Genomic DNA, 72,089 nt, shown 5'->3' with positions numbered 1-72,089 from the left:
CTCCCCAATGATGATGGTTCTTTGCAGATCTATCTTTCTTCCCCTTTTCTTACCGTCTTTGTGGATGTTTTTCCCATCCCAACTACTGCCTGGTTGTATGCCTAAGGTACTCTGTTGATGCACTCTTGAAAGGACTACTTCCAAGTTTTCGAGTTGCCTATCCGAAATTTTGTCAAACTCTTTCTTTTTGCAGGCTTGTTCAAGACTAAAGATGTCTAGGTCTCCGAGGTCAAAGCTTTCTGGTTCTTCTTCCATGTGGCTTTGTTGGCTATTCTCAGGAAATGATTTAGTTGCCTTGGCTGGATCTAATGAAAGGCTGTCGATGTCCATTTCTTTTGCCTGCCCAGGGATTTTATCTGTCTCCTTGACTGAGGTGGGTGGAGAGGCTGCTCTCTTTGGATCGATTTTTTGATTGTGCACTAGCATACTAGATTCATGGAGATGAGATGAGGTGGATGGCATGGTGTGTGGTTCAGCGGTTTTGGATCGATCTGCTTCATGCATGGAGGGTTGTGACAAAATATCAAATCTATTGCTGGTGGAAGGTGCAGAGGAATTGGACAAAGGGTTCTTGGGAACAGGTGGGGACTTTTTGGTATGCCTCTTTCTATTGGCGACCTTAGTGAATCCTTCAGAGTCAGATTTATCTAGGTTATCACTATTTGTGGGGGAAGCGTTTAAAGGACAGTCACGGAATAGATGGCCATGAGCATGGCATTTTCTGCAGTGGAATGGCACATGTTCATAATCATGAAAATTTATTAATAAAAGAATGAAAATTTACATAAGCTTCTCTCATGAATGGTTACCCTACAAATGACCCTCCATGCTCTTTAAATAGAGATCATGGAGCAATTGGGTGTTAAGCCACAGATCAAGTGTCGGTAATACCATGGAGAGAATAAACCGTTGGATCACTACATATTGTGACTGTCGGATTGTAAGTTACAAAAGTACATAGTAAAGAAACACACTTTACCGAACTCCACACTAGACCAAGTTATACTTAACTGTCTCCTATGTGTCGGAATATCCTAATATCCCCCCTTAAGAACAACTTGGGATAGGATTGAAGGATGTTAAAATATGACACAATAGGAGAAGGAAGGATACATTAGAGCCTATCCCCCCTTAGTGACAACTTCCTGAACTCCAACCATAAAACAAAGTTTAGTAAACTTCGCCTCTGTGAGAGCCTTTGTAAAGATGTCTACAACTTGATCATCTGTTGAACAATATTGCACTTCAAGAACATGGTCATGAATGAGTTTTCTGATGAAGTGCATGTGGAGTTCAGTGTGTTTGTTGTGCTGATGTTGGACTGGATCTTTGCATAGTTGAATGACACTTTGATTATAACACCAAATTGTAGTCGGATGCTACTGCTAAAAGCTAAACTCTGACAGGATCTGACGAAGCCACAGTGCTTTCTTACTAGCTTCCATGACACCACAACACTATACTTCTACTGAAGAAAGATAAATGGAATTTTGTTTCTTGCAAGCCCATGTAATAGGTCTGAACCAAGAGTGAACACATAACCTGTAGTAGACTTCCGATCATTAGGTTCACTAGCCCAATTAGAATCAATGAAACCAACCAATAGAGGAGATGCTTCTGCACTGTAATGAATTCCAAACTGAACTGTACCTCAAATATAAAGAAGTATTCTTTTAGCTACTTTCCAATGAATTTCATGTGGCTTTTTCATAAACCGAGCAATAAGGCCAACAACAAAGGAAAGGTTAGGATGAGTATGGGTCAGATACACAAGTTTTCCTATAAGTTAACGATACAAGGTAGCATCAACTTCAGGGGAAGTACAAGTGACTGAAATTTTGGCTCCAGACTAAAAGGGAGAAGGGGCTGGCTTATAGTCTTCCATGTGAAAATGGTGTAGAAGATCATAGGCATACTTGGACTGGGAAAGGGATATACCTTCTTTGGTTTGCAAGACTTGAAGACCAAGAAAATAATGCAAGTGTCGTAAGTCTATCATTTCAAACTTCTTTTTAATGATAAACTTCACATGGTTGATAAGGTTGGAATCACTACCAGTAAGGATAAGATCATCAACATAAAGAACAAGAATGATAAGAGACTTGCCCACTTTCTTGGTGTAGACAGTATTGTCAGAATGGCACCTAGAAAAGCCAATTTCTAAAAGAAAGCTATCCATTTCGGCATACCAAGCCCAAGGGGCTTGCTTGAGACCATAAAGAGATTTCTTAAGCCGACATGCAAGGTTGGAGTTTGTTTGTATAAAGCCAAAAGGTTGTTCCATATAAATTTCTTCATGCAAGTCCCCATGCAAGAAGGCAGATTTAACATCCATCTGATGGACTTCCCATTTGAAATAGGTAGCAAGGGAAAGAACAAGGCGGATAGAGTTCATTTTGGAAACAGGGGAGAAGGTTTCAGTATAGTCAATGCCTTCTACTTGTGAAAAACCCTTAGCAACAAGACGAGCTTTATGTTTATCAACTTTTCCATCTGGTCCATACTTGGTTCTGTAAACCCATTTGCATCTAACAAGTTTTTGTCCCTTTGGTAGAGGAACAATATCCCATGTATCATTTGACAATAATGAATGATATTCTTCATTCATAGTTGCGTTCCAATCTAGATGGCATGAAGCTTTTGCAAAGTTGTCAGGATCATAATTCACTGAAACTTGAGCCAATAAAGAAGAGGCTCTATCGATCTGAGAACGTGTATGTCGTTGATGTGTAGGATCAATGACAAGAGCACCTATGACATCTCGAGCAGAACAAACCCATTTTGTAAGCTGGGGAGTTGAAGGAGGATCTTGAGAAGGTGGGGGAGGATAGTCATCCTCATTGTCATCAACTGAAGAAGAAATATTTTCAGAAGTAGAAGGGATAGAGAGAGGTGGCGAATCCGCTAAACCAGGCTCGTAGGCTGATATATTTTCAGCAAACTTTACATCTCTTCTAATGATAACATTTTTGGACTTAAGTGGAATAAGTCTATATCCTTTGACATCTTTAGAATATCCAAAAAATATATATTTTTCACTCTTAGGTTCTAAAGCTTTATGTTTCTCATCTGGAATATGGGCCCATGCTTCACTTCCAAAAACATGAAAGTGACTTACATCTGGTTTAATTGAGCTCCATGCTTCGTCTGGAGTGATATTCTTTAAAACCTTAGTAGGAGTGCAATTTACTATGTAATTTGCACAGTTAATTACTTCTACCCAAAAATTAAGACTAAGTCCTTTAGATTCAAGCATACAATTAGCCATTTCCTTTAAGGTGTGATTCTTCCTTTCAACTACACCATTTTGTCGTGGAGTATATGGAACAGTATGTTGCATTTGAATTCCATTCTCAGTGCAAAAGTTGATGAATTTGTTGTTAACATATTCTCTGCCATTATCATATCTTAGCTTAAGAATTTGGTGTCCAGATTGTTTTTCAACAAAGGCCTTAAAGGCCAAGAACATGTTAAATACTTCACTCTTGAGTTTTAAGAAGTATACCCAAGTGCGTCTGGAGAAATCATCAATGAATGTTAAGAAATACTTTTAGACAAAAAATGAAACAATTGGAAGTGGACCACATAAATCACTATTCACAAGCTGTAAAGGGGTTGAGGCGTGTAGAGAGGCACGTTTGTTAAAACTATCATGATGATGTTTTTCGAGTACACATCTGGAACAAACACCATCTCTACAAGATACCATTGGAAGACCTGTCACTATATTTTCTTTACATAGATTTTGAAGGGAGCGTTAGTTTAAGAGACCAAATCGCTCATGCCAAAGTTTGCTCACTTCATCATTATGAGCAACAAATATCGAGGGAAGATTTGATGACCCGAAGTTGTTAAACTTATACAACCTTGTAGAATCATCAGCAATGCTAGTAGCTAAAATTTGTCTAGGATCTCTTAGGTCCTTAATTACAACATCATGAGGTGAAAATTCAACGATTTTTCCTTCACCTAAATGAGTTATCTGATATATAGATAGAAGGTTGCAGGATAAGGTTGGAACACATAATACATCATTAAATTGACCATTGTCTATATGAATAGTTCCAGTCCCGACAAAACTAAGAGATATATCATCACTAACATATATATTTTTGGTGTTACAATCATTTAAAGAAGAAAACATGGCTTTGTTTTTGGCCATGTGATAAGAAGCTCTAGAATCAATAAGCTACTCATGAGAATGAGAAGAAGAAGATATATTTAGTGCATATCCAAACCGAGATGCTTGACAACCACATGTTGAAAGTGTTATTCCTGAAGATGAAGTTGAAGTTGAAGAGTGCTCCAAATGGATGTTATGCTTTTTCATTGCTGCTTCCAAGGCTTCCATCTTCTTAAAGCATTTAGATTTTAAGTGTCCATCTCGATTACAAAAGTGGCAATGTCTATCAGTCTTCTTCCCTTTGCTTTTATTTTCCTTATCATTTTGTTGAAATGATTTTTCGTTTTGAGACTGAAATTGCTTAGGACCCTTGTTTGGTTTAGGACCATTCTTTTTAGGATATGGCTTCTTAGGATTCTTTGAATTTGGTCGCTGCTAGGTTGTTAAGGTTTTCTTAGAAGAGTTTCCAAGGTTAAGAAGACCAAGATGTAAGATTTTTTCTTGTTCTCTTATTAAAGAATCACAAAATGAATCAAAGGAAGGGGACTTGTAGTCTTGTCCTTGAGAAATGAAGGCTTCTCTTGTAGAATGGAAGGTGGAAACAAACACAGAGTAGGCTGGTCCCAACTTAGTAAGAATGGAATAGATAAGGCTACCATCCTCTTTCTTAACCTTAACACCTTCCAAGAGAAGTCTAAGGGTCTTGAACTTGGACAAAAAATCTTCAATGGAAGCAAATTATTGGGGTCCAACACAAGCAAATCATTTTCAAGTTGATGGGCTATAATTTTATTTTTAATTCCAAAAACTTTAGTGAGTTGTTTCATTGCTTCATTGGGGGTATCAAGTTCTGCGATATGGAATCTAAGGTCTCGATAAATAGACATCCCTATCAACCCACATGCTTGATATTTCCTATTTTCCCATTTGGGTGCCTTATCTTCATCTTTATGCTTGGTTTCTTGGCCTGAGGCTATTCTGTAAAGACCTTTACTTCTAAGTAAATCCACAATGTAGAACCACCATTGGAAGTAGTTGGTGATGTCAATAATATCTTGGCATGGACTTTCCATTTTAACTAAACTGAAGCTGTAGATGCTCAAAATAAGTGTTCCAATGGAAAGATCTCAAAAAAATAGACCGATTAAAAAAAACGGCTCTAAAAACGGCTTCCAGATGAAGATGTTATGGCTTTTTGAATAAAAGTTGTTGAAGATGTCGACGAAGTGCGTGAATGTGCAGAAATGAATGATAATGTTATATTTATAAAAAAAAATTCCCCCCTTTCCAAACATAAATCTAATTAGCTCACTTTTAAAAGAAATTTATGTGACTCACTTTTATAAATAAGTGAAAGTCACCTTTACAATGGTACTTTATGAGCTACCCACTAAATTGTAACTTAAATAAAAGATAAAGAGACTTTCGAATTATAAGTGACTCACTTTTTATAATGGGTGAGAACACTTTTACATAAAGTACTTTTAAAACATAAGCTGCATGTGCTTTTTGAAAAAGTAGCTCAACAAAAAGAAAGACTTGAACCCAAGACCTGTATTCTCATAAAGTAACTTTGGACCAAGTGAACTAGTTTAAAAGGTTAGTAATTTTTGGAAAAGAGGAAGGGGCGTTTTTTGTTTTGTTTTTTTATTTTATTTTTGTCACTGAAGCTTTGGGGTGCGTGCTTACTTGAGAAATCTCTTTTTTTCCTGTAAAACAAAAAACACAAACCCAACACAGACATACAAAAAAAAAACCTTACGGCTTGAAGTTAGCTTTACCTGGAAACTAAATATTTTCCTCAATGTTTTTGATTCTCTGAGATCACACTAAAGCGCGACGGAAAAGAGCATACAAATGAGAAAAATGATTCCTTTCTGTTTCTGATTTTCCCAGATCACACAAAGTTGCGAGGCAAAGAGAATAAGCAGAAATGAAAGGTATATATTGTAGGAATTTACAGGGTAAGTTCCTCAGACAGAACACCAAAGGACACCGCTCACAACCAGATCGCAGATCAATACACTAGTGTTTTTGACGTGGTTAAAACCCTCAAAAAGGGAAACATTCCACGGCCTGAGCCAACGCGGCCACTTCAGGCAATTTATTAATAAAAGAATGAAAATTTACATCAGCTTCTCTCATAGACGGATTACCCTACAAATGACCCTCCATGCGCTTTAAATAGAAATCATGGACCAATCGGGTGTCAAGCCACGAATCAAGTGTCAATAATACCGAGGAGAGAATGAACCGTCGGATCACTACATATCGTGACCGTCGGATTGTAAGTTACAAAATGTACAAGGTAAATAAACACACTTTACCTAACTCTATACCTAACTCTATACTAGACCAAGTTGAACTTAACTATTTCCTATGTGTCGGAATATCCTAACATCCCCCCTTAAGAACAACTTGGGATAGGATTGAAGGATTTACAAATATGAAACAATAGGAGAAGGAAGGAGGCACTAGAGCCTATCCCCCCTTAGTGACAACTTCTTGAACTCCAACCATAAATCGAAGTTTAGTGAACTTCGCCTCTGTGAGAGCCTTTGTGAAGATTTCTGCAACTTGATCATCTGTTGAACAATATTGTACTTCAAGAACATGGTCATGAATGAGCTTTCTGATGAAGTGCATGTGCAGTTCAATGTGTTTGTTGCGCTGATGTTGGACTGGATCTTTGCATAGCTGAATGGCACTTTGATTATCACACCAAAGTGTAGTTGGATGCTGCTGCTGAAAGCCAAACTCTGACAGGATCTGACGAAGCCACAAGGCTTCCTTACTAGCTTCTATGGCACCATGATACTCTGCTTCTGCTGATGAAAGAGAAATGGCACCTTGTTTCTTGCAAGCCCATGTAATAGGTCCTGAACCAAGAGTGAACACATAACCGGCAGTAGACTTCCGATCATCAAGGTCACCAGCCCAATCAGAATCAGTGAAACCAACCAATAGAGGAGCTGCTTCGGCACTATAATGGATCCCAAACTGAACTGTACCGCGAACATAACGAAGTATTCTTTTAGCTGCTTTCCAATGACTTTCACGTGGTTTTTGCATAAACCGAGCAACAAGGCCAACAACAAAGGAAAGGTCAGGACGAGTATGGGTTAGATACAAAAGGTTTCCTACAAGTTGACGGTATAAGGTAGCATCAACTTCAGGAGAAGTACAAGTGATTGAAAGTTTGACTCCAGACTGAAAGGGAGAAGGGGCTGGCTTACAGTCTTCCATGTGAAAGTGGCGTAGAATATCACAGGCATACTTGGACTGAGAAAGGGAAATACCTTCCTTGGATTGCAAGACTTGAAGACCGAGAAAAAATAAAAGTGTCCTAAGTCTGTCATTTAAAACTTCCTTTTAAGGCTAGACTTCACATGGTTGATAAGGTTGGGATCACTACCAGTCAGGATAAGATCATCAACATAAAGAACAAGAATGATAAGAGACTTGCCCACTTTCTTGGTGTAGACAGTATTGTCAGAATGACACCTAGAAAAGCCAGATTCTAAAAGAAAGTTATCCATTTTGGCATACCAAGCTCGAGGAGCTTGTTTGAGACCATAAAGGGATTTCTTAAGCCGACATACAAGGCTGGAGTCTGTTTGTATAAAGCCAATAGGTTGTTCTATGTAGATTTCTTCATGCAAGTCCCCATGCAAGAAGGCAGATTTAACATCCATCTGATGGACTTCCCATTTGAAGAGGCAACAAGGGAAAGAACAAGGCGGATAGAGTTCATTTTGGCAACAGGGGAGAAGGTTTCAGTGTAGTCAATTCCTTCAACCTATGAAAACCCTTTAGCAACAAGACGAGCTTTATGTTTATCAACTTTCCCATCTGGTCCATACTTGGTTCTGTAAACCCATTTGCATCTAACAAGTTTTCGTCCCTTTGGTAGAGGAACAAGATCCCATGTATCATTTGCCAATAATGAATGATATTCTTCATTCATAGCTGCTTCCCAATCTGGATGGCCTGAAGCTTCTGCAAAGGTGTCAGGATCATAATTTACTGGAGCTTGAGCCAGTAAAGAAGAGGCTCTATCAAACTGAGAACGTGTGCGTCGCTGATCTGTAGGATCACCGGCAAGATCACCTGCTGCATCTCGAGTAGCACGAACCCATTTTGGAAGTTGAGGAGCTGAAGGAGGATCCTGAGATGGTGGGGGAGGATTGTCATCCTCACTTTCATCATCTGAAGAAGAAATGTTTTCAAAAGTAGAAGAGATAGGGAGAGGTGGCACATCCGCCGGACTAGGCTCGCAGGCCGATATATTTTCATCAAATTTTACATCTCTTCTAATGATAACATTTTTGGACTTAAATGGAATAAGTCTATAGCCTTTGACATCTTCAGAATATCCAACAAAAGTACATTTTTCACTCTTAGGTTGTAAAGCTTTATGCTTTTCATCTGGAATATGGGCCCACGCTTCACTTCGAAAAACACAAAAGTGACTTACATCTGGTTTGATTGAGCTCCATGCTTCTTCTGGAGTGATATTCATTAAAGCCTTAGTAGGAGTGCGATTTATTATGTAATTTGCACATTTAATTGCTTCTGCCCAAAAACTAAGACCAAGTCCTTTAGATTGTAGCATACAATTAGCCATTTCCTTTAAGGTGCGATTCTTTCTTTCAGCTACACCATTTTGTTGTGGAGTATATGGAACAGTATGTTGCATTTGAATTCCATTCTCAGTGAAAAAGTTGATGAATGTGTTTTTAACATATTCTCCGCCATTATCAGATCTTAGCTTAAGAATTTGATGTCCAGATTGTTTTTCAACAAAGGCCTTGAAAGCCAAAAATGTGTTAAATACTTCACTCTTGAGTTTTAAGAAGTATACCCAAGTGCGTCTGGAGAAATCATCAATGAAAGTTAAGAAATACTTGCAGCCAGAGAATGAAACAACTGGAAGTGGACCACATAAATCACTATGCACAAGCTGTAAAGGGGCTGAGGCGTGCCAAGAGGCACGTTTTTCAAAACTGTCCCGATGATGTTTTCCAAGTACACATCCGGAAAAAACACCATCTCTGCAAGATACCATAGGAAGACCTGTCACCATATTTTCTTTACATAGATGCTGAAGGGAGCGATAGTTTAAGTGACCAAATCGCTCATGCCAAAGTTTGCTCACTTCATCGTTATGAGCAACAAATACTGAGGGAAGATTTGATGACCCAAAGTTGTGAAACTTATACAACCTTGTAGAATCATCAGCAATGCCAGTAGCTAAAATCTGTTTAGGATCTTTTAGATCCTTGATTACAACATCATGAGGTGAAAATTCAATGATTTTACCTTCACCTGAATGAGTTATCTGATATACAGATAGAAGGTTGCAGGATAAGGTTGGAACACATAATACATCATTAAACTGACCATTGTCTAGATGAACAGTTCTAGTCCCTACAACACTAAGAGATCTATCATCACCAACATATATATTTTTGGTGTTACAATCATTTAAAGAAGAAAAAATGGCTTTGTTTTTGGCCATGTGATAAGAAGCTCTAGAATCAATGAGCCACTCATGAGAATGAGAAGAAGAAGATACATTTAATGCATAACCAGACCGAGATGATTGACAACCACATGCAGAAAGTGCCATTCCTGAAGATGAAGTTGAAGTTGAAGAATGCTCCACATGGATGTTATGTTTCTTCATCGCTGCTTCCAAGGCTTCCATCTTCTTAAAGCATTTGGATTCTAAGTGGCCATCTCGATTACAAAAGTTGCAATGTCTATCAGTCTTCTTCCATTTTTTTTTATTTGTCTTATCATTTTGTTGAAATGATTTTTCATTTTGAGGCTGAGATTGCTTAGGACCCTTGTTTGGTTTAGGACAATTCTTTTTAGGATATGACTTCTTAGGATTCTTTGAATTTGGTTGCTGCTGGGCGGCTAACGCTTTCTTGGAAGAGTTTCCAAGATTAAGAAGACCAAGGTGTAAGTTTTTCTTGTTCTCTTATTAAAGAATCACAAAAAGAGTCAAAGGAAGGGGACTTGTAGTTTGTTCCTTGAGAAATGAAGGCTTCTCTTGTAGAATGGAAGGTGGAAACAAACACAGAGTAGGCTGGTCCCAACTTAGTAAGAATGGAATAGATAAGGTTACTATCTTCTTTCTTAACTTTAACACCTTCCAAGAGATATCTAAGGGTCTTGAACTTGGACAAGAAATCTTCAATGCAAGAAAATTTATTAGGGCCCAATGTAAGCAACTAATTTTCAAGTTGATGGGCTCTAGGTTCATTTTTAATCCCAAAAAATTTATTGATTTGTTTCATTGCTTCATCAGGAGTATCAAGTTCTGCAATATGGAATCTAAGATCTAGAGAAATAGACATCCCTATCAATCCACGTGCTTGATCTTGCCTATTTTCCCATTTAGCAGCCTTATCTTCGTCCTTCGGTTTCTTTTCTTGGCCTGAGGCTATTCTGTAGAGACCTTTACTTCTAAGTAAATCCTCAATGTAGGACAACCATTGGAAGTAGTTGGTGCTGTCAAGGGTAACTTGGTATTGACTTTCCATTTCAACGGAAACTGAAGCTAAAGATGCTGAAACTAAGTGTTCCAATGGATAGATCTCGAAAAATTAGGCTGGTTTAAAAAAACGGCTCTGAAAACGGCTTCCGGATGAAGAAGTTATGGCTTTTTGAAAAAAAGGTTGTTGAAGTCGCTGACGAAGTGCGGGAATGTGCGAAAATGAAAAAATCCCCCCCCAAAAAATGGAGACTTGAACCCAAGACCTCTACTCTCTTAAAATAGCTTTGAACCAATTGAGCTATACAAAAAAATTTAGAGAGAGAGAGAGAGGGGGGGGGGTTGCTTTGGGTTGGCTTTGAGAAAGCTCTTTTTCCCTACAAAACAAAAAACACAAAACCCAACACGGATAGACAAAAAAAAACGAACCTTGCGGTTCGAAGTTAGCTTTAGCTGAAAAACTAAATATTTTCAAAAATGAACCTTGCGGCTCAAAGTTAGATTTAGCCGAAAACTAAATATTTTCCTCAATGTTTCTGATTTTCCGAGATCACCCTAAGGCGCAGGGAAAAGAGCATACGCATGAGAAAAATCCTTCCTTTCTGTTTCTGATTTGCCCAGATCGCACAGAGTCGCAGGGCAAAGAGCATACGCAGAAATGAAAGGTATAGATCCGGTAATAAAAAAGGATAAATAAACCGAAACCGAAATAAGCAGAGAGAAAATAACTGTAAACTCCAAATAAACACTGTATACCTCCAGATCTTAAAAATGACGCAGCTAGGGCTACCGAAAACCTTTTCGCATGAAACAAAAGGGGTTCCTCACTGGAACAGATGCTCCCAACACAACAAAGCAGTCCTCTCGGCCTGAAAGCAGTCAGAAACAGTAGATCTAGGAAACGACAGTCGGATGCAGTTCTACCAACTTCAGATTTGGATCACCAATGGACGCGGCCCTCAAATAGCTCTGATACCATGTAGGAATTTATAGGGTAAGTTCCTCAGACAGAACACCAAAGGACACCGCTCACAACTAGATCGCAGATCAATACACCAGTATTTTTGACGTGGTTAAAACCCTCAAAGAGGGAAACAGTCCACGGCCTGAGCCAACGCGGCCACTTCAGGCAATTTATTAATAAAAGAATGAAAATTTATATAAGCTTCTCTCATAGATGGATTACCCTACAAATGACCCTCCATGCGCTTTAAATAGAAATCATGGACCAATCGGGTGTCAAGCCACAGATCAAGTGTCGGTAATACCGAGGAGAGAATGAACCATCGGATCACTACATATCGTGACCATCGGATTGTAAGTTACAAAATGTACAAGGTAAAGAAACACACTTTACCTAACTCTATACCTAAGTCTATACTAGACCAAGTTGAACTTAACTATTTCCTATGTGTCGGAATATCCTAACATAGATCTGGTAATAAAAAATGGAGAGCTAAATAAACCGAAATAAATAGAGAGAAAATAACTAAAACTTCAAATAAACATTGTATACCTCCAGATCTTAAAAATGACGTAGTCAGGGCTACCAAAACCTTTTTGTGTCAAATGAAAGGGGTTCCTCACTGGAACAGATGCTCCTAAAACAATAGAGCAATCCTATGGACCCGAAAGCAGTCACAATAGTAGATCTAGGAAACGACAGTCAGATGTAGTTCTACCAGCTTCAGATTTGGATCACCAACGGATGTGGCCCTCAAATAGCTCTGATACCATGTAGGAATTTACAGGGTAATTTCCTTAGACAGAACACCAAAGGACACCACTCAAAAACAGATCATAGATCAATACACTGGTATTCTTGATGTGGTTAAAACCCTCAAAGAGGGAAACAGTCCATGGCTTGAGACAATGCAGCCACTTCAGGCAATTTATTAATAAAAGAATAAAACTTTACATAAGCTTCTCTCATGAACGGTTACCCTACAAATGACCTTCCATCCTCTTTAAATAGAGATCATGGACCAATCGGGTACTAAGCCACAGATCAGGTGTCGGTAATACTGAGGAGAGAATGAACCATCGGATCACTACATATCGTGACCATCGGATTGTAAGTTACAAAAGTACATAGTAAAGAAACACACTTTACTTAACTATACGCTAGACCAAGTTATACTTAACTATTTCCTATGTGTTGGAATATCCTAACACTCATGGCTCCTTCTGGCAGCGCAACTGTCTTGAGGTCCACTGTCCTGACCAACTCGACAGACTGACTTGTCCTAGTGCCAGGCTTGTATGTGCAATGCTCACTTAACCTGTACCCTCTTGTATTCTACTGGTATGGATCTACAGTTCGCGAAGATCATTCTGAACATTACTCAATTACTGCATGTACTGTTGCTCGAATTGCTACAACAGTTCGGCTATAGTGTCGCACACTTTTTCCCCGATCTCATAGAGATCTTCCTCCATCATCATAATGGGATCGACCTGTGGTTTATTTGCCTTTGTCTTATTCTGGGACCCCTCCTGCTAATGTTCTTTGTGCTTCCTTACCCAAAATGGGGTGCTTTGCCCCTCATCACCTCCACCGCCCTACGCCGACTACTCTTCCTCAGTGGTTTTGGGTGAAGGGAATTTACCTCTTTGTTCATAGTCACAATGTTCATGTTCAGCTTGCTCATTTGTAGCGCGCTCTTTTTCCATTCGGGGCTTCTCTTCGGCCTCCTTTCGTTGCACGACCAATTTTTGCGTCGCTTGCTTGACTGCATCCTCCTGCTTTTTCTTTGCCGAGCTCCCTGTGCCTTTGCTAGTACTTGCGGCCAAGTCAGATGGAGTTTGCCAATCCGTTGTCTTGCACTTGACCACTTCCTAAATGCATCATTGATAACTAGATATGGTAGATCAAATCACTTCTGTTGTAGGTCCTTCCGCACTCGAATGTAAATGCAGTGGAAGTCTGCCTTGAACTCATCATATTCGGAAAATTATTCATAAGCAGTTGGCGAAAATTGTGGGTGTTGGTTGATGGCCATGTGGAAGATCAACTCCATCAATACCTAGAAAATGTTTGTTTCAATGACCCACACGGGGTCCTTCGTGGCCCAAAGGGAGGCAAACTATGCAACTTCTAGCAATTCAGCCTCCATGGGAGGAAACTAGTTGTCCTCCGGTAGATCTCAAGCAACCAGCACAATGGAAAGCAACAACCATGCATAGTGGAAGGTCTTGATCTCATATTTGGCATCACAAAAATTTGCAAGGAACTCACTACATAAGTATCGTGACCAGTTAAACTGCATGCCCTCCACGCATTGTGTAGCCAACGAGATCACAGGAGTCGGAACCTCGTTTGCGCGACACTTCCTCATTACTTTGTCGGCTAGTATCTGGGTGGTAATCTTCACCATGGGATCATTGATGGAGGTTATGGATTACCCGTTCAGTTTCTTGATAAGCTCGAATTTCTTTTTCATCTACTCCACTAAATCCCTTTCGCTTGTCTTTCTGCCAAATTCCTTGGCTGGATTCAAACCCTAATGTGGTAGGTGCGTGATCTTGTGGATGAGCATATCTGTGATGGGGATAGGCGTGCCAAGCCATAAGCACCCATCGTGCACCAGAGTAAGTAGTTTCCGTATACAGGTGGTATTAATGTTGGAGCAGTGATAGTGGGGCACCCACAACAGGTTCAACAACCCAGATTGCTCTACTCCACGGATCCATTCAACTGACTCCAACTAAGTGACACCTGAATCTTTGTAATACACGTTCCTCATATAGTTTTCTATCATGAGGTGGGGAAACCTCTCATGGTCAGCCAGGTCCCAATCTTCCATCTTTAATAGAGGGACTTGTGCCAAGCGAAAACCTTCGAAGGTTATCTTCTCTAGTAACAAGGGTGTGTGAATGACAAATTTCTCTGAGTCTGGGTCCTTGGTGACCTTCGCCCTCCCTTTACACAGAGGGATATATTCCAACAACTTGGTGATGGGTTCTACGCCCTCAGCATCTATATCTTCAACTCCCTCTTCAACCTCCAAATCAACAACCTTCTCAGGTTGTTTATCCTTCTTTTGCATCTGGGCAATGAATGCTTCCTAGGCAACTTGTGCACTGGCACCATTCTTTTCTACTTGTCTTTCTTCAGCTTTTGGGTTTCTCGCATAGGTGTAGGCTTCAGTCTAGGCGACCTCGGTTCCATAGGCACAAGAGCCATAGCCTCCATGCTCACAACCTCTGGAGCAGCCCCTTCAGAGGCGATAGTTCCTCTAGTGCTTGCAGTCTCAGTGGGGCCTGGTCCTAACATGGTGTTGTAAATGAATTTTCGGGTTAACTTGGGAAAATGATCAATGCGGGGCTTGCAACCAAATCTTCAAAGAAATTACAATTCATAAGCGATGGAAAACACAACTCAAAAACTCTAAGGGACCAGTGCAAAGTGTTCTTTGTTGGAATGGCACACATAATTTATAGGAGAATTCAAATTCAAATATGATCGTTCCCCCCAAAATCTATCCATTAATACTGATTTCGTAGCAGATCTCCAAATATTTCAACCTTAAATGCACCCACCCACTCCTCTTAACCATCTCTGGGCTATCAAATCATGAACAGTGACCTCTAAAGGTCACTTTCTGGCTATGCTACGTGGTATCTCCTTTCATAGCGTAGCTCCCTTCACACAGCCTCTGATACAGTGACATCTTCCTTTTGTGCACAACACCTCTGTCGTGTAGTCCCCAAAGTCAGGCAGTGTAGTTTATAGTCCCACGCTCCCTTGAAGCTTCCTGGAACACTAAGACTGTCCAGCCATCATATAGTCATTGAACCTTATCTCCTGCATATGGCTTCAATCAACTTCCATTCACTTTTCCTAGAAAAGGTTCTCCATTCAGCTTCGCGAGCTAAACTGCGCAACCATCTATAATTTATTTGATGACATATGGCCCCAACCAATTCATCTGAAACTTTCCTAGAAACTTACCGAACTTACAATCATATAATAATACCAAATCATTTACCTTGAACGTGCGCAGCTTGATGTGTCAGTAGTGCCTTGCTTTTTCACGTCCCTTTTGTACTTACTAATGGAATCTAGCCAAGAACCTGTCTTCTTCGAGCTCCACCAGCTACATGAGCCGTTCTTCCAAGGATCTGTGGTCTACCATTCCTGTGAAAGTTTCTATGTGGAGACTAGGCACAATATATTCCATAGGCATCACAACTTCTACACCATAGACCAACTGGAAAGGTGTTTGACCTGTTAACTTTTTGCAAGTGGTCTTGTAAGCCCATAGCACTGTTTGTACGCATACATCCCAATCATTCCGCTATGCATTACAAACCTTTGTCACCGCATTCTTCAGGATCTTATTGAAGGCCTCAACAGTTCCACTAGCTTGAGGATGATATGGTGTACTCTTTTGATGATACACCTGGAACTCTTCTATGAGTGCATTGATCGTTTCATTGAGGAAGTGTGTACCGTGATCACTCATCAACACTTTGATAGAGCCAAACCTGGTTAACACATACTCAAACAAGAATTTAGCTATTGTGGCTCCTATACAATCCTTCACAGGTTAGGCCTCCACCCATCTGGTTAGGTATTCTGTCGCAGTGATGATATGGTGTGCCCCTGTCTTCTTGCCCAGGGGATGAATTGGTCCTACAAAGTCAATTTCCCATTTCTCGAATGGTTGTAATGATACCTGAGGATTCAGAGGAAGATCATCCCTCCGTGATGGTCTGCCCATTTGCTGACATGCATCGCATGCCCTACAATATGCTTTAGAATATTTATGTAGTGTAGGCCACCACAACCCTGGGCACAAAATCTTCTTCACTCTCACTTTCCCTACAAAATGTCCTCCCACATCTCGTCCATGAGCTTCAGCGAGGATTCTACTTCATTCAAAATCGGGCACATACCGTCAGAGTATCTCATCCGATCCCATATTATACAAATGTCCTGCAATTACTGAGAAATATGTCTCGTGCACTACCAACTCTTTCTTTTGTTGGCTGGTGTATCCTTCTAGAGTCGCCCCTATGGTAAGAAAGTGGATAATATATGCAAAGTGGTTGTCCACTATGCACACCATGAAGAGATGCATGTCAGGAAGCCCTTCCTCCAAATTAGTAGGCTCCTCCCCTATTTCGATGCGCGACAAATGGTCAGGTCCTACATTCAATCCTGGCTTCACAATTACCTCAAAATCATATTCTTGAAATAGTAGCATCCATTTGCATATCTTTCCCCCCAACACAGGCTTATTGACTAGGTATTTCAAGGTAGAGTGGTTCGTGTACATATTGAAATGTCCACCCAACAGATAGTGTCTGAACTTTTGGAGCGTGTACATCATAGCCAATCCTTCGTGCTCTGTTGTTGAGTAATTCTTCTCAGCCTTTGACTAGCCTATGTTAGTACTACTCCCAATGCAATACACGAGGCATCAACGTGCATGTGGAATTCCTTCTTCCAATCCAGGAAGACCAAGATCGGTGCAGTGACCATTTTTTCTTTCAATACATCCATACTGCGCTGACATTCTTCATCCTAACATAATGTAGCATCCTTCTTTAATAGCTTCTCCATAGTCATGGTAATCAGGGCATAAGCCTTGATAAACTTTCGATAATATCTAGTATGGCCCAACATTGCGTGCAGCTGTTTGACACTCCTTGGGGCCTCCAAATTGACTATTACCACGATCTTGGTAGGATCCACCATTAGTCCTTGCTTGCACACCACATGACCCAACGAAATTCCAAAGGGGACACAAAATAAGCACTTCTTCAGGTTCAACATGATCTGATACCTTAGGCATGTATCCAACATTAATTGTAGACTGGCTACATGGCACTTTACTAACCCAAACATTGTCCAGTAATCAAAATATACCTCCAAGATTTTGTTAATAAACTCCTTGAATGTTGTGATGACTCTGCAGAAGAATATTGTCGGTGCATTTTTTAGTCCAAATGGCATCACCGCATACTTGAAGCAACCCCATTCCATTGCGAAGGTTGTTTTGCTCGTATCCTCTAGCGAGATCTTAATCTGATGGTATCTAGAGAACCCATCTGTGAATTAGCAGGCCTCCTGTCTCCAAAATTATCCAGTACCTCATCAATAGATGGTGTCAAAAAAGAATCATGGACAGAAGCATCATTAAGCTTCCTAAGATCTACGCAAATTCATATTTCTCCCTTCTGTTTCTTTTCTTGGACTACCATTGGGCTCACCCAATCAAATTCCTCCACTAGTTCAATAATGCCTACCTCAAGCATCTTGTCCAATTCCAAGTAGACCTCTTTCTTGTATTTCGGGTTAAGGCGATATGGCCTTTGCTTAATAGGCTTCACATTTGGCTTTAGGGTAATCTTCATCACATCCAAGTCACCTATGATTCCTTTTAGGTTTGAAAATTTTGTAGGAAACAAATCCTGATATTTGCAAAGCAACTTGACAACTTTATCTACCGTGGCATCATCCCAGTAATCCCCGATCTTTGCAAATTTTGGCTCTGCTTCAATACCAATATTTTCTTGCCTAGTCTTCAATGGTGCGGTGATGTCCAGGTTCTCTATATGTAGACCTTCACCTATGCGATGGCCTTCTACCTTTGGGATATTGATATTTCTTAGATCCTCATCCTCCCCTTCAAGAGTCACATTATAACATTCCAACGCATGGTGTAGCTGGGTGCTATAGTCTGGTTTGTAGGTTTTAACCCCGTTTAGAAGTTACCTGCATACGAATTCTAAAACACAGAAAATAAACAATGCGAAAGCATAACACATAAAACACATATACACAGAGATTTCCCCCTGGATCCCAAAACCGGGACTACCAACTTCATTTTTCATTATGTTCCTTTCAATGTTACAATACATATTTATACATGTTGAAGCATCCAATACCATGGACTGAAAACCATCGTGTCCAATACCATGGGCTGAAAACCATCTCGTCCAAAAAACATGTGCGAAAATCATGTACAAAACCATAGGTGGGTCCACCCAACCTAACATAGGTTCCAAAACCAAAATTTTCTGGGGCGCCGCCCCGGACCCCATAAAGTGGGGTTATGGGTGCCCCTCAAACCCCCTGTGACCTCCCCCCCTCTAACCTTCGGTTAACTACGTGGGCTAGTCGTGGAAAGAATATAACACAACCAAACATTCTCCCACTTGTTGTTTTCTTTCCACAGGGGGCCACAAGAGAGCTTAGTCATTTATCCAGCCCTGCAACGCCCATTGTTTCTCTACACCAAGAGAACTTCTTAGAGCTCACAAATTTTGTCAATGCATCTACAGTATTCTTCAAAGTGTCCACCTTTACCAGCAACACCTTTTTGTCTTCTATCATATCCCTCACAAAGTGATACTGAACATCAATGTGATTTGTCTTTGAATGATATGCAGGGTTCTTTGCCAAGAAAATTGTACTTTGGCTGTCACAGTCTATCCTTATAGCTCCCTGTACTAACCCCATACTTGAACACAATCTCTGCAACCAAACTGCTTCCTTGCTTGCATGAGTGGCTGCCATGTATTTTGCCTTTGTAGTTGATAGTGCCACTATAGATTGTTTCTTACTCATCCAACTGACTGCACCTCCAAATAGGTTAAACACATACCCACTTGTAGATATTCTCTGATCCAGATCTCCATCCCAGTCTGCATCAACAAAGCCACGAATATCCAACACTCTGTCCAATCCTAGTCTTCCTTGGTAGCACAAACCATAATCACTAGTGCCACGCAAATACCTGAAAACCTACTTCACTGCTGTCCAATGCTCCTTCCTTGGTTTTGACATAAGCCTGCTTAATACTCCCACTACATGTGCAATGTCTGGTCTAGTACAAACCATTGCATACATCAGGCTATCGACTCCACTTTCATATGGAACACGGGACATGTCCTCTTCCTCTTCTTGTGTCTTGGGACACTATTCAGCAGATAACCTCACACCTACAGGAATAGGAACCTTCATCAGTTTACTATCCTGCATATTAAACCTCTATAGTATTGTCTTGACATACTTCCTTTGGTTTAACAATAGCTTCCTCTTTTCCTGATCTCTTTTAATTTCCATGCCCAAAATATAGTTTGCAGCACCAAGATCTTTCATGTCGAATTTGGAGGATAATTGGATCTTCAAATCCTTCATGTCGAATTTGGAGATGGACCTTCTCAGCCTAACTAGCATCATCCTAACTTTAATACCCACACACACTTTCTGTTTCTTCCAGGGAACTCCCGCTAGGATGAAATGCACAATGGGATCCACAACCAGCTAATGAAAAACATTCTCTATTGTTGCTCTATGTGCCACATTTTCCTAACCTGTGTTTATCACCTCCATTTAAGAACTCCATTGTGTTTGGAAAAAACACCAATCTAACATGATCCAAACTAGTCCTCCAACCAATTTTAGCTCTGCAAATTTGACTTTGGAGCACTAACCTTTTTCTAGCTTTTAGTCATGATCCAAGAGGCCATTTTTATACTTCAAAATACTATTATAAAGCATTCCGAGCACTATCCAACTACGCCACTTAAATATGCATCTAAGTTGATCTCCTAAGGAAAAAGTGCCTTCAAATCCTGGGACTCCCATACATTTTCCATCGTTACCCATTTTACATCAATGCCAACATTCTACTCAACAAAAATGTGGGAAGTACTTTGGGGTTTCCCATGCTTTAATTCCAAGTAAAATACAAAATAAAAAATGAAAATAAAATGAATAAATAAATAGAAAGAAGAAATTGACAAAATAAAAATAAAATCTATCGAATATTAATTTGAAAGGGGTAAATTGAAATGAAATTATAGGAATTGTGATAAAAATAGAGAAAGAAGCTATAAAATAGTTAAATATTTTTCAAAAAGATTTTCAAAAGAAGAGACAATGAACTTCAAGAAGATATAGAGAAAAAAAGGCAATGAGGTAGGGATGAGGCGAAAGGAATTAGGTTTAAAGATGAAAATTATGGATGATGGATGTTTAGGAATAGCTAAGTTTATTATTCTTTTCTTGATTGAAATTATTAAGTTGTTTTCGATTTCACGAAGATAAGTAATGAAGTGCATATGCTATTTTTGTATGATTAAAGTCCATGGGGTGCTTGGTATTATAGGTTTAATGCTTTATAATAGTCAGATTATAAATCTAGTTATGAAAGATGTCAATGATATGTTCCTTGAGATAGGTTTGGTTCTACTTGTCAGGTTGACTAATGTAGAATTTTTCAAAAGAACACAGATTTGGTAAATTCATTAAGATATACCTTCAAGAATCTCTCCAAAACAAAAAGACTTGTACTAATAGATATCTTCATGCCCAATCCCACTACTACATGGTGTTAAGATCTATTATTCCTAAAAATAATGTAACCAAAAGCATTCAAATAACCACTCCCCACCATCTAGGAAAATAAATATCTCACCTTAATGATGCCATCCAAGACAAAGGTTATTCCATTTCATATATTAACAAAACCTTTCACTTTTCCTTCTATCTGAAAACGAAAACCCCAACTCCACCTTCCCTTGCCAAGCCCTTAAAGTTTGCACCCTTACATTCAAGAAATTGTTGATCATCTAAAATCTTAGCTAGTAATAAGAACATCAAAACTTTTTTTAAACCTCAAAAATTCTAAAATTATTATTTAGAAGCATTAAATGTAAAAGTGACCCTCTACTTTCTCAAGGTGTTTACAAAAACTCATTTTCTTTTGGAAAATCCTACTTCAATCAAACTAGTAGGTTCATCCAAACTCCTTTCAAATAAAATATCACCAACACCTTTCATAATTATTTTACTAAATTTGTGATTGTAGAGCGTTCATATAATGTCAAACACCTCATTTGCTTTAGTCAAGCCAAAAGTTTGGTGTCTACATCCCATTACGCATCATGCATTATTAAAGAAGCCACCAAAATTGAAAAACATCCTAACAATTTGAATAAAAAAAATGATTATAATTTTTTTGGAAGCCCACCATTCATTATTTTCATATTTAAACATATTTCTTTTTTCCTCCTCCCCTCCTTATTTACTCTTTTTAAATATTACTTATTAATAGTATCCATCCTTTCATTTTTGTAAATTAAAACACTTTATTTCTTTAGAATGTATTCAAAACTAGAGTACAATGTTGTTTCCTCATTACATATGGTGGGATTTTCATTGTCACCAAGGAACCTAGGAGAATCATCCAACTTTCTTCCTTAAAGAAATCCAAATAGCATCATAGAATCCAAAATGAGACATTCCGCTAAGGACTAGATAATACAACACAAAAGGCAAGATGAATTATACTAGCAAGCTTGCAAGCCATTAAGAGTCAGAAGAAGAGATAGTTCTTAAATCCTTTGCACTTAAGTTGGTAGGAGTAGGAGTATCAAATTCACATAGAAGATGCCCTTCTACACGGGTCAACCTTGAGTTGATACTATCCATGAAAAAATGTCAATTCATTAGCATTCTTTCAATATACTAAAAAGAAGCAAGAACATTATATCTCTTCACTTGTTTATCCTTCAGTACCATGCCAAGCATAGTGTACATCTTCTAGTGTAATGCAACTGAATTTAGTTACTACTTTCTTCTACCCCTGGTATGACTAGGGTCAGTAACCCAACATGAAAGCTCCTCTATAATTTCTGAATCAAAGTAAGATTACCTCTCCACACCTACCATGTTTTCCAGATTCCTAATTTCTCGTTGAGTCTCTCCCAAAACTGCATTGAAATAAGCCTCAACTAAGTCATTGAAAAATGTATTGGGCTTGCAATGGCCATGAGAGTTGTTTCCACCACCACCCCTCCTACAACTCATGCGTTGTCTAGAAGGAATGGCTTTCAAGAGGGGTCAAACCTCAATGTTCCAGTAGAAGACCCAAACTAGCTATCAGATTACTGAGCCAACATGTAGCATGAACACTTACCAAAAACTGACTAATATTAACACAAATAGCAACTTTATGCCATTGAACCCAATTCATAATAGGCAAGGAACCAAACCTATCATGTACACAAAGATAGTATTCACCCCCTCCCTTAAAACCCCCTCATTCTCTAAATGAAGATACACATCCACAAACATACCCAAAGAGACATACCATAATTGCACCCCCTTTGTTTTATACAGGTAACAAAGCACTAAGAACCAACATGAACAAACCAACTAGAACTTTCCAGGCATTTGACCAGACAAAACCATTAAAAGAACAAGCTAGGTGTAACTGAAGCGAGGTCCAATCTCCACCAAAGCTTCCCAAAAACCCCACAAATTAGAATTCGCTAATCGGTCGATAAGACTAAGGAAAACACTAACAATTATGACCAAGCAATACGTTATGGACCCACCGAACATACACTAACATCAAATTCTCAAACCAGATGGAAATAGTACCAATATTACTTTCTATTGAAACTAGCTTAGGTTCCAACAAACTAAAAATCATTAATAGATTGACTAGACCAGGACTAGCAATATCAGGAGAAGCGATAGACAAATTAATAGAAGCCAGACATAACCAAACCTGTACATCTGAACTAGAACTAGCAAGGGGGAGGGTGTCTTCCTTCCATCAACAATTGCTAGTGACCTAATCCAATTCCACCCTCCACGACTAGGATTTGTTTCCCTCCACCACTTATAAAATCCCAAGTAAAACACAATGTTACCAGCCTAGGAACCAAGCTCAAACATCGATCGCATGGAGGTCAGCGCCAAAACCTCACACCATGCCCCTCCTTCCTCCCTCGTCTCCAAAATTATGTCTCTACCCACTACAGTCTGCAAGCATTTACAAGACAATTGTTATATTGTATATCACTGCATGCTAGAGGCAAGCCTTACCCCCTTCTCTATAATTTTCATCATGTTAGTAGGGTGGTAGGCTTGCCCCACAAAACCCCTTCGCAAACTACACCCACCCCATCGAGATTTAATAATATTTACCACTTATATTAACCATCCTCTTTTAATTATAATAACTTGAAGAAGACCCCTTCGCAAACTACACCCACCTCATCGAGAATTAATAATATCCACCCCTTATCTAACCATCTTCTTTTAATTATAATAACTTGAACTTCTTCATATAACATAATATATAATTCATTTTTTTTAAGTATAATATAAATAATTAAATTTTTTAAATATGACACTGAAGTTGAATTAAAAGAAACAAACAAAAATCAAAATTTACTCTAATTACAATATATTTATTAACGATTTAACATTTATTTAAAAAACTTAATCATCTAACTAAATTGAATAAATATTATTTTTTAATATTATTTACATTAATTAAATCTTATTCTTAAATAAATATGCCAAATATTTTAAATTTTATAAAAGGTGTCGAAGGGAAAGGTTACTTGAAATTTGAATATGAATACACTTATGGGCATCATGGTATCTTGATGTGGATTTGGCTGTCTTTGTAAAAATCATAGTATTGTACAAATTTATTGAAAATTGTGTTTTCCAGCACTTCATCACGAATAGTGGGTTAGCACACTTGCCCATCAACTCGAAAAGTCGCACCTTAAAAGTAAAGACATGACAAACAAGGAGTCATGTCTAGGGAAAGTGACAAACCTCAAAAAAATTGGACCTTATAAGTAAAGGCAAGGTGTCATGTCTTAGAAAAGTTACAAACCTGCATTGCATAAGTTCACCACCAATTCTCTCTCCAAACTTTAAAACCACTTTCCATACATGGCATTGAGACATTTGTACAAGTATTAGGAAACATGACAATCTCTCAATGTCCCCTACATTGGTAATGTTGTAGCCAATAGATGAAGCTGTCTGGTTAGCAAGATACGCATCTCATCTATTACCTTTACATGAGTGCACATTCTATCTAATAGAAATATTAAAAAATAATAAGAATGCCTTGCATTGCAAGCATTTAACAAGTGCTACAAGTTCCATCTTTAAAAGTGTGATAGTGGAAAATGGAGCAGGTTTAGATATGTTTTCCTAAAACGGGATTTTAAGAAAATTTGTTTCGAAGTCAAGGTTTGCATCATACAGTGCAGTTTGAGTATTTATTTTACCAAACTCTGCTTTAAAAATGGAATTTTATTAACATTAATAAAATTACATCATCGTGAATTGATAATTTTACATTTGGACATACATATATATTAAATTAATATTTTATAACTACTTTATTAATATGTAATACATCAAAGCCATAAATGAGGTTTAATACATCAGAGCCATAAATGAGATTTAATAGGAAACACTTTTAATGAATTCCCTCGTCATTATTAATAAGTCAAATTAAGGGGCATCATTTTTGCAATAGTTAGAGGGCGATAGCCAAGCTACACACCAAATTAGTATATGAGATCCACTGGTCTCCATGCAATGGGGCATGACCAAGCTACACACCAGAGTGTTATGAGACCCATTGACCTCCATGCAATAGTTTAACTACTAAAGTCTACAAGGGTGCACATACTCTACCCCACTTTGAATTTGAACCTATAACCTTCTATGAAGAAACACATTTTCTTAACCATTAAACCTACTTAAACTATATGTGAACCAAGCTTATGAGAACACCTTAACAATGTGCACAATAATACCTCACCAACCTACATATTTACACATTGATAGGTTATAAACATATCAGTAATACCAATAATCACTAACGTTGTTATGCTTAAATATCAACAACAACATGTAACCTACCAGGAAGTGAGCATTGATAATTACAAAACCGATTCTCCTTAAACAACTAAAAAGATATTATGTTCCTATATATACTATATATTATAGTACAATAAAACACATAACAATATAATATATCTCCCTGTCATCTCTCTTTCTTAGAGCATTGAATAAAACAATAGAATATATTTTCCTTTCCTCTCTCTTTTCTATATCATTGAATATAACACTTGAAATAACAAACACTTTTTATATTTTATTTTTATTTGTTTTGGTAAATAGATTTTTTGTTATTAAATTGATATTAGATTACATAATAACAAAATTCATTTTTTGTGGTATGTTAAATTAGAAACTAAACCAATGACAAAATTTAATATCCTTTATCCAAAATGTGCATATATTAACTGGATACATAAAAAATGATCTACTATCCAAGATTTTATTATGAAATACATTATGCCAAGGTACTAGTAAATTCCAAGTGAAGTAGAAAAACCATAAGTTAATTGAAACAATGAAGAGGACGTGGAAATATCAATAGTGTATGGAATGGTTGGATTGACTGGAGGTGCAAGACTTGGTTGTTGTGGAGCTACTTCTCAATGCTAGTCAGTTCTTCATATTCTTCCACCCCTAGTGGGGTTTCTCAATCTTTGTTTATCAGATCGATAAGTCCCGATCTCTAGTCTTCCACAAGTGACTGTTCTAGTTTTCCAAAAGATGAAGATGAATGTCACTGCATCCCAAGTTGGTTGGAAGGTTCACTATCTTATTACCTGTTCACATGACATGATAGGGGATAATGATTGGATCATGTGGATCAAATCGTTAATATATATGATATATCTTTCCAATCTCTAATTGTGGCAATTTGTTTTCTGGAGAAGCTCCATTGATAAATAATTTTACTCTTGAGATGACCAACTAAGAATCACCCTCCATAATCATGCTGGAGAAGCCTTGTGATGATGCAATAATAAGGCCAGTCTCTTTTTTACTCTCAAGATGACCAACTGAGGATCACCCTCCATAACAATCCTAGAGAAGCCTTGCGATGATGCGATAATAAGGCCAGTATCTAGAGTTGCAAATTTGTCTATGTTGTTACTTGAATGGCACATACTATCTATGAATAGAAAAACAAGTTTCCCATATTGGTCATGAAATATTAAATTTGAGGAATCCAAGGGGATGAGGGCTCAAGGAGGCTAGAGGACTAGAAGATGGGATTCTTGAAGGCAAAGGATCAAAGAAGGGAGATAGAAAAAATTGTAGACTACAAAAAATTGTGGCATCCAAACCTTTAGCTTCCTAGTCTAATGATGACTAAGGGTGGAGTAGTACTATTTCACAGACACTCTACAATGCTTTTCCCTAGATTACCTCCCCTTCTGATGATCAGTTATTAAATATGCAATTGTTCTCATATTTCCATTTGTTCCATAGCAAAAACATTGGAATGAGGACCCAATCTTAATCTACAATTGGATTCTGTTAGGCCCCTATACTACTAGTGTAACCCCTTATTGTTATTAGTACAATCCCCTTATTATATTTTTGTACCCATGTAGTCCCTATATTGTTATTATTGTGCCCCATAGAAGCCCACTATTGTTATTATTGTGCCCTTACATTATTATTGTTATGTCGGCTCTGATTATATTATGACCCCTTAGACTCCTATATATAGAAAGGAGGTCTTGTCATTTGTATCATCTAATAATTGTTCATTTATGTAATGTAAAGGAGGTTTCCCCCTCGAAGAGGTTGAATTCTAAGGCGTTGATCTATCTTTTTGTGAGCTAGTTTCATAACGTTTGGTATCAGAGCTTTGGATTCTAGGGTTTCGCTGCTCCAAATAGGTCATCGTGGCATTTTCACTATAAAATTTTTTCTGCAACGTTTCAGAAGCGAAAAAAAAAAAAAACCCATTTGAGATGAAATCGCACTGAACATCGGGTCCAAATTTCAGAGCTTTTTGCGCTATATTTGCGGAGATATCATCTGAGGAAGTTGGTCTTTTTGCAGACTCATGAATTACATTCCAAATAGGTGACCTGGGGAAAATAGTCATAACTTTTGTTTTGAACATCAGATTGAAATTTCGTTAGAAGTTACATAAAGATGATGGACTGTAGTTTCCTGTGTATATTTTTCAGATCCTAAGGTCGGAACAGTGACACGTGGCACTTCCTACAAGTTCGCTCTTCTAAAAAGGTCTATAATCAGGTCATCTTGGGACATTGTGCATAACTCTGCCTTGGAGAATCTAAATTCAATTAGACTGGCGGCATTGGAAAGAGGACATAGAGGGCTACTGCAACTTGCAATTTCAGAACTGGATGATCTGAAATTACAGAGATACATCAGAGGCAATATCGAGCTCCTACAAAGTGAAAAAAAGTGTGTAGATTTTTTTAAATTTTTGCTTAAGCTTGGTTTGAAAAATTATTTTGAAGGAATTCAAAGGGCATAGTAGAGCATTATTATCAGTAACTGATGCCCCGAGGAAAGAAAATGCAAACACCTAGTAAGCAACCTGAAAGCTCTAGCATGACTTATGAAGAAGAGGAAGAAATGCAACATGATATATCAAAATTATTATAGACCAAGTGCAACAAATGTCACTCGCACAAAAAGTAACAGAATCTAAGATGGATGGTTTAAAGAAAGATGTAGAAGCTAAGATGAATGACGTGGAAGCTAAGATGGAAGATTTGAAGATAGATTTGAAGACAGGCATGGCAGATTTGAAGACAGATTTCACAAATTTTCTACAAGAAATACTTACGAATGGTGAAAGGGTAGTAAAGGAAACTCACGATGAGAACAAAAGAAATGTTAATCATGATTTCATAGACTCTAATGTTGTATTGAAGACCCACCATATTCCAAAAATTGATATGAGGAAGTTTGATGGCAAGGATCCCGCAACATGGATATTACAGATGGAGCAATTTTTCGATCTCAATAATGTGCAAAACACACAAAAGGTACGTATTGCAACTTTATATTTGGAACCAAATCAGTTTGTATGGTATCAATGGCTTTTCTCTCGTAAACAAATTATCACTTGAGCAATTTTTACGGAAGAATTGACAGCACATTATGAGGATACAAAAAGCAACACTTTTTTTAGCCAATTGATAAGTCTCAAACAAAAGGGTTCACACATTGAGGAGTTCCAAAAATTGAACATAAGGGTAAAAAATATTCCAGAGGAGCATAGGATTGATGTGTTCATAGGGACTTTAAAGGATAATATCCAACATGATGTTCGCCTTTGGAAACCTGATTCATTAGAGAAGGCATTCAGGTTAGCAAGAAAAATGGAAAGCAAAATTATGGCAACTAGGAAGCATACCACTCACAACTATAAGGATGGAAGTGTTGTTGCCCCTCGCCTTCCACAACCTATAAGGTTGACACCACAACAATTGGAAGAAAAAAGAGAAAAAGGGCTTTGTTACAGTTGTGATAGCAAATACACTAAAGGTCATAAGTGTGCAGAGAAGAAATTATTTTACATAGAGTATGAATAGGAGGAAGAAAAGGATCAAGAAACATCAGCTTAAGAGGATATGCGCCAGGACCCAAAACCCCCGAGAAAGAAGAAATGAATCAGACCATATCTTATAAAGCATTAGCAAAAATTACCACTCCTCAAACTCTCAAGATAGAAGAACATATCAAGAAGAAAAAGGTTCAAGAAGTGAAAGATCACATCAAGAAAGAAGAAATTTATCCAACCATATCTTGTAATGCATTAGCCAGAATTACCACTCCTCAAACTATCAAGATAGAAGGACATATTAAGAAGAAAAATGTTCAAGAAGTGAAAAATCACATCGAGCATCAAGAAATGAATCCGACCATATCTTGTAAAGAATTGGAAGAAATTACCATTCCCTAAATTGTCAAGATAGAAGGACATATCAAGAAGAAGAAGGTTCAAACAGTGAAATATCAGGAAGAAAAGTATCAAGAAACATCAAAAGAAAAGGATACTCACCAGGAATCGGCCCCAGAGAAAGAAGAAATGAATCCAACCATATCTTGTAATTCATTCGTCGGAATTACCACTCCTCAAACTGTAAATATAGAAGGACATATCAAGAAGAAAAAGGCAATATTTTTTATTGATTCAGATAGTAACCATAATTTTATTAATTGTAATATAGCCAAGGACTTGAATTGCTTCCTAGATCCAGCACCAGAGTGTCGAGTGATGGTTGTAAGTGGAGGAATCATAAATTTCTCTAGAAAGTGCCATAATATCAAGCTATACAAGGGAGAATATGTATTGAATAGCCCAATGTTTTCCGTTCCAATGGGTGGTGTTGATGTTGTAATAGGAGTCCAATGGCTACAATCCTTGGGTACAATAGCTTTTAATTTTTAAGAACGTTTTATGAAATTTTTTTCGGAAGGAAAGGAAGTTGAATTAGGGGGCATCACAGGGAAACCAAGAAAGATAATCAACTCTGAAGGAATGATAAAGCTTCTAAAGAAAGAACAACGAGGCGTAATTGCACAATTATGTTCCCTAACTGTTCACACATTGAAATCATGTATTTCTCCATATCTCCAAAAAGTCTTGGACAATCATTCCAAGGTATTTGAGACTCCCAAAGGTCTCCCACATATTCGTGATCATGATAATGCCATTCATTTTATTCCAGGATGTGTTCCTCCAAACGTCGAGCCTTATATATATCCATATGCCCAAAGGAGTGAAATTGAACATATGGTTGCAGAAATGGTAGAGGTTGGTACAATTATCCAACCAAATTTGATAAACAAAGGAAGGTATGAATGGAAGAATGGAAAAATAGGGTGGGAACTCATTCAAAAGTTTCAGAATATCCTAGTTCCAACAATATTTCCAGAACTTGACAAACAAGGAAAAATCATATTGGAACCTAAAGAAATTACAGAACCGAGAAGTTGACAGCTACAAAATCGATCAATTTCAAAGCATCTCATCAAGTGGAATAACTTACCTATTGAAGATTTCACATGGAAGGACAAGAATTTTATACAGAAGCATCAAGAACTACTCAAGCATTGAGGACAACACTTTTTGAAGGAGAGGAGCATGTTAGACCCCTATACTACTAGTGTAACCCCTTATTATTATTAGTACAACCCCCTTATTATATTTTTGTATCCATGTAGTCCCCATATTATTATTATTTTGCCCCATAGAAGCCCACTATTGTTATTATTGTGCCCTTAGATTATTATTGTTATGTCGGCTCTGATTATATTATGACCCCTTAGACTCCTATATATAGAAAGGAAGTCTTGTCATTTGTATCATCCAAGAATTGTTCATTTATGTAATGTAAAGGAGGTTGCCCCCCCGAAGAGGCTGAATTCTAAGGCGTTGATCTATCTTTTCTATCTTTTTGTGAGTTGGTTTCATAACATATTCTTTGTCATAGAGGGTCTCCAACCTTCAATCATTTCCATGATGCCATACATATTCTTGTTTGACTATCTAAATAAGTTGAAGATTTGAGATCATATAATTTTAGAAAAAGCATATGTATCGAGCAACTCTATGTGTTATAGACATTTTTGGGCACTACAACCCCAAGCATGAAATGTCCATAAACCAAGGGCTCCTAAGTCCCTAAAAGTGTTTTTCTAACACCTAAAGGAACAAGGTCAACTGATTATAGCTTCTCCCAGAAGTTCTCCATGAAAAACTGCTAAGAACTGGTCAAAACAGGATCATTTCAGCTGCTCCATAGGCAAAGTGCGTTGCATCTCACCTAAACACACTGTGTGGGTGCGTTGCATTTCAAAAATCCCTTCTATGGGGTGCGATGGGCGAGAAGTGACAAATGGTAGTGTCATTCTGCAAGGTGGAGAGGCATGGAAACTTCCAGAAACTTCTCCTGTGACACTTGCCTCTCTGAATTCGACCAAGGATGAGTAAGAGATCATCAATCTCCAAGTGGAAGCAAGAACTATTAGAGGGAAGACACTAATCAAATCACAAGTTGACTCATCTCCCTTACAGATATCTATATATGGATCCCTCATCCCAGAGATCGAGGGGCTGGAATTTTTCATATTGTAAGGAATTGTTGTTGGTTTCTTGAGACAACATCAGATTGTTGGGTGATGTAAGCTTTGTATGAGGTGAAGAGGGGCTTCCTTGCTGAGAGGATGATGCTGGGTCAGAACAACTGGTTGTAACTCCCCTTGGCTCTTTCTTGTTTATCAATAAAAGCTATTCAAGTTTTCCTCCATACTCTTGTGTCATTTATGTTTACTGCATTTGTATGGTCAATTTACATCTGATCCTAGATTTTTTATGATTATAGATCCATGTTCTTGTATAGTGCTATGCTACTGTGATCTTACAGGTACTCTGTGAAGCTGGGCGTGCAAGGGAACAAGTAGCGAAAGACTATCAAGAGAGAGAGGAATCAAATCAGGGGATTAGCGCAAGATAGAGGTTGGTCTTCTTTGTTCTTCTCTCATCTATACTTCATAAAGGAAAAATGAAAGTAGCTTTGCTTTCTTTGTTTCTAAGGTAGCTATCACACCTTAGTGGGATAAGCAGTTCTGTGTAGACACTTTTCCCTGTAACAAAATGGCGACTCCGTTGGGGACGAATTAGTTGTTGAGTTGTGTTATATTCTTTCCACGTAGTTAATAGGGGGTTTGAAGGGCACCCGTAACCCCACTTTATGGGGTCCAAGGCAGTGCCCCGGAAAATTTTGGTTTTGGACCATATGTTAGGTTGGGCGGACCCACATATGGTTTTGTGCATGATTTTCGCACATGTTTTTTGGACGCGATGGTTTTCGGTCCATGGTATTGGACGTGATGGTTTTCGGTCCATGGTATTGGACGCGATGGTTTTCGGTCCATGGTATTGGATGCTTCGGCATGTATAAATATGTATTGTAACATTGAAAGGAACATAATGAAAAATCAAGCTGGTAGTCTTGGTTTTGGGATCGAGGGAAAAATCTCCGTGCATATGTGTTTTATGGGTTATGCTCTCACATTGTTTATTTTCTTTGTTTAAGAATTCGTATGCAGGTAATTTCTGTACAGGGTTAAAACCTACATTTGGTATCAGAGTTGTTTTGGCTTCAAGGAGACGCCTTTGTTGCTGAGGGGTTTCGCTCGGGCCTGTGGTAGACCCTATTCAGTGGGAGATCTGCGAGATCGATTCTGGTGGTGAAAGAAGATGGCGAGCAGTGCAAAGATAGAGATTGAGAAGTTCAATGGTCAGAATTTTGAGTTGTGGAAACTCAAGATGGAGGATCTGTTGGTGGATAAAGATCAATGGATCGTGGTAGATCTAGGTACTAAACCATCGGGAGTGACCGATGAAGAATGGAAGAAGTTGGATCGGAAGGCAAAGAGCTACGATTGTGTGTCTCGGATTTAGTATTGCAAGTATCAGGGACTTTGTACCAATCTAAGTCTATGGTGATTAAACTGTTCCTGCGGAAAAAGCTGTATAACCTGAGGATGAAAGATGGAGACTCGGTGACAGAGCATCTGAATGCGTTTAATACTGTGGTAAGTCAGTTATTATCTGTTGATATTAAAATTTCAGATGAAGATAAGTGCATCAGTCTGTTGTGTTCTCTACCAGATTTGTGGGATAGTCTGGTTATTGCAATAGGTAGCAATGCAACTGCTTTGCAGTTTGATGAAATAGTCTCAGCCTTGCTGACGGAGGAGATGAGATGGAAAAATATGGACAACCAGAATGGTGATTCCTTGTTTGTATGAGGACGGTCCCAGAATAGAAACAAAAATAAGTCATCGAGTGGGAGATCTAAATCTAGAGGGAGATCTAAATCTCCAGGAAAACCTACAAAGGTGGTGTGCTGGAAATGCGGAAAGGAAGGGCACTTCAGAAGGGATTGTAAATCTAAAGCTCCTGATAAAGGAAAGGGATTTGATGATGCTCCTTCTGTAGAGGCAAAAACCACCTCAGATGAAGGTGGGGATGTGTACCTGGCTTCTTCAAGTACACATGTAGATCATGAGGCATGGTTGATTGACTCAGGTGCATCCTTTCACTTCACTCCCCATAGAGAGTGGTTCTGCGAGTATGAGAAATACGATGGTGGTGATGTCTTCTTAGGAGATGATAGGAAGGCTAGAATCATTGGTCGGGGAAAAGTAAAGTTGAAGTTGCAAGGTGGAAGGGTTAGAAAACTTCCGGGTGTTATACATATTCCTGCATTGGCCAGAAATCTGATTTCTGTAAGCAAGTTGGATGATGTAGGTGTAAAGACGGTGTTCGATAAAGATACCTGCAAGATGGTTTGAGGAGCATTGATATTAATGCAGGGAGTTCGGATTGGAACTCTGTACAAGCTGCAAGGTAGCACTGTTGTTGATGGGTGCAATAGTTCTATGGTTCCTGAAAATGGAGTAGAGAATCTAGTGGTCTCTGGAGAGAAGACCATGTTGTGGCATCAAAGGCTTGGACATATTGGAGAGAAGGGCCTTCGAATACTTCATGGTAAAGGTATGGTAGAAGGTATGAATAATAGCTCTCTGGATTTTGATTTCTGTGAAAATTGTGTATATGGGAAGCAAAATCGGGTGAGTTTCCCCTCTGGTGGTAAGAGGACGAAACAGATATTAGAGCTTGTGCACAGTGATGTGTTTGGACCTGTGAAGGTTCCATCACTGGGTAAGTCTATGTACTATGTATCATTCACAGATGACTTCTCAAGGAATACATGGATATATTTTCTTAAGAAGAAATCTGAAGTCTTTGACAGGTTTAAAGAATTTAAGGCTCTGGTGGAAAATCAGACAGAGAAGAAGATAAAGGTGCTGAGGACAGATAATGGTGGAGAATTTTGCAGCAAGGAATTTGAAGAATTTTGTAAGAAGTGTGGTATAGCACGACAGAAGACTACTCCATATACACCTCAGCAAAATGGAGTTGCAGAAAGAATGAACAAGACGTTGATGGAAAGGGCAAGAAGCATGCTCAGTGGTTCCGGGTTAGGACAGGAATTCTGGGCAGAGGCGGTGGATACTGCATGTTACCTGATCAACAGATCACCTTCATCAGCGTTGGAGGATAAGACTCCACAAGAAATATGGACTGGTAAGAAACCCTCTCTTTCACATCTAAGGGTATTTGGATGTGATGCATATGTACATGTTCCAAAGGAGAAACGAACCAAGTTGGATAGTAAATCTGAAAAGTGCATCTTTATTGGGTATAAGGATGGTTTAAAGGGTTATAAGCTTTGGAACCCAGTCACACGGAAGGTTGTGTACAACCGAGATGTGTTGTTCAGAGAGGTAAAAGATGTTATTCAACATGAAGTCCAACCAAAGGAACCTGAGAAGATAGAGTTTGAGCCAAAGGAGGAAGAATCAGACTCTGCAGCAGAGGAGGAATCAGAAGATGAAGAGCCACAAACTCTGGCTGTGAGAAGATCAGTTCGAGAAAGAAGGCAGCCAGAAAGGTATAGTCCATCTGCTTTCAGTTCAAATTTTGCTTTGTCTGTTACTAATAATGATCCCAGAACTTTGAAGGAAGCAGTGGATTCAGAGGATGGAAAACTCTGGAAAGAGGCCATGGTCGATGAAATGGCATCTTTGCACAAAAATGAGGCTTGGGATCTGGTGGAGTTGCCGGCTAGAAGGAAACCCATTGGCAGCAAATGGGTGTTCAAGAAGAAGACAAATGCAGAAGGAAAGGTGGAGAAATACAAAGCTTGGTTGGTAGCAAAAGGTTATTCCCAGGTGCCGGGAATTGATTTTGGTGATATTTTTTCTCCTGTTGCCAAGGTAACTTCTATTAGATTAATTTTATCTGTTACTTCTGCTTTTGATTTTGAGGTAGAACAGATGGATGTGAAGATAGCAGTTCTTCATGGGGATTTGGAAGAGGAAATCTACATGAAGCAACCTGAAGGCTTTGCGGTGAAGGGTAAGAAAGAACTGGTATGCAAGTTAAAGAAGTCTATGTATGGGTTAAAACAGTCACCAAGGATGTGGTATCAGAAATTTGATACATTTATACGGGGACATGGCTTCACCAGAAGCAAAGCAGATCATTGCGTGTATTTTAAATTAATTGGTGACCGTATTATTTATCTGGTCTTGTATGTGGATGATATGTTGCTGGTTGGAAATGACAAAGAAATTATCCAGGATTTGAAGACCCAATTGTCCTCCAAATTCGACATGAAAGATCTTGGTGCTGCAAACTATATTTTGGGCATGGAAATTAAAAGAGATCGGTCAAAGAGGAAGCTCTGGTTAAACCAGAGGAAGTATGTCGAGACAATACTCCAGAGGTTTAATATGCAGGATAGTAAACCGGTGAAGGTTCCTATTCCTGTAGGTGTGAGGTTATCTGTTGAACAGTGTCCCAAGACACAAGAAGAGGAAGAGGACATGTCCCGTGTTCCATATGCAAGTGCAGTGGGTAGCCTGATGTATGCAATGGTCTATACTAGAGTAGACATTGCACATGCAGTGGGAGTATTGAGCAGGTTTATGTCAAAACCTGGGAAGGAGCACTGGATAGCAGTGAAGCGGGTTTTCAGGTATTTGCGTGGCACTAGTGATTATGGTTTGTGCTACCAAGGAAGACCAGGATTGGACAGAGTGTTGGATATTCATGGCTTTGTTGATGCAGACTAGGCTGGAGATTTGGATCAGAGAAGATCTACAAGTGGGTATGTGTTTAACCTATTTGGAGGTGCAATCAGTTGGATGAGTAACAAACAATCTGTAGTGGCACTATCAACTACAGAGGCAGAATACATGGCAGCCACTCATGCAAGCAAGGAAGCAGTTTGGTTGCAGATATTGTGTTCAAGTATGGGGTTAGTACAGGGAGCTATAAGAATAGACTGTGACAGCCAAAGTGCAATTTTCTTGGCAAAGAACCCTGCTTATCATTCAAAGACAAAGCACATTGATGTTCAATATCACTTTGTGAGGGATATGATAGAAGACAGAAAGGTGTTGCTGGTAAAGGTGGACACTTTGAAGAATACTGCAGATGCATTGAGAAATCTGTGAGCTCGAAGAAGTTCTCTTGGTGTAGAGAAGCAATGGGAATCTCAGGGCTGAAAAAATGACTAAGCTCTCCTGTGGAAAGAAAACAACAAGTGGGAGATTGTTGGGTTGTGTTATATTCTTTCCACATAGTTAATAGGGGGTTTGAAGGGCACCCGTAACCCCACTTTATGGGGTCCGGGGCAGCGCCCCGGAAAATTTTGGTTTTGGACCATATGTTAGGTTGGGCGGACCCACCTATGGTTTTGTGCATGATTTTCGCACATGTTTTTTGGACGCGATGGTTTTTGGTCCATGGTATTGGACGCGATGGTTTTCGGTCCATGGTATTGGATGCTTCGGCATGTATAAATATGTATTGTAACATTGAAAGGAACATAATGAAAAATCAAGCTGGTAGTCCCGGTTTTGGGATCCAGGGAAAAATTTCTATGCATATGTGTTTTATGGGTTATGCTCTCGCATTGTTTATTTTCTTTGTTTAAGAATTCATATGCAGGTAATTTCTGTACAGGGTTAAAACCTACATTAGTTTTGTTTGTTTATCTTCCTTGTTGTCTATTTTATAAACTTACAGACGGAGCCTGAAGTCGAGCCAGGTAGCTTTCGAACTGCATTTTCTATGCAAATGCAAAGTAGATAAATGCCGCTTCAGTCAATCTCCAGGATTTGTTTATAAATTAAACAACTGATTTACAAACTCTCTGATTGCCCTTTGTGATAGCTCTTAGATCCTCCTTAGATCTACCCCTGATTGTTGCATTACTGATTACCATTTGCTCGGACAAAACCCATGAACTGAACTGCAAACTATGACCCGGAACCCAAGCAAAGTCTCGTCTCTGGCCCAGCGCAGGTACTGTTCTGTGAATCTGAAATTCAGCACACTTCTCGAGTGTAGTAGGTGTGCTGCATTTCAAATTCCCTGTGTTACAGGTGCGCTGATCAGACTAGGCATTGTTCAATTTTGGTTTTTGTAGTTCATTCTTTCCAGTTCTATTCATGAATTTTGCTGCCTGTGATCAGTATATCTCTGTTTGAAACCCCTTTTCTTTGCTATTACTCCGCTTCCTTTGTAAAAAAGAACTGTAATTTTTTTTGTGTGTTTGTTGGGTCATTTTCAGTTCTCGTTTGCAAACGTAACGTAATCGTATTGTCGTCCTTTGATTTGAAAGCGTCACAAGTGTCATTTTCAGGCATAGGAAAGAGTTTGATTGTTGTAGATAGTCGATTATCCTGTTACTATTGTATTTGGTCTGAATTTGTAATTTTTCTAGTGTCGAAAACAAGTATTCATTTCCAAATCGTAAGGTGTTGTGATTGCCTCAATTTTTGATTTCGAAAAGAAACTTGTTGATAACTGTCGCTTGAAAAGTAATTCAGATTTTTGCATGAACTTTCTTTTTACCATTTACATACTAAGAAAGTCGAAAACAAATACATGCATGTGCATTTGCATTTAGACTGTTTGATTGGTTTGATTTAGGAAATTGCATTTAGAGTGTGCTCTTTGCTCTTTGTGAAAGAATACTGTCTCTCTTTCCTTAGTAGCTAGGATTTTCATTGCACAAAGAAGATAAAAGATTGTTTATCATCTTAGATTGCAATTTAGGAATTACACATCTACATCTCGCGGTGAACCTGAAAGGCAAACTTCATAAACAAGATCAACTATAAAATAAATTCAATGAATCTAACAACGCTTTCGAACCTAACGCACAACATTTAGAAGTCTAGGCTAGAGACGTATTCCGGCGTTGTAAAGCCTGGTAACTGTTGTTCTCACTGATGGTTGGGTGATTCCTCCACTTTGAGACGACAAGTGCCAGTACGGACTTGTGCTCCCACGTACCGTCGAGTATATTTTTGGAGACCACAATAGGCTTAATTCTTTATCCATAGGAAGCCGTGTCTGTCGCCCTATCGATTGCAATGCACTGAACACAGCATTCGGGAAGATTGACTGCCGTACCGTAAAAAGTTTTCTGCAGTTTTGCGATTGGTTTGGTAATCCCTCTACCTAGATTTCCAGAGCAGTCTTTTCGTTCCTTTTCAGACTCCTTAACGGAAAAGGTCCACTTGAGCACTTGTCACTTTAGGCTCATTAAAAATCGAAGGCGACTAGAGTCATATTTTGTTTTTTCTCGACTCTTAAAAATTGAAAAAATAAGTTGTATCAAAGCGTCTAAAATTCATCTAATTTGGAAACATACTTCCCCTTTATTTTTAGTTGATCGAGTAATCCGCAATTGTGGAAGAAAGTCAATTGAAACCCCGTCGTTCGCGGAGGCTTACGAGTCAACCGTCTTTGTCTCCGGAATCGAAGCTAGTACGGACAAAGCGAACTCGTATAACCGGTTCCAAATCTCCTGTTAAAGTTAGAACAAGTGTTCCAACAACATTAGAGACTCCGGTTCCTCCAAACATTTCTGGTATCCCTGCCTTTACAGAAGAAGTTCAACAGCCACAGAAGGACAGTGGTATTGATCCTAGTCTGAGGGTAAACACTTGTGTCACTGAACCAGTTCCATCTACAACCGGTTTAGAGAGTGTTGCTCCTCAAACATCTGTCGTTGTCGAATCCATACCTTCTTCGGCACCAGAAATATTCTACGGACCTGATGGTCTATCCCTTCCACCTGGTCTGATTGCTGTAGAAGAGATTGTGGAAGATCCTCCATCTAATACTCCATCGCAATTTGGAGTCGGGATCACTCTGTATCCTTATTTATCAGAAGTTAGTCTACCGCCAGCGGAAGCTCCTGTAGAATCGCTAGGTAATCTTTTGGATAGACTAGAAATGTCTGAACAACCGTCAACATCTAGGACTATGTCGTCTGACACAGCAATGGTAGAACTCCCTGCTATCACTCCAACAATGTTTGCCGGTATACCATCTGTCCCAACTAGCTCTTAATCGCTAGAAGGAGCCCACTCAGGGGCCATTTTGACAGTATGGTCTGTTCCTGTTTGTTCATCCGGAATAATATCCGGAAACTCTTATGTTGAGTCTCAATAAATTGATCCATTTGGAGGTCAATTTGGGAAGTCCGGCCCTCAAGGGCAAACCATTCCCTTAAGTACCGGATTGCCACCATATGGGGGGCAATATGCCCTTTCATTATCCCCTCTGGGAGGACAGCCATACGGGAGTTCACAACAAAATTCAAGTTATGCCGGAATTACTTCAAGCGGTTGGGTACCGATACTACCTCAAAAACCAAGAGTTGTATATTCGATGCAGCAATGCTTACCTATGTCAAGTATACCAACTACGCCAGCTATTGTGACGGTGTCGCAAGTTCAAGCGCTGCCTGTTGTATGCCAACCTCAGGTTTCTCAGGTTGTAATGCAACAGCCCCTTGATCCTGCAACTCAACCACAATCGCTGACTGGTGGAATGACACAGGTTCAAACGGGTACAATTACCCCTCATCTTGGTCAAACAGTTAGTATCGGGCAACAACACATGGCTTCACAACCATGGCTAGTACAATACCAACAACCACAGTTCCAACAAGTATACCAAGGTTCTGAGCAACAAATCTTTGCAAATAGTGAGCAGCCGTATATTCAAAACGGTCAAAATCAACCATTTTACAATGGTCATGCCCACCAACCTTACCAAAGTTACCAACATCAAATTCATTATGCTGGTATGCAAAGACCAACTGCTTAGGCAATCCCATCTTATCCTGGGTATGCTTCACCTAACCTGAATCGATAGTTACCCTTCGTGGCAACTTTAGAGTTACCTGATTTAAATCGATTAACAAACGATCCAATCGCTTACGCCCCTTGGTGGCCAGCGATCCCACATAAACTTCCATCAGATATTCCTAAATTTAATGGAAATCCTGGTGAATATCCGTCGAATCATGTGATGACCTTTCATCTGTGGTGTTCATCAAACACCCTAAACGATGATTCGATTAGGCTTCGCCTTTTTCAGAGGACATTAACTGGTCCGGTAGCAAAATGGTATATCGAATTGCCTAGAGCTTCATTCGACAACTTCAGTACCCTAGCCACAACCTTTTTAACCCATTTTCAGTTACCGATAAGGTACGAAACGGGAACGGAACTTCTTACCAACTTCAAATAAACGACGGCCACTCACATATCTGATCATATACATGAGTGGCGACTTCGTCGTAGAATGGTGAAAACATATGTTCCCGATCAGCTTTTAGCTGAATGGTTTATTAAGTCATTACTGCCTTCCATCACGGAAGATGTGGCAAAAGGGGGAGTCGTCACAGAAGAGCAAGTTATCGCTCGTGCACAATATTTGGACTTGATTTACACTCAGTCCGACACGCTCTACAATAAAATACCTGACGCCCCTAGACCGGAATTCTCAGTTCCTCCTCCTCCTAAATCAAACAATGACTCTCATGCCGGCGATGGCGTGATTGGTGCAACAGACACGAAATCGACAAAGGCTACATCTAAAAAGACCCGTAAGATTTCCGGTCAAAATGCAAAAGAGGAACTTCTTGCCTTGGAAGTAAATTCTGTATCGACAGATAAAGGAAAAGAAACCAAACAACCAGGGGGCAATAAGAAAAGCAAAGGGAAGAAGAAGAAACAAGAAGAATCGTCACCTAAAAAATCTTCTTCAAACCCTCCTGGAAATAGGAAATCAAGAAATCCATGCTTTATTTGCGATGAGGATCATTAGACAAAAGATTTTCCACACAGAGCTAAGCTTAAAAAATTCTTCAAGAATTCAAAAACCTCGACAGTGTTAACTGATTCATTTCCAAATCCAGGAATAAATCTGGTTGACAGTGGAAATGCTTCCCCGTCTCAAGTGTTGATGTTGTTGGTTTGAAAACAGCAAAATGATGCTTTGATATCGACAAGGAACAAAGAATATCAGAATCCACAGCTGTCGAACGACAAGGATAAAGATCAACCTAGTAGTTCGATAACAACTTCGACAGAAGTTGCGCCGCCCATCATTCCTGAACTGACAATAAAACCGCCAAAGGGAGTAGTACACAAGTCGACGTTTAATCCCTGCACTAGAGCAACACAACATTATAATATAGTGGAAGATTTGGCCCAATCGCCATCCGCTATGTCGACTCTTGAGGTACTACAAAATTGCCCATCCCAAAAGCAGGCTTTATTATCAGCCATTGGTGGGATAGACCCAAAGGATTCCAATCTTGTATCCTTCGATCATAAAGGATACGATCCTCAATTACCAGCTCAACTAGCTTTCCTCGTTCAAGTGAAAGCCCTCAACAAAACTGTTCATCGAACAATTATTGATGAGGGGGCGTCTACATGTATTATGTCAATGAGTTGCTGGAAAACATTAGGATCTCCAAACTTGTCAAGATCTTCGACGACATTAAAAGCATTTGACAGACGAACATATACCCCATATGGTATTCTAAGTAACTTGAAGGTTGAACTAGGAGGGAAAACAGTAGAAATAGATGTTGAAGTAATCGATGGAAATCTCGATTACAACATCCTACTGGGAAGACCATGGATATATGCCATGGCTGTTGTTGTATCGACCTATTTTAGGAAGATTGCATTTCCCTTTCAAGGAGGGATTACAATCGTCGATCAACAAAACTTCCTTCGCAATGGTTCCCAAGTTACGAGAAGCATTCCAATGATCCATGGAAGCCCCCATTCGCTTCAAAATATCGGAGTAGGCCTACTAAAAGATCCTATATTAATGGGAACATTCGCCCTTCCACCTCCAATCAATTTGGCGGAAGTAGTGTCGGTAGGAACCTGCAATATGATATCTTCTAAAAAGATCTCAGAAAACGATATCGACATGGATCATACGCAGGTTTTGCCTCCAAGCCCAATAGAAATATTGTAGCAATCAATGTTCCTAGCATGGGAGGCAAACCAAAATCAATGCTCATCAAGCGTTTGGATAGATAGGTCTAAGGAATATGGTACCCCTTTAGATCCTTGGTCGCGAGTGCATGTCACCGACGAAGGAATTGTTCAATCAATGGTAATTGAAGGAGCACCATGGGATGATTACCACCATTGTTCCCTTCTTCCGGATTGTGAAGAAAATAGTTCTGATGACCTTTATCATCCTTCAGTTTTTGATTTCCTATCAAACACTGTAAACACGGTGGATTCCGAGCGAAAATTGTCCAACATTGAAGAGACTATCGCCATAAATATCTCGACCAAAACAGATGTTGTAGAGAATATTTATGTTGGCAAATGTTGTTCTCCTTCAGAACTGGAAATATATAACACTCTTTTTCGCGAATTCAGAGATGTCTTTGCTTGGTCATATAGTGAAATTCCAGGTATTGACTCGAGTATCGTTGAACACGAAATCAAGATGTATCCAGATGTCAAACCAGTACGACAACGGTTACGGCAGGTGCACCCCAAGAAAGCCGATGCCATTAAGGCAGAAGTTGAAAAACTTCTCCATGCTAGTTTCATTTACCCGGTTCCCCTAATCGATTGGGTATCGAATATTGTCCCTGTTATGAAAAAACAAGGAACAATTAGAGTGTGCGTCGATTATAGGGATGTAAATCAAGCTTGTCCAAAAGACAACTACCCTACACCCTTCATCGACCAGATAATTCATGAATGCGCCGGATGTGAAATATTTTCATTCATGGATAGATTCTCCGGGTATAATCAAATAAATATCCGCCCACAAGACCAGTCAAGACTGCATTTATCTGTCCGTGGGGCACGTTCGCATATCGAAAATTACCCTTTGGTTTAAAGAATGCAGGGGAAACTTTTCAGAGGGAAATGAATTATGCCTTCCATGACATCAAAAACATTGTTCAACCATACCTCGACGACCTTCCGACTCATTCGTGAAAGTGGACTGATCATCCGCAACATTTAAGAGCGATATTTCTACGTTGCCGACACTACAAAATACGACTCAATCCACACCAATGTGTATTTTGTGTCAGTTCTGGTCATTTACTTGGCTTTGTAGTCTCGAAAGACGGGATTTGTCTCAACCCATGTAAGGTTCAGGCAATCATAAATTTGCCTCCACCTTCAAATTTGCTTCAGATTCAGAAACTCCAAGGGAAAGCAAACTTTCTGAGGAGATTCATTCCAAATTATGCCGAACTTGCTAAAGGTTATACACGTATTTTGAAAAAGGAAGTACCCTTTGTCTGGGATCAGGTTGCGCAAGCTTCCTTTGATGCTTTAAAAGAATCCCTAATGAAAGCATCATTAATGTATGCTCCTGATTATCAAAAAGACTTTAACCTGTATCTGGCTGCAGCGGATACAACCATCGCAATGGTTTTAGTTCAAGAAGACAACGGAATTGAACATCCTATATATTATTTAAGTAAGAACTTAAATGATATAGAAAGAAAATATTCTTATGTTGAAAAGCTAGCGCTCGCAACTGTTCAAGCGATACAGAGATTTTGACACTACGTTCTCTTTCGAAAAACTACCCTTCTGTCAGATTGCAACCCCATGACTTATATATTGTCGCGACAGTTGCTGGGGGGCAAATATTCAAAATGGATAGAAATTCTACAAGAGTTTGATCTGGAATTTGTAAAATCCAAGTCAAAGAAAGCCCTGGTTTTCGTGGAATTATTATGCAATCTCCCATCGTCGTCCAACGATGAAACATCTGAAGAAACAATCGTGGACGAAAATTTGTTTTTGATATCTTCAAGGAATCAGTGGTATGGGGATATAATCATTTATCTCCAAACCCAAAAATATAGGCCAAATACCTTTTGCTCCGAAAAAAAACGTATTCGATACCAAGCAAAAGACTACATGATCGTCGGTGATACACTTTACCATCGTGGTATCGACACGGTTCTGAGAAGGTGCCTCACCCATGAGGAGGCCGAAAAAGTCCTGAATGATTGCCATTCAGGCGCGTGTGGAGGGCATCAATCCGGTTATGCGACAGCGCAAATTTTTTTACGAGCAGGATACTTTTGGCCAACAATGTTCAAAGATTGCATAACCGTAGTCAGAAGTTGCCATGCTTGTCAAATTTTCGATAGCAAAACCAAAAGACCACCCGCACCTCTACAGCCAATAGTTGTTGTCGGGCCATTCGCCAAATGGGGCATCGATTTCATGACATGTAACCCCACCTCAACTGGGGGGCATGGGTATATAATAGTCACAGTTGACTATTTTACCAAATGGGCCGAGGCGATGCCTACATTAGATAATGCTGGTGAAACAACTGCCCTCTTCTTTTTCAATCATGTAGTCGCCAGATTCGGCGTTCCACAAGCTATAGTCACAGATCATGGATCGCATTTTCGCAATCACATGATGGTCGAATTAGCTGCCAAACTAGGGTTGTCTCACGACAGCTCTACTCCATATTACCCGCAAGCCAATGGACAAGTTGAAGCAATCAACAAGGTCCTGAAGCACATGCTGCAAAGGATGATTGGAGTTCACAAAAGAAGTTGGCACCTAATCCTATACTCAGCCTTGTGGGCTTACCGAACATCGGTAAGGAATGCAACCAGATTTACACCTTTCCAACTGGTATATGGTCTAGAAGCAACCTTACCAATCCAGTGTGAAATCTCATCCCTCAAACTTGCAATGGACCTTCTCCCCAGAACTTCGAAAGAGGAGGCTCGTTTCTTGGAACTAATCCAATTGGATGAAACCTGTCATGATGCCGCTTTGGCTAACGAAGCCCATAAGAAACGATTCAAGGCACAGTTCGACAAGAATGTCAAACCCCGTGTCTTCTCAGAAGGTGATTTGGTCTTGCTTTATGACCAAGAATCTGATAAATTAGGGGCAGGTAAATTCAAGTCTTTATGGATGGGCCCCTATATTGTTAAATGAGTGTTAGCAAAAGGAGCCTACGAGTTAATGGATTATGATGGAATTCCACTGGCACAACCTCGTAACGGGTTGTACCTCAAGCGTTACTATGCGTGATTCAGTATAGTAACCTGTATGCTTTTGTTATGTTTTTATTTTCGCTAAAGTGTTTGTTTTGGTCAAGTAATCCACTTTTTACATTTATTGCAGTTGTCAAACCTATTGGAGTCATGTGTTGGATATGCTGACGAAGCGAGTCGTAGTTCGCGGAACCTATCTTCCGCGGCCTGGGCCATTTTTGATCCAAGCGGCGAGTTAGTAAGTTTCAGAGGGGTATGTATTGGTCGATCAACGAATAACATCGCTGAATATAGCGCATTGATAGAACTTCTCTCTGATGCCATCACACATGGTATACGCCGACTGATCATCAGGCTAGACTCACAATGCGTCATACTACAACTCACTGGTATTTACTCTGTCCGAAATCCAGCTATTTATCGCATGTTCCTAAGGGTTAAGATTTTGGAAAGATGATTTGATTTTGTTCAATATCAGCATATTTCCAGAACCTTAAACAAATTAACCGACTCATTGGCAAATTATGTATTAGATAGACATTTGCAACATTTATAAAAAGAAGCATACCATCAATATTTGCATTTGGATCATGTAACTTAACCAAAATAAAACTCTGAAAATCAAAAATATATATATAACTGTTTATGGTTTACACATAATGTTCTGTAACCAAGACAAAATTGGTCAGATGAGCCAAAACTCAAAACGCTAGGGGGCACCCTAGTCTAATGATGCTCGTGATAGCAAGTCACAGCCTGTGCGATCATGCGTAAGAGCCGAGTCCATCGTCTTGGCACACCAGTAGTATGTCGATGCAACCTCAAGGGCAGCTCGTCAGTCCTCACATCTGGAATACCAAGAGTGAGGCCCTCAACCTGTTCCTGTAATGCTGTCAGAGTCTCGGCCACATCAAGGTCGCAAAGGATAGCCCTTCCAACAGCCTCTCCTGCTGGGGCGGAAGCTGGCACTCTCAGGCGTACTACTGGCTGAACGGGACCAACATCTGCATGAACACATGAGTTTGATTAAGTCTTGACAGAATAAAGCACAAGGACATTATAAAAGAAAAACGATAAACAGGAATATGGTCAAAGAATTTACCAATGGTGCCCCATTGTTCGCCAGCCGGCAGTACTAAATCTCGGTCACCCCGGAAGTCCATACCATCATATGGATACTCGGAATAAACCATCTCCTGACGGTCAAACCACCCGAAGAAGGTATCAGAAAAGGAAATCTGAGACTGGCCAGCATGCCTAGACATATGGTCGACCCATCTCTGCATATGTGGTTCAGTCGGTGAGGGCAAATCGAGTGCAATATACTGTGGTTGCATCAGTGGTATCTTTTCCAAGGCAAAGGCGGTCAAAATAGAACCATACCCAAAGTTCTTCAACCTCCCACTCTTCACCTTGGTCAACTTTTCTTTCATCACAAGAAGTACTGCGTCGCACCAGTTGAACACCTTTGGTTGGAGACATTCCAAGGCATACTGCATGTAAGATTGGTTGGCTACATGAAGAGCCACACCACCAGCCATCCTACCAAAAGTGAATAGAATGGTCCTAAGGGACCTTTCAGTGACATCACAGGTGATGATATTGCCGTCTTTACTCGGCTGAGATCCCTCTTTGCAATATCGACGAACATAATATCTCACAGATTCACCTCCTCGGGCTGAACCTGATAAAGAGATGGGGGCACCCCGCCTCGACAAGCCAGTCGAGAAATAGATGTCCACTACAGTCAAGGGGATGGATTTACCCCTAATTTGGAACACCTGGTTGGTAGGATCCCAAGCATCGAGCAAATACTGCAGCAAGTTGATCTGTTGTATCATGCTAGAAATGCGGAAAAACTTCAACAAGCCACAGTTCCGCAGTGCGTTTACTCTGACCGGGTCATGTAAAGCAAGCATTTCCTCTTCTTCATGCTCACGTTCTCGCCATGTAATAGTCATCTTGCTCCAAAAATCTCTGAAAACAAACAAGAGAAGAGTTAGATCCTGATTTTGGTAAGAAACAGGCAAAATTTCCATCAAAAACTGTGCATAAAATTCCTTCTTTGCGCCCATCGCACCTATAGTAGTGCTCTGGGTGTGTTGCATGTCAGATGGCCAGTAGACATGCCAACATCCAATGCACCTTTCGATACACAAAGGGTGTGCTGAAGACAGGGCAAGTTTTTCAAACCCAGAGGCTCAGAAAAACCAGGAATCAAGCTCAGAATGCAAAATGGAAAGCATGAAATGAAAGAGCTCAAGTTTAGCTCCTACCTGGTCCAGATGGCGCCGAGAATCGTCCACCGAATCTCTCGAAATCAGCTGATGAAAATCAAAGGGGGAAAGCACCTCCAAAGCTCCAACAAACCAAAGTTCAAATGAAATGGTAAAATGAGAGGTAAAAGCACTTTTACATTACTTTTTACGTAGTTCGAAGTAAAATATTAGTGTTCTAACTCATTTTTTCAAACATATATTGTTCATTTCTGACTAGTTTCATGAAGCAATTGAAAATACAGTACAATCTTTGAAAGAACAAAGCTATTTATGGTAAAGTCAAGAAGTGACCATTGTATCGAGTAGTTTTAGCGCATAGTTCAAGCTCGTTAAAAAATAAACATAAGCCCTGAGCAAATGTTTCCCCCCGCGTTTAAGCTCATTAAAAAATGAACTATTTCCCGGTAAATAACCATCGTGAATGTAGTACTTCAGCCTTTAAAAGCCTTGGTTGTGTTCTCACCATCACCTCCACTCTGTATTGGCCGATCATTCACCTCCATTTGATTGTTTACCCCTTTTGAGGAACAGCTGCGAAGAGTGATCTCACTAGCCATCCTTGTAACACTGTCGTGATTGGAACATTCCAAACCTTACTTGGAATTAGCTGCTACCCATTTTTATCACTTGTTCCTCAAAAGACGAGTCTCCTTTAAGCTCTTTTCAACTGACTCGCAAAATATGAAAAGATTGTCGAGCCATTGGCCTGTCCAGCTCGTTAAAGGGACCGGAAGTGCTATCCCTCCTCTAAATTTTAATCTTTTTGGACCTGAGGGATTATTAGACAAAAAGATCGAGCGCTTGTTTTGTTCGGCTCGTTAAAAGTATCGAAAATTCATCCCTTCTGTATTGTTTTATACTTTTTTCGGACTTAATGGATTAGATGACGAAAAAGGAATTCTGGAGTTTCCTTTACGTTCCTTTTCAGACTCTCTAAAATTGAAAAGGACCAAGTTATATTTGTCATTAAACTCGTTAAAACTTAATAGCGACAAACTTGTCTATAGACGAGAACGAGTTTCACTATCGCTAGGCTCATTAAAACATAGCGATGGGTTTGCTCGAAGGGAAAATTATAGAACAAGCATATGTTATCCTCCTCAAGCTTGACAAAAATAAAGAGGTACTGGTCAGCAATGACTGGGGAAAAATTGGGAAGAAAACTTGAAGAAACTTTGTTGGTAGCAAGTCGCTCTTGAACATGACACTTTCACTCCGCATCCAAGTTGGGTTGGGTTGTTTCATTCACCGGTCACATCACCATGGTCCCATCACACCATCCACATTTGGGGTTAATGCTACCAATCTATCACGTCAGTGTCACCGACATGTTCAAGAGAAGTCACTCAGAGAATTCACCTGTGTCTCACCCGCTACAATACATTTACGCTCCATTCTTTCATGACCACCACCCTGAACCTTATATCACCAGATCGTTTTCACCTCCATTAAAATAGTTTGCTCTGTTCCGTGTCATTGATGTGGGATTCATTAAGGCCCTCCTGTGACGGATCAGTTCTTTTTGACATCAGCTCATTATCCAAGAAGTCGATCTAGGAACACCCCATTCAGTACTTTGAAGCTTGCATGCCTCAATGGCAAGTTTCTCACTTCCAGCGACAAGTTTACATCAATGACCTTCAACCGAAATATTTTGTGTGGTGTTCGACGCCAAGTCCTTTATTCACACCACGTGAATTGTATTGCAGTACCTTGAGGGTCATTATCATTATCGGTGATTCCTCTCGTGCCTGTTAACAGCTTACATCATTGGCTGGTAACCAGGCGATGTCTTTCCGTGTTCAACTCCTGAACATCTCTCACATGGATCGACTTGTACTTCGAGTGAAGATCAAATGAGATTGAAGACCCCAGATCTAGTTTCATCCATCCGGGCTGCGATATATATTCAGGGAAATAAAGACATCAAATGTACATCATTGCTGCACAGATAATCATCCAATCAAAGGGATGATGGCTCTACCAGAATCATCAGTCTACACTCAGACGATTGTCTGTCCTATGTACATGAAAATGAATTTATAAAGCTAAGCATGGGAATGCCTGCCTCATCTAGATCATGAAAATAATATGAAGATAATGTATTGTATTGTATCTTATTACAGGTCTCCTCCCAGCTTGAAAGAACTTCAGATCCTCATAATAAATCATTTCACCCGACATCAAAAAAGATTAACGACCTCATGCTTTAGGGGGCAACTGTTATAGACATTTTTGGGCACTAAAATCCCAAGCATGAAATTTACATGAACCAAGGGCTCATAAGTCCCTAAAAGTGTTGTTCTAACCCCTAAAGGAACAAGGTAAACTAGTTACAGCTTCTCCCAGAAGTTCTCCATGAAAACTGCTCAAAACTGGTCAAAACAGGATCATTTCAGCTGCTCCATAGGCAAAGTACGTTGCATCTCACCTAAACACACTGTGTGGGTGTGTTTCATTTCAAAAAGCCCTTCTATGGGGTGTGATGGGCGAGAAGTGACAAATGGCAGTGTCATTCCGCGAGGTGGAGAGGCATGGAAACTTCCAGAAACTTCTCCTGTGAAACTTGCCTCTCTGAATTCGACCAAGGATGAGTAAGAGATCATCAATCTCCAAGTGGAAGCAAGAACTATCAGAGGGAAGACACTAATAAAATCACAAGCTGACTCATCTCCCTTACAGATATCTATATATGGATCCCTCATCCCAGAGATCGAGGGGCTAGAATTTTGCATATTGTAAGGAATTGTTATTGGTTTCTTGAGACAACATCAGATTGTTGGGTGATCTAAGCTTTGTATGAGGTGAAGAGGGGCTTCCTTGCTGAGAGGATGATTCTGGGTTAGAACAACTGGTTGTAACTCCCCTTGGCTCTTTCTTGTTTATCAATAAAAGCTATTCAAGTTTTCCTCCATACTCTTGTGTCATTTATGTTTGCATTTGTATGGTCAATTTACATATGATCCTAGATTGTTTATGATTATAGATCCATGTTCTTGTATAATGTTATGCTACTGTGATCTTAGAGGTACTCTGTGAAGCTAGGCGTGCAAGGGAACAAGTAGCGAAAGACTATCAAGAGAGAGAGGAATCAAATTAGGAGATTAGCGCAAGATAGAGGTTGGTCTTCTTTGTTCTTCTCTCATCTATACTTCATAAAGGAAAAATGAAAGTATCTTTGCTTTGTTTGTTTCTAAGGTAGCTATCACACCTTAGTGGGATAAGCAATTCTGTGTAGACACTTTTCCCTATAACACTATGGATGGTTTTATCCCATGAAATAACTCTTTTATGTATTAGGAACCAAAGAAAATGGGAAACTTTGGGCCATAATTTTTAAGTCCAAACATATTTCCAAATCTACTAATGAGGAAGGTCAGTGTGACCTACAACTAGTTGATATATCTCTTTGATTGTCTACATAGCCTTCTCGTTATATCCCCATCAAAGTTTTTCATAGACCTTAGAGAGTGGGATATTTCATTTGTGAAGTTCTTCCATTTATAGGTCTAGATTGGCTTGATCAAGAGTTTGAGGTCAACTTTCCTTATTTTTTCATTCTCTCCATGAGGTGTGATCCTATGACTAGTGCCAAAAATATTCTATTGTCAAGAGACTTCTACATTTCATAAGCTCTTCTATAGAAATAACTTTCCCTTGTCACAAAGCTTTGGATATTTTTGCCACGAGTCCACCCAAAACAAGGCATCCTTACCCTCTAGGACTTCCCATAAACAATGTTGTTGTATGATGAATTTATTAGTGCTGGCCAAATTCCATATTGCAGATCCTTGAAAACGGTTTCAAGCTGTCAATTACTATTTCCATGATTGAGAGGGGTTGTATTTTTTACTCCAAAATTGCATTCATAACTCCTCACCACGTTGGATCCACCTCCACCTTTAGGGAAAATTTTAAGGATGGACATTTATCTTAAAGTTTAGAAACCGTGGCGAATTTCATTAGTCTGTAATATGCAAACTATAAAATGTTTGTTGATATATTTGAAAAAATATTCAATTTTCTAATGATTTTATATATAGTCTCTATATAATTTTCAGAGTTTTTAAGTTAAAATAATTGTATATTGTAAAAATTGGGCAAATCAATTTTAAGAAGAAAGGGAAATTGGCGAATCTTTTTTAAACAAAAACCATGGAAAGTTAGCCCACCGACAAATATTAGCACCTATTTTTTTATGTCCACCATAAATTCCCCCCCAAAATGTTATTTATAATTTCTAGATAATGAAGACCAATACCTCCTACCATTTTAGGAAGACATAATTTATCCTAGGCTACAAGGGCTCATTTTCTTTCACCCATAGCCCCTCCCTAGAGAAAGGGTCTGTAGATAACATTGATGGATCTAAGGATTCCTTTAGGTACTACCAACACAGAGAGAAGATACAAAAAAAGAGCTTGCAAGGCCAATTTTAACTAGACTAATCTGCCAACAAAGTTTAGAGATATAAAGGTCTAACAATCCAGTCTTTTGGAAATTTTCTGGACTAATTCCTTCTAGTGAATAGTTGTATGGCAAAGTTGTCGCAAGATACTTAGGAGGGAGAGATCTGCATTGAAAACCCAACATTTGGCTAGGTGCCCCTACACTTCTAGCTTAGTATTAAATAAATTAATTTGAGATTTATCTGTGTTAATGGATGTACCCAAGGCCTCCACAAAGTCATCCAAGATCTATTTTAGAGTTCTAGCTTCTCTTATTGTAGGAACTCCTTTTAGCATTGTATCATCAACAAATTGTTCATGGGATATCGTAAGATCATCAACATAGAGTCTTAATGCTTTTATATTTCATTGTGCTACTTTTTCCTTTATGGTATCTCCCAACCCTTCTACAACAAGAATTGATAAGAATGGCGAGAGAGGGTTGCCTTATTGAATTCCATGAGAAAACTTGAATGTTGAGGAAGGAGATCCATTGAACATCACTAAGAAGAAATCGGTTGCAACCAAAGCTCCTATCCAATTAGTCCAACTATTTGAAAATCCAAAGGTTGTCAGAGCATTGAAGAGATAATGCCAACTAAGGTTGTTAAAGGCCTTAGATAGGTCAATCTTAATTAACATTATTACTTTTTTGAAAAAATTCAATGAATGGAGGAGCTCATGGACTACTACTATTCTGTCAACTATTGTAATACCCCCACTTGTTTTTACAATGTAAATATATGTACTTTTTATATTAGGTTGTTGAGTCAGATGCCCTTGACTCTTAAGATGGATGAGTTGGATGTTTCATTAAGTGACTTGCATGCCCATGCAATTATTTTAAGACATGTTTTGAGGTCACCGTGTCTGATATTATAAATTTTTACATATTGCGATATTAATAAAATAAGGTTGGTTGTGGAGCTCACTCCATGGAAAGAGTATGAGGGATACATGATCTAGGTGGATGTTAGTGGCCACCCACCTATCCCACTTGGACCCCCACAACTGTCTCTTTCAGATTTTCAGTTTCCTTAATTGTAGCACAGTTTACTATTTTTAGCAGTTTTTCAGGTCCTAAACTTCCAAAGCCATTTTGAGGCCCTAAACGATGTTTTTTGGGACACGAATTTATGCTTCAGCCCCTCTTGTATTCGAAAATAGAGAAGCCCCACCTGCCAGTAAGAGATGGAGAAGTAGGCAGGAAAGAAGTGATCCCCTGGCAGGGCATGAGAGGGACGGCATGATACAACCTTCCCTTATCACTTACTTATGTGTTTACTTATTACCCGCCCACCTAGAGTAAAGACTTACACTGATGAATGAAGCACTTAATGAGTCAGTATTGTTACTTACCTTCGATTAGAAGCACCAGATGGATTAGATGGGTCGATTAGCCCAGGCCAAGACCCTTTGAATAGCATGTTCCTACAGGGATGGTCTACCACTAGCAATTTTTTGTCTACAATTGTCTTTTTGGTCCTAGTCCTCGGGGAGATCTTTCCAACGGGCTATCATGCACGTCAAATGGAGATAATATGACAAAGTCGCGACCTTGGGAAGTTGGCTGCCCAACTCACCCCAACGGGGCCCATAAACTCTTGGTGTTACATCTCCTTGGATTAGGGTTTTGGTTGTTTAGGGTTTTCTCTTATTGTTCAATAATAAAAAGGTCCTTGAGCCTCATTGTAAGGCATTTCAAAGGCATGTAGCCACCACATCTCTTCTGAGAGATAAGCTACCATCACCCTAGCTAGTTTATTTCCATTTCTATTGTAAGCATGTTTCAGTATTTTACATTAATGAAATGAAGTAATATTTCCACTACATCTTTGTGTTTATGGTTATCTCTCTAATTTTTTGCGTTTCTGTTTAAATCTAGATCAATACAACTCCAGGGACAAGGCAACAATTAGGTATTTTGGGTGAAAAGTGCACCAAGACCCACGCGAGTTCTAGAGGGTGCCACATAGCAAGTTAGGATCATGCCTACATAAAGAAGTATAGTTGTGTTTGAGAGGGGATTTCAATTAGTTAATCCTTCAGTTCGTTACTAATTAGTCATTGAGTCTTACAATGGACTCTTAAACTAACTAAGGTGTAGTTATTCAGTTATTTGTATTGCTAGTATGCATCATGTTTATGAGGTGATCCCCTTTTGTTAGCTCTAGGAGCTTGATGGATTCGAGGGTTGGTTGGTCCTATTTATGGCTTAGTGGCCATGGAGTTCTGATTGGGGAACTCGGTTCAAAGATAACCAATTAGTCTTTGTGGGGATCTGGTACTAGATTTCGGTTTAATTCATTTTGGTTGTTGGTGCTCGGATGGCCAGACAACAACATAGCTATTAGAGTTGTAGGCTAAGACCATCCATGCCAATTGTAAGTCACCCTGGAAGGTGGACATCACTGAGAGACTCAGGTTGCTCCACATGGGTGTTAGTTAGGGGGACGTGAGCCTGTGGCTGGAGAATAAGGCTACTAGGGTTGGTGCCTTGGCTAGATTTTTGTATTGGTTTTGTGATTGTTTCCTATGGAGTTGTTATCCTATCTTGGGGTTAACTGGTGGTTGAGCTTATGAACCACCAGTTCTATGGCTGGGTGGAACATGGGGAGTCGATAGCTAGCCAGATTTCAATTACCATATAAGTTCCTAAATTCTTATGTATGACTGTATATTTATGTGCCATGATTAATTACTCTTTTTCTTATATTAAAACCCTAGTTTTCAAGGTTCCGTCTATTTGCATTACTATGTATTTATTTCCACTACGAATTTATGCCTTATAGCATATTGGTGAAAAGAAATGCATTCACAACATGTGGTATTACATTCAATTTAATTGTAATTGCCAAGAAAATGGCAAGATTACGATAAATTTGAATCATGTTCTTCCATAATTAATTTTTATTTTGCGATTAAGTTGTGTTGGTTGAGTGGTGTTGTCCGGCTGGGAGCTGGGGAACATTACAAACTAAATTACATTTTATGTGATGCATAATGTGTGTACAACATGTAGAATTGCATTTCATTCTATATGTATTTGCGAAGCATAGGGTATTAATGAAGATATAATTGAGTGTTTTTTTTAGTACAAAAAAGCTTGATAATATTAATAACCAATAATTATATAAATACATGAGTATAGTCTAATATAGGAGAAATAGCATGGCTTTACAGCCAAATGGGGAATAGTGGGAAGCAAATTGCCTTCTGCGGATTAAATTAATTATAAATATGTAATTGTGGATGAGTGGTGTTACATAACTAAGGGCCAAAGACACTACAAATTGATATTAGAGACAGGTTTTCAACACTGGATTTGAATTATGCCAAATTTGACCTAGAAATGAAAAATTACGGGCTTCACACTAAATGCTTGACAAATGTTATGATGATAGGGATGTCGAAAATTCACCTTAAAATCAGAATACTGGTGTTAGGAAATGTCATGGAAGGATTTAATTATGCCAATTACAAAATCAATTGGACATAATTGATTAATTTTAGACATGGAGGACTTAATCTTCGGGGCGTCACTTCTATAAAACAAAAGGGGGGACTTTTATTTATTTATTTATATGGAAATTACTTGATACATTGCCAAGGGTAGCGTATATATATTATCATTGGTTCGGGACAAAGGTATTGACAATGGCTATTAAATCTAGGTTGAGTTGTTTCGGATTAAGGGAGGGTGAGAATTTTATATAACATTTATTGTTATTATAAACATAGTACCCCCCATGTTGGATGCGTAGCACAACGTCGACGTCGATGGGGTTAGAGTTTTATTTTTGTACATGTAAAATGGGTTATATATATATATATCTATATCTCGTTTCCCTGTTCGAAGCTTGACGCTAGGGTTGTGTGACAAAGTGGTTGAGATGTTATTAAATTTAAATTTCACATCATTGCGAATTGTTTTCTGTATGGTGAATTATACATATATATAAAGTTTTGTAAAGTTTATATATGTGAATTCCAGCTGGAAATGGTGTAGTGAAGTGTCCAACAACGGTCTAGCTATGCAGGCGGATAGATGAAGCTATCATCGGAGCCAGGCCACAAAGCATAGGACAAGGGTCGAGGCATATCCTAAGGCACAAACTATAGACCTTGAGCCACGACAAAGGCAATTCCCTCAGAATCAAAGCTAGATTTGGAACTTTGATGAGGCAATGTAATTGGGATTGTGTAAGGACCTGCGATCCTTAAACACTTCGACATGAAGTGCAACGAAGGAAACTTGAATGAACGGTTGAAGTGCGAGCTCTCTCTTGAGCGTGCGATGGTATTATGTGCATGATATAAGGAGTGGGTGAGCATATATATGCATGGTGGACTTATGGAGGCCGACCTATGAACATGGGCAAAGCCGACTTGAAGTTTGGCAAGTTTGCGATGGAGTAGGGGCTTTGGGCGAGTCGGCTGGGCAGCCAGACTTCGCCCTACACTTGGTATATATTGTGGAGTGTTGACTCTCATTTGGAAGCAACTCATTTGCTCAAACATCTTTGCTCTATGAGGTAAAGGCGCAGGTCTAGGCGCAGTTCTAAGGAGGAGGCGCAGGTTTAGTAATGCGCCCATTCTTGGGCAGGGCTACATGGTGATAGCGTAGTTGTGGGTGAAGGTGCGAGCAGGAGCGCCCGGTGGTTGGGTGAGGGTGTGCACGGGTGTGTGGTGCCCGGTTTGTGCGACGACTTGGCACGGGTGTCTTGGCGACTTGGGTGAGCGCCTGTCCGACATGCAAGTGTGCACGGTGACTTGGTGAAGTGTTGAGATTGTGAACGGAGGTGTGTCTCAGGCAGAGGTGCCCATGTGTGGTGACTTGGAGGCACGCTCGAGTTGGGCAAACAACATGATCGTGCAACAAGGTGAATGAAGCGTTGGTGAGTTGTGTGGCGACCATGCGGAGGTGCCGACGAGCTAGGCAACCGAGTTTTGCCTTGAATTGTAAATTTGGCTAAGTATGAAACTTAGGGTTTCCAAGTATACTTGTAAAGCTTTGTAAACTGTTGTATAATATATTATCGGGTAGACTCATTGTTCAGGGAGTCGCCCCTCCCTTTATACTGTGCAATTGTGTTCATCGTTTATAATTGCTATTGATAATGAATGTGTATGGGTGTTCATTGGTATAAAGGATAACATAATAATACTTGGTTGCGAAACACAAAATAAGTAGGAGTAAGTGGTTAGGCGTAGTCCACAAACATAAGTATTGGTGAAAAGGAAGTGTTCGGTGGTGCCGCACCTCACTAAGAGCGGTTGAAAGACTACCATTGGCTTGGGGGCGTGATAGGCGGTATCAGAGCTGGCTAATGACCGGGTTGACGATGAAGTGCTAATCCCACTGCACTATCGTGACAGGTGGTATCAGAGCAGGGTTGCTCGTGACAAAGTGAAGATATTGAAGCTGATTCAGGGTTGAAGAAGCTTGACAGCTGAAGACAGCAAAGCAGGTACTTGCAGGTGAAGGAAGTTGTTTCACATACAAGTGGGACAAGAGCTGGTTCAAGTTGCAGGCATCTTGGTGAAGCTGTTGGATGGTCGAAACTAGATCGCAAAGAAGAAGGAAACTGTTAGCAATGGTAGCTGAATCTCAGGCTGGGTCTAGTCACAGTGTGCAAGATTCTACTATAGCACTTATGGAAAAAGTGTTGGTGAAGATGGAGGACTTGGAAACTTCCTGGAATAAGAAGATGGACTTGTTCGATAAGGAGCAAGAGGCCAATTCGAAGATGAAGGAAGAGCTCGAAGAACTCCGGACTCAACACGAGTACACTGATCTTATGTGTACACAACTTGAAGTAAGGGTCAAGGAGGTTGAAGAGGCAAGAGACCAAGGTCTTGCAGAGATCGTGGGCTTGCGAAAATCTCTTGACGAAGCCAGAAATGAGATTGCGGTGTTGAAGAAGGCTGTAAGGCATAACTTAGGTGGAGGAGTGCCTCATGTGAAAGTCAAGGAATCAGAATCTTACGATGATACAAGGAGTGAAAAGACTCTTGGCAACTTTCTATGGGACATGGAGCAATACTTGGAACGATTGGGTCTATCTGATGATGAGACGAAGGTCAAGGTAGCTGCTCAGTTCCTGACAAAGGATGCTAAGATGTGGTGGTGAAGGAGGATGGATCAGATTGCCAATGGTAGTGCTGGTGACATTACTTTGTGGGATGAGATGAAGAAAGCTTTGTAGGCCCATTTCAGTCCTCAGGATGAAACGTGGGAAGCAAGGATGAAAATTAAGTTCATAAAGCAGACCGGGAACCTTCAGACATATCAGCGGGAGTTTGCAAGTGCGGTTCTGGAACTTCCTGACATGGCGGAGAGGGACAAGGTGTTAAATTTCATTATTGGGTTGAAGCCTTGGGCACGCAATGAAGTGAAGAGGTAGAGGATTAGAACACTTGAGGAAGCTTTTACTGCTGTGGAAAGGTTGGTGGAGCATTATGATGAGACTTCTGATGATAAGAAGAAGAAGTCTGACAAGCCGAAAGATAAGAATAAGGATGATGCTTCGAAATCGGATGATAATTCGAAGACGAAGAAAGCCTTGAAGTGTTAGATATGTGCTGGACCACATATGGTGAAGAATTGTCCTTCTAGACCGAAAGTGGCTACGATTGCACAATCTAATGCGAAAAATGAAGAACCTTCTGTGGGGATGATGCAGATACTTGGTGCTGCTACTGCTACAGAGGTGGTCTCTCGGAGGGATCCTGAGAGGAACAGGTTGGAGTATGTTCGGATGAAGGTTGGAGGTGCTGATATACTCACTATGGTGGATAATGGGGCCTCTCACAACTTCATGGGTGAAGATACTACGAGTAGAATTGGGATGAAATTTGTACCAGTGAAGGAACAGATGAAGACAATCAATTCTCCTCCTGATAATGTTCTTGGTGTAGCTGAAAAGGTGGACACGACACTTGGTGAATGGACAGGGAAGGTCGACTTCATTATAGTGCGAATTGATGACTATGAGGCTCTGCTAGGAATGGAATTCATGAAACAGCTTGATGCTATGATTGTTCCACATTTGAGGAAGTTGTACATTTACGATGGAAGGGAAGATGTACCCATTGGTGTACCAACCATTGGAGTGACAAGGCCTGATTGTAAGTCAGCAGTGATGCAAATGGAGGACTAAGCAGATGGAAGACATGAGTAAGCGGTTATCTACAGTTGAGACAAAGCTTACTGAACAGTCATTGGTCATCAGGACACCTTCAGATAGTATCTTGGATTTGTCAAGAAGGCTAGAAGTGGTCGAGGATGATGATGATGATGATGAGGCTTATGTGAGGCCGAATGTCCAGGAGGAGGATCGGGTCACTTATCTACAGAGGATGGAGATAGAATATCCTGACAGATGGATTGAGATGATTAGTGAGGGTGAGCCTTCAGGCTCTACTCCCTCCACATCTTCTTAGATGACAAAGAAGATGGGGCTCATTGTTAGCTGCTCATGGCAGTGAGTCCTTTAAAACAGGTTGAGAAGGTATGACAGATGGTGCAAGGATGGCTTGGCATCAGTGACAGTTGGATTAGCTACCCAAATAGTTTAGACATGGGGTCTAGAAGTGCATGGAGAGATGTTGGCATCAGGTAGATGAGGAGGACAGTTCACAGGATGAGGACGACACATGGAGGAGATGGAGTTCTACATATGTTGCAAGGATGTTTGCAGTATGTGGAGGAGATGACATCATGGACCAAGGATGAGACAGACATGGATGATGATCTTGGTGGATGGCTACCAGGATGGTATGTTGTCGAGGATGACAACGACTTCAGGTGGAGGAGGATGTAAGGACCTACGATCCTTAAACGCTCCGGCATGAAGTGCGATGAAGGAAACTTGAACGAACGGTTGAAGTGTGAGCTCTCTCTTGAGCGTGCGATGGTATTATGCGCATGATATAAGGAGTGGGCGAGCATATATATGCGTGGTAGACTTATGGAGGCCGACCTATGAACATGGGCAAAGCCGACTTGAAGTTTGGCAAGTTTGCGATGGAGTAGGGGCTTTGGGCGAGTCAGCTGGGCAGCCAGACTTCGCCCTACACTTGGTATATATTGTGGAGCATTGACTCTCATTTGGAAGCAACTCATTCGCTCAAACATCTTCGCTCTATGAGGTAAAGGCGCAGGTCTAGGTGTAGTTCTAAGGAGGAGGCGCAGGTTTAGTAATGCACCCATTCTTGGGCAGGGCTGCATGGTGATAGCGCGGTTGTGGGTGAAGGTATGGGTAGGAGCACCCGGTGGTTGGGTGAGGGCATGCACGGGTGTGTGGCGCCCGGTTTGTGCGACGACTTGGCGCAAGTGTCTTGGCGACTCGGGTGAGCGCCCGCCCGGCGTGCAAGTTTGCACGGTGACTTGGTGAATTGTTGAGATTGTGAACGGAGGTGTGTCTCGGGCAGAGGCACCCGTGTGTGGCGACTTGGAGGCACGCCCGAGTTGGGCAAAAAACACGATCGTGCAACAAGGTGAACGAAGCGTTGGTGAGTCATGCGGCGGCTGTGCGGAGGTGCCGACGAGCTAGGCAACCGAGTTTTGCCTTGAATTGTAAATTTGGCTAAGTATGAAACTTGGGGTTTCCAAGTATACTTGTAAAGCTTTGTAAACTGTTGTATAATATATTATCGGGCAAACTCATTGTTCAGGGAGTTGTCCCTCCCTTTATACTGTGCAATTGTGTTCATCGTTTATAATTGCTGTTGATAATGAATGTGTATGGGTGTTCATTGGTATAAAGGATAACATAATAATAATTGGTTGCGAAACACAAACTAAGTAGGAGTAAGTGGTTAGGCGTAGTCCACGAACATAATTATTGGTGAAAAGAAAGTGTTCGGTGGTGCCGCACCTTGCTAAGAGCGGTTGAAAGACTACCGCCGGCTTGGGGGTGTGACAGATCGGGTCGGATGAGGGTTGTTAACAAACGAGCACATTGGTACGATGGTACTAACGGCCATTGGATCTAGGATATCCAAATTGTAAGATTTTATCGAATGACAACTTTATTTTTAATGTTGGTAATAAAGTAAATTATTAATTGTATCTTTGAAATGATATTTCTAGCTAAAAATTCCAAAAAACATGAAAAACGACTTGAAAATGAAAAGTATGTATATGTTGGAATGACAGTTTTTTTAATTGTAAATTTTCAAAAATTTTTGAAATTGACAATGAAAACAATTTTTTTTTGTGCAAAAAACACTCTAAAAATGAAAAGCATTGATGTTTGAATACTGTATTTTTTTTATTCGGGGTAAATGTTTGAATATTGTATTTTTTTAATTCGAAGTAAATTTTCAACATTTTTAATACTGTAAAATTTCATGACCGAGAAAAACCTTAAAATTTTTATAATCTTTCAACCATGGAATTAAAACCAAATATCACGAGTACAAAAAACCTAAAGTATTTAACATATTTCAACAAGGCATTATGGAAAAGTTGTATGACTAAAAAATTAGTCATTATATCACGAGTAATTTTTTTTTTAAATGCTAAAAATATGGTTACTTTAAAATTTTAGTCTATCATAACTTGACACATTCCAAAAAAAGTTTAAAAATCAACCATAAAATTGGCACACAGCATAGGCGAATTCGACCTATTGCAACGATCAAATTGACATATAATAGGACCAGGTTGCTAGTTGAGCATCGAGATGGATGTGCAGAATATATATATAAATGAAAAAGACAAAAAAGACAAAAAACAAATTTTTAAAAAATAATAAAAAAATATATTAAAACATAACAAATATGAAAAAAAAAACATTAAAATTGTAAAAAAAGCAAAATAAACTAATAAAAAAAGCAATTAAAAAATAAGAAATATAAAAAAAAATTGAAAAAACAACAAAATATTTAAAAACAAAAAAAAAAAACAAAATTTAAGAAAAAAATTAAAAATTAACAAAATAAAACAAAATAAATAAAACATAGAAATATAACTAAAACTAAAAAAATGTTAAAAAGACATTAAAAAAAATTAAAATTTCTTGAAAAAATGTAGCAAAAAAGGCTAAGTGGCTCTTGTCACTCAGTTAGATCAGTAAGTTCATGTTAGTGGGCTTGGAGTTCAGTCATGCATGTGTTGATTGCTAAATTTTAGCAATCTAGTTCAGTTGTTTTTAGTTATACTCAGTTAACTGACCTCTAACAATTAATAGAGTTAGTTGAAGGTCAGTTGAATAGTTAGTCAATAGTATAACTCAGAGATCTGTCAGTTAACTGACTAGCCAACTCAAAATAGCTCATGCATGCATGGAATTTGAATTCCTCAGCTGGAGTGGAGGAATTAAGGCTAATGTAAAACTATTTGTATTTTAGTGGATTGTACAAAATTTTTCATGCAGGCAGTTGATTAATCCTTGTGAATTGCGCAAGAAAATAGGAGGAAATTCCTATCTTTTAGGGGCCAATTTCCTTGGGATTTGCACAAGGAAATAAGAGCCTTGCTGAGCAAAGAATTGGTCAAGTGTTGGCTAGGGTATGCCATTGAGCAGAGAGAATATTTATTCTTTTGTAGGTTGACCTTAGAGTTGGAGCTATCAATTGTAATAGTTTCTATATTCATCTGATTAATGCAAAAAGGCTTGAGGGGGTTTTTCCCAGTTTGATTCCCCTAGATGAGTATCAAATTGAGGGATGATGGGAGATACAGTGCTATTGGAATTAGCGGAGCAAGTCCCAAGTGACCAAGGAGACATTGAGATCCTTGGAGACAATCCAGAAGGAGAGATGCACAACATCTCATTCGACGAGTCACAACATAGAGTTGTGCGATCTCGAAAAGTATGTACTGCAGATGATCACACATCTCTTGCACAGTTTGAGGAATGAGTGATCGTGTCCGACGTGCGAAAAAATCTAGCAGCATTGGCCGATGCTACCGGAGCATATGCCGAAGCCACTAGCTCGAGTGTTCGCTTCCTGATAGAAGAGAAAGATAGAATGGCTAAGGAGTTATAGACGGCCAAGCAGGGAGGAGAGTTGGTTACAACATCCACCCAAGCAGAGTTGAAGAAGGAAATATTGTGTTAGCCTCCTGTTGCAACAGGTGTTCATCTTTCATGATTGACATTTTTACATGCCAAATGTGTCATACTTTGCATGTTGCAATGCTCCATATTTCCTAAAGAGGCCAAAGAAGGGGCCATGAAAGTGTGCCAGTCTAAATGCCACTGCCGTATACCAATTTTGATGACTTAACCATTTTTGAAGAATGTTCTATTAAGGGAAGTCCAAACAGCCTAATCTTGGCTTCCCTAGGTTTCAATTTCTTGCTTTAGAATATAGAGAATGAATATCTGTCCAAACAGCTTAATCTTGGCAGATTTGTAGATAGGTAGAGAAACAAAGGAGCCCAACTACTTAATCCGGGCCCTTGGCAGAAATAAGGATAGATTTAGATAGGAGGGCACTCAAAAGAAAAATTGTAAAGTAGGATCTACAAGTCTAAGTGCACCCAAACCAAAAAGAAGAAAAAATGTTAGGTAAGTAGGCTGGGTAGGTAGTTTTGATGTTGCATAATGTTGATTTGTGATCAATTTTGTGTTTCAAAGTGATATTGTACTTCAGATCACAGGTACCAGGCAGTTTTCATTTGGAAGTGCTCAAGCGAGGCATGGCTAACTTCCCTTTCTTCTTATTCCCCAAATCACTCACTGATTTCCTAAAGAGGTCAAGATCTGCTTTATTCCTCTTAGTTTCATTATTTTCCATATCATTTGCCTTGGTGAAGATCTGCTTCACTCAAGGATTTCCATTCTTCCTCTATGAATCACTTTTCCCCTCTTGATAGCCTAAGATCCACATACTCAGCGCTTTCTTTTCATTTCCATATTAACTACTAACTCTATTATTTAGCCCCCTAAATCATTTTCCTATCCCCTACTATGCAAAAATATAAAATCCCAAAAATATTAAATAATCCTCCCCTTGGCACTATAGCCATATTCTTCTAAGTCCGGGAGGCAGTAGTCCATCTGGGGCTCCTACTAACCCATCCGTGTCCTAACTGGAGTTAGTCTAACAACTGGACATGCTAACAACCATTCCCCCTTAACCCCAACCCTACAACACCCATATTCCACCCTTATCCTAAAGTTTTAGATGTAAATATCTACCCTGCCTGCTTATAACCCCGTAAAACCACTCTTCTAATGTTTAAACCCTCCCCGCCATTTAATAAATTATTCAAATGCGCTGCGGGCCCCATCCTTTATCCCTCCGCCGCCTCATCTGTGCCGCCGACCGTCAGATTTGGTGCGTCGCAAATCTACGGTGGGCGGGTGTTTTCATGCCTCGACATGTCGAGGGTTAGCGCCCGGGAGATCGGCAGTTTTCCCGTCGTACTCCCGCCACGCGTCACCCTCTAGGATGTGTCAGAGCCCCCTCCTCCAATACCACCTATTTGGAAAGGCGGTGCACCATGAAACCGGATACCGCCTCCGCCGAGTGACGTCATCCTGCCACGTCATCAAACTGCGTCGGCCTCCTGCCACCGTACTACCAAATCATCCTGCCACGTCTCTGCCACCATGTCACTGCCACATCATCCGCCGTACTGCTGACGTCACCCTACTGACGTCATCCTGCCACGTCACCGCCGTACTGGGACCCACCGCTGACGTCATGCTGACGTCACCGTCAAAAAGTGCGAAAGGCGCAAATCGCAGCCTAGGAATCCCGGAATCAGAATCTGAGGCAGTTTTTCATGCACGATTAGCGCCTAGCACTAATCGCACATGGCTATGGGAAATAGGCCAAAATGGAAAGCCCCTTCGTGACTCAGCCTCCAACAAGCCCGAAAGGCGCAAAATGACCAGAATTTCTTTGCGAAGCATACAAAAAGGGGCAAACACAATTTTTAAAGTAACAGAGGGGCGAACAACAGCCATAAAAGGTCGATGGGACAGTCTCAAGCACTCAGAAGACATTGAATACTCCAAGTTCAGCGCCAAAGCAGATCAAGGAAGTGGCAAAGAGTATCAGTTAAATGTTTTTAATGGAAATCCTTTTTCCCAATACAGGTGAACATTGAATGAGCTCCAACAAAGTCAAAGAAAGCGGTGGAGCTATATCGAGGCTCTCCCATCACATTTAATGCACCTCAGAACCACTCAACAACAATGGGTCAAAACTCGAAGCAAAGTTATGGTTAAGTGACCATCACAAATCCATAAAGGCAATAAATTAATTCCTTTTTGTTACAGCTGCACCCAGCGCAACTTGAGGATATTTTCCTGCATTTATTTCAGACATGTGTTAGGTTTAGGGCATTTATGACAGCAGATCTATCTGAGATCTGATTAGGGTAGATATTTTGCTTATATAAACAACCCTAATTCACTGTTTAAAGGGGTTGGTTAGTTGATTGTATAGAAAGGAGAGACTCGCTCTTTGGACATGAGGTTTTACTTAAACAAAGATTGCTGAAAATCTTGGAGGAATGACTGTGTGTTGTGTATTAGTGGTCTGAAGAATTGAATGTGGAATTCTTGTGCTGCAACATGATGCAATAAGTGTTTCTTACCTCTGTTTCAATTTCATATATGTTTTATCATACTTGTATCACCGTCTAAATAGCAGGAAGAAAGATTAGCTTAGAACTGGTTTAATTGCCCTCTATGCTCAATTTCTGTTGTTTCTTTATGTTTTTATCTGGATTAGTAATGAATATGAATTCCTTGCAGCTCATATTTTCCCTAATTCACTCATATTTGACAGTTATCTAGGGATTCTTCACTGCTCCTAGATATAGCTCATTCGCCTTCCCTCTGCTAAGCTGAAAGGGAGATTCTTAACTGCCTCTCTTTCCTAGCCCTCATTCCATCTTTTTAAGCTTGAATCATTGTTTCATGTGTAGCTAGCTTGCACCATATCCCTTCTTGTGACCAAGAAAATGCACCAGCAGTCTTACTCCATGACTCCACGCCCAATGGTTCTAAAACCTTCATGCTATCTCTGCCTCTCTACTTGAAAGCATCAACATTCCCACCAAAATCAAAACAAAACCCCTTGAACTCAATAACTAGCCTAAAATCATCTTCAACAAAGCTAAATCAGAAAGAGAGAGCCCTCTCTAATTGCAGGTGGGCTAGAACCTACAGTCCAAAGATTAGTTTGTGGTTACCTCAGCCGTATCCTTTCAGGAGTTTAAAGGACAACTTGAGTGATAACATAATGGCGACTCCACTGGGGAACATCCTCAGTTAATTTCACAAATCAAGTTGGAAAACTCCATGAGAACAAAAATCAATTGTTCAAGTGTTGTCTATTCCTTAAAACTACAGATGAAGTCTGAATGTCGGCCAGGAAGCCTTTGAAACTGTTCTTGCTTTGCATTTACAGGAGTAAATAAATGTTGCTTCAGTCAATCTTCATGCTAGTTTTAAACTGCAGATAGCTGTCCCAAAAATTTGATCAGTTCCTTGCTAATTCTAAAAACCATTCACAGAAAATACCAAAACAAATTCAGAATCTAGCTCCCAAAAAGAATTCTCGTTATACAAGGACAAATCCAGACCCAAATCCCCCAGCTGCTTTTGAAAATCTGAACTTAATCCCAAAGATCCTTAGGAAGCAAGAACAAAGAGAAGACTTTGCTGATAATAGTCCTGAAGCAGTTCACCCAAGCAGTGTTCCAACCCCTGTCAAAGTTTTATTTCATTCAACCCATATTTCCCCTTGTTCATCATCCACATCTCAAAACACTCCTTCCACAACTCCATTCACTGCACATACTACCACTACCACCACTGTTGTTACAGCTATTCCCGTTGTCCCTGTTGTCCCAGTTGTTCCACTTATCCCTGTAAACATGGCTAATAGATATGCACCCCTACAATTACCTGCAAACCCTGGGGCTATGCCTCAGGATTATCAAACTAAAATCACATATTTTGATGGAACTGGTACTTGCACAACCTTTCAGCATACAAAGAAAATGCAAGACTATTTTGAGAACTACGAGATAGATGATGATAGTGTGAGGATGAAAATTTTCGTCCAAAGTCTGACAGGTGATGTCAGGACTTGGTTCAGAGCACTTGCTACAAATTCGATAACCAATCCGGATGAGATTTATCAATCCTTTATCAACATTTGGGAGAAAAAGAAAGACCCCTTGCACATACTAGGTGAATACGATACAATAAAAAGAGGCCCTCAGGAGTCCGTCTTGGATTATTGTGCAAGCTTTAATAATGTTTATAATGCAATACCACAGAACTTAAGACCTCCACCTGACCTTGCCTTACATAAATTCCCTGATGGATTCGACCCGGATATGGCCTACAAGTTAAAAGAAAGAGCCCCTCAAACCCTTGCAGACATGCAAAATGTTGCTGTTAGCGTAGAGGCCAACCTAATTGCCAAAAGAAACAGAGCTAGAATGGAGAGAAGAACCACCTTCAAAGAAGAACCCTCAGACTTAGATCAGAAACTTGATGCTATTATCAATGGCATGCAAAGGCTGGGAGACAGAGTAGAAAGTGTTGAGAGGAAGTCATCATGGGAAGGACAACAGTCCAATACCATAAGGAACCGAAATTTTAGGAAAACGCAGAACACAAATGCTGGTAGGTCTAGCCCAAACCATGATATAAGACCCCCTTTTCATGAAAATTATGCGGAAGCATCTACATCTAGTGAGCCCCCAGAGGACACTCACATGAACTTGGTGGGGTCGAGCACTGAGCAAAAAATTTTCCTAACTCAACAAGACCAAGATGAGCATGACTTTAATCAATTTCAGACTAAGTCTGGTGAGTCTTTTGATTTTAAACAAGGCTATGATACTACTGTATATGAGGTCCACAAACAATATAATCTGAGAACTAGGACCATTGAAATTCCTGAACCTAGTAAACCAAAGGATGGCAAACAGCCCAACAAGATTAAAAGCAAGGATGTCATAACAGAACCAGCTGATATACCTGTCCCAAACCCACATCAAGTGACTGTAGAGGACATAACAGAAATGCAGCCTTATATAGATCAGCCTCTGCCACCTTCTTCCACGAAAGAGAATTTGAACATCATTCCAAAAGGCCCTCCTAAAACAGAAAAACCGCAAGCAATTACTTCCCTTAACACTAATAAACAAGTCCAAATTACTGATACTCCAATGGAAAAAGGGAAATCTGCCTCTCACAATACTAAAACCAAATCTGAAAAATCATTTGACTTAGAGGCAGAAATAGGTAAACTGAAGATATCCATCCCCTTATTTGAACTTGCCAAACATGATGTGTATAGGCAACAAATTCAAAGATCACTTCAAATGCCGAAGGTTAAGGATGATGTGAATTTTTTTGATGATCAACCTGAACTACTGTTCGGTCCAGAAGTTAATGGAAAATCAACATATGGATCTGTTCTACCTTTTTATGTCAGTTTGAACATACATGACAAAGTCTTACACAATGCCATGTTTGACTCAGGTGCCTCACACAACCTTATACCCAAAGCTGTAATGGAAAAGCTGAACCTTGATGTTACAAGACCCTACAAAGATATATTCTCCTTTGACTCAAGTCAAGTCAAGTGTTTAGGCCTCATCAAAGACCTGTGTGTCTCCTTAGTCCAATTTCCTAACAAGACAATCCTCATGGATGTGGTGGTTGCTGACATTCCACCAAAGTATGGCATGTTATTGTCAAGATCTTGGGGAGAAAAACTCCAAGGATCCCTCCAATAATATCTCTCTTACGCCACTATATTTTTCTTTGGGCAACCAAAGAGACTATATAGAGAAACATTGATGAAATATGTGGTAACTAGTGAGAGCAAGCCTGAAAATTTTCCTATTTACTCAATCCATTCTGACATGGATTCTTTTATTTTATTTAATGATGAAACAAGTCCTCCCATTAATGACAAGTCGTTGGCTTTAGAACTGAACACCCACGTCAATGAAGAATCGGTTGCCCACACTGATAAAACTGTCAATACAATAAAGGCAACCAGCTTACAGGAAGAACCTCCCCAAACAGAAAATTCAAATTTGTCCACTGCAAGAATGACTGAAAATCTTGACATTAACCACAAGTAAGAAATCACATGGTATTTAGAGTTTGATGGCTCTATCAACAAGTTAGGAGCAAGGGCAGGTGTCTGGATTCACAATACACATAACAATCATGTAGAAGGCCATGCCTACAGACTGGACTTTAAATGCACCAACAACATGGCAGAGTATGAGGCTCTCCTTTTAGGCCTTAAACTGCTCAAAGCTCTAGGAGCTGCAAAGGTGTCCATCCTAGGTGACTCTGATTTAATCATACAACAAATGAAAGGTAACTTTGTTACCAATGACAATAGAATGAGGGCCTATAGGACTGTTGCCACTGATATACTCAATGCATTCACTGAATCCAAGCTTGCCAAGATTTCAAGAGAGAATAACATTCATGCACACAACCTAGCTAATTTTGCTAGTACATGCAAGCTACCTTTTGAGCCAAATCACCATTTTACTGCTGAGATAAAACATAGGCCTGCTATCCCAAATAATGCTAAAGATTGGCAAGTGTTTGAAAATGATGCCCAGATTAACAACTTCCTCACTCTTGAGCATGAGTTTTCAAATATTAACATTGACATGGATGCCATGACAAATGAGCAACAACAAATGAACGAAAATCAGCAGGCTGTAACTTCTGTAACAACCAAAAAAATGTTAAACCCAACTTTTTTTGACAAAACCAATATAGAAGAGTTGAGACAAATGCATTTGGAGGAAATAGCCGAAACAGAGGCCGAGATCATTGATCTAAAGGATAACTTTCTCCCTGCTGGCCTCACTCCATTAGAAGATATGTTTGATGCAAATGATGTTCCCAAGAAGCCAAAAATGCAACCCTTAAACACTGCTATAGAAGAACATAACATCGAGATAGCAGAGAATCCCAAAATGATCAAATTATCCAAAAATTTGCCACCCGATCAAAAGCCTAAATATGTTGTTTTGTTCAAAGAATTCCAAGATGTATTTGCCTGGAGTTATGAGGACTTGAAGTCCTATGACACCTCAGTAATCCGACACACCATTCCCTTAAAACCAAACCAAAAACCCTTCAAACAGAAACTGAGGAGAATCAATCCTATGCTTCTCCCTTTGATTGAAAAGGAAGTGAAAAGAATGTTTGAAGCAGGTATCATAGCACCCATCAGATTTTCTAAATGGGTATCCAATCTTGTTCCCACCAGAAAAAAGACAGGTGAGATTAGGCTATGTGTAGACCTAAGAAATTTAAATCAAGTCTCCCTAAAAGACCACTACCCCTTGCCAAAAATGGACCACATCCTACAAAGAGTAGGGGGGTCATCTAGAATCTCTTTGCTAGATGGCTTTTCAGGTTTTAATCAAATACTGGTTCACCCGGATGACCAAGACAAGACAGCCTTTACCACACCGTGGGGAACATTTAAGTATGTGAAGATGCCATTCGGACTTAAAAACGCTGGTGCTACCTTTCAAAGAGCAATGGATATTGCATTTGCCAAAGAAATACATGATTTCCTAGTTGTCTACCTTGATGACTTAACCCCTTTCTCCAAATCTGATCAAGAGCACCTGAAACATTTGAGGCAAATATTCATGACATGTAGGAAATATGGCATTTCCTTGAACCCCAAGAAATCCATCTTCGGCCTTGAAGAAGGCAAACTCCTTGGCCATATCATATCGAAGGACAGGATTAGAATTGATCCTGAAAGAATCCAAGCCATCCTCCAAGTCCCATATCCAAGAAACATAAAAGAGTTGCAAGCATTCCTTGGAAAAATCAACTTCTTGAGGAGATTTATTCCAAATCTAGCCGAGCTAATAAGACTGTTAAGTAACATGTTAAAAAAGGATGCTATGGTAAAATGGTCTCTTGAGACCAAGAAAGCCTTTGAGAGTATCAAAACTGCCTTAACCCAAGCCCCTGTCCTCACCAGTCCACAATTTGACAAAGATTTCATCATATTTTCATTTGCATCGGAGCACTCCATAGCTACTGTCCTTTTGCAAAAGGATGACCAGGGAGCTGAAAAGCCAATTGCATTTTTTAGCCGAGCCTTAAGAGATGCCCCTTTGAAGTACCCAATCATGGAGAAGAAGGCCTATGCCCTGGTCAAAGCAATCAAATATTTCCGAGTCTACATTTTATATTCACATGTGATTTCTTATGTACCAAACGTTGTTGTAAAAGACATATTAACCCAAGAGGGATTAGAGGGAAAAAGAGGAAAATGGATTGCAAACATCCTTGAGTATGACATAGAAATAAAACCAACCAAACTGATAAAGGGACAAGGTTTAGCCAAACTGATGTCCGAAGCGAACTTTCAAGCCTTAGACATTAACCAATTGGACAATGATCAGGAGCTGGCGACTCCACAGATCAGTGAAACCTTTTTGCAATCCCCATGGTATGCTGATACATGCTTTGTATTGTTAAACATGTTTGCTCCCCCAGGATTTTCCAGAACTAAGAAAAGGTTTTTAAGAATGAAGGCTTCAAATTTGTGTGTCATAGATGGTGCATTATTTTGGAAAAATCATGAAGGTATACTGCTTAATTGTTTAACCATGAATGAAACTAACAATGTCATGAAATAATTCCATGCAGGTGACTGTGGAGGACATCTATATTGGAAGTCCACTGCTGATAAAATTTTAAGGGTTGGCTTCTATTGGCCCTCTCTTTTTGCAGATGTAAGGAAATTTGCCATTTCATGTCACAAATGCCAAATCTTTGAGGGCAAAAGAAAGTTGTTGCCCCTGCCCCTTAAACCCATCTCAACTGAAAAACCTTTTCAACAATGGGGTCTTGACTTCATTGGAGAAATCCATCCCTCTTCCTCAGGCCAGCACAAGTGGATTCTAACAGCCACCAACTATTTCACCAAGTGGGTTGAAGCCATCCCATGCAGACAGGTCAATGACTCCATCATTATCAAGTTCCTTGAGTGTAATATCCTTTCTAGATTTGGCTGCCCTGAGAAGATCATTACTGACAACGCCGCTGCTTTTAAATCCAAAAAAATGATCAATTTTTGCCATAAATTTCACA

The sequence above is a fragment of the Pinus tabuliformis genome, chromosome 7, assembly GCF_031772625.1.
Source record: "Pinus tabuliformis cultivar Carrire ecotype Pingquan chromosome 7, CPIR1, whole genome shotgun sequence".
Taxonomy (NCBI): domain Eukaryota; kingdom Viridiplantae; phylum Streptophyta; class Pinopsida; order Pinales; family Pinaceae; genus Pinus; species Pinus tabuliformis.
This window is presented reverse-complemented; position numbering follows the sequence as displayed.